The 61,519-nt window shown below is 38.4% G+C and overlaps 5 protein-coding genes and 2 long non-coding RNA genes across 8 annotated transcripts; 2 read left to right on the forward strand and 5 right to left on the reverse strand.

Annotated features, from left to right (window-relative positions):
• Window positions 1-20,004: 20,004 nt before the first annotated feature.
• LOC135673831 (deSI-like protein At4g17486) lies at window positions 20,005-24,230 on the forward strand. Of its 2 annotated transcripts, none has more exons than XM_065183181.1 (4): window positions 20,005-20,134; window positions 22,156-22,443; window positions 22,523-22,603; window positions 23,834-24,230. In XM_065183181.1, exons 1-4 carry the CDS (start codon window positions 20,005-20,007, stop codon window positions 23,974-23,976), a joined length of 642 nt encoding a protein of 213 aa, XP_065039253.1. In that variant the 3' UTR covers window positions 23,977-24,230. The 2 variants fall into 2 exon arrangements, with proteins under 2 accessions (XP_065039253.1, XP_065039254.1); XM_065183182.1 differs by having other exon boundaries at window positions 23,837-24,230.
• Window positions 24,231-24,707: 477 nt separating this feature from the next.
• LOC135673832 (uncharacterized) lies at window positions 24,708-25,446 on the reverse strand. Its single transcript, XR_010513458.1, has 2 exons — window positions 25,196-25,446; window positions 24,708-25,096 (listed from the first exon to the last, which is right to left on the reverse strand). It is a non-coding gene; the product is annotated as an uncharacterized LOC135673832 (long non-coding RNA).
• Window positions 25,447-27,439: 1,993 nt separating this feature from the next.
• Window positions 27,440-28,959, forward strand: LOC135673834 (probable xyloglucan endotransglucosylase/hydrolase protein 32). The gene is made up of 4 exons (XM_065183185.1): window positions 27,440-27,688; window positions 27,774-27,874; window positions 27,961-28,178; window positions 28,310-28,959. Exons 1-4 carry the CDS (start codon window positions 27,496-27,498, stop codon window positions 28,665-28,667), a joined length of 870 nt encoding a protein of 289 aa, XP_065039257.1. The 5' UTR covers window positions 27,440-27,495; the 3' UTR covers window positions 28,668-28,959.
• Window positions 28,960-29,781: 822 nt separating this feature from the next.
• On the reverse strand, window positions 29,782-31,321 carry LOC135673833 (aquaporin PIP1-2-like). The gene is made up of 4 exons (XM_065183184.1): window positions 30,917-31,321; window positions 30,506-30,801; window positions 30,287-30,427; window positions 29,782-30,188 (listed from the first exon to the last, which is right to left on the reverse strand). The coding sequence occupies exons 1-4, from the start codon at window positions 31,245-31,247 to the stop codon at window positions 30,093-30,095; spliced, it is 864 nt and encodes a 287-aa protein (XP_065039256.1). The 5' UTR covers window positions 31,248-31,321; the 3' UTR covers window positions 29,782-30,092.
• An 8,136-nt stretch (window positions 31,322-39,457) lies between these two features.
• LOC103973265 (pentatricopeptide repeat-containing protein At3g26782, mitochondrial-like) lies at window positions 39,458-43,229 on the reverse strand. Its single transcript, XM_065183186.1, has 2 exons — window positions 43,117-43,229; window positions 39,458-43,012 (listed from the first exon to the last, which is right to left on the reverse strand). The coding sequence occupies exon 2, from the start codon at window positions 42,931-42,933 to the stop codon at window positions 41,461-41,463; it is 1,473 nt and encodes a 490-aa protein (XP_065039258.1). The 5' UTR covers window positions 42,934-43,012; window positions 43,117-43,229; the 3' UTR covers window positions 39,458-41,460.
• A 59-nt stretch (window positions 43,230-43,288) lies between these two features.
• LOC135673835 (tubulin beta-7 chain) lies at window positions 43,289-45,299 on the reverse strand. Its single transcript, XM_065183187.1, has 3 exons — window positions 44,648-45,299; window positions 44,303-44,572; window positions 43,289-44,162 (listed from the first exon to the last, which is right to left on the reverse strand). The coding sequence occupies exons 1-3, from the start codon at window positions 45,039-45,041 to the stop codon at window positions 43,489-43,491; spliced, it is 1,338 nt and encodes a 445-aa protein (XP_065039259.1). The 5' UTR covers window positions 45,042-45,299; the 3' UTR covers window positions 43,289-43,488.
• A 7,651-nt stretch (window positions 45,300-52,950) lies between these two features.
• Window positions 52,951-60,700, reverse strand: LOC135673836 (uncharacterized). Its single transcript, XR_010513459.1, has 2 exons — window positions 60,181-60,700; window positions 52,951-53,422 (listed from the first exon to the last, which is right to left on the reverse strand). It is a non-coding gene; the product is annotated as an uncharacterized LOC135673836 (long non-coding RNA).
• Between the last annotated feature and the right edge of the window lie 819 nt (window positions 60,701-61,519).

The following is a 61,519-nucleotide window of genomic DNA, read 5'->3' on the forward strand; positions in this document are numbered from 1 at the left end:
CAATTCGAGTTCATCCCACAAGGATCAGAATACAATGGAGATGTCACCAGGAGGCGACATGGTGTAGTGGATCGTGGTGGAACAGTTCGTGGCAAATGCGATACATACGACATAGTCCCGTGAGGGACTAGATCATACAGATGTATGATCGGGAGCTACTAAAAGCTCCACTTTGGTAAACAACACGACAGTAAGAAGGGCTATGGATTCAAGGAGTAAAGGCCATGGTACCGCAGAGGCGGGTCTTCCGTGCGTGCATCGAATTTTGCATCGGATGAAAGCCTTGGTCATCAGCATATGGGGGCTGTGTTCCACCAAGGGAAAAGTTCGAATGCAAGTACCAGTGAGTCCCATGGGAGGGACTTGATCATGCAGAGGTATGATCGAAGCAGTTGGAGAGTTGGACTACTCCAGAGCTCATATTCGCTTAAGAGAGCTCGACAAGTCAGAGGACAAGGTCGAGTAAGCGAACGTTGCTACCATGGAAGCTAAGGAGAACAAAATCGGTGCAAACCCTATAATGCGATGGTAGAGGTCATGCATGGGAGTTGCAATCTATCTTTCCATCGACCAAAGGGAGCTGCTTGGAGAACACGAAGGTGTTGAAGTAGGGGGTCGAAAGGGGCGAGGAAGCGACGATGAGTCTAGAGGGACTTAGCTACCCAAAATCAAGCATCAGTAAGAATGGAGGTGGACTCGGAGGAGTGCCACAAAGGCATATCTACTTATTGTGAAGAAAAGGGATGCAGATGCGAGGTGACGGATGGTAGTGCCATGGGCATGGCAGCACCATGGTACCACAAAGGCGGGACTTCCGTGAAAGTCATTGATCCCTTGCTCTCATGGAGGGAGAGCGCTTGGTCGTGAAAGGGGCTGAGGAGGTGGAGCATGCATAGGCAAACTCCAAGTACCGAGACAAGGCTGAAGGGTAGAGGCCAAGGAACTTCGTAAGACCAGTGTCAACGAGCTTCTCATCAAGATAGCCGAAAATAAAGGACTTCGAGTCAGGCAAGAGTGCATGATCAAGGAACGAAGCAGACAGTATGTGATGTTGTACCTTTGCTACTCAGTGGAGTAGGCGGCAAGGTTGAAGGAGAAGACGGTACAATCCTAGAGGCGACCAAACCTATGAGAGAATCACTCCAAGTTGGGGTGAAAACTTCCTACATTCCAGAAGTTCGATGGTATTAAGAAGGTGAATCACAGTAACTAACTCAATGCAAGGAGTGCAAACACTTCAAGTGCTTCATAAGTGTGAGCAAAGAGCAGGCGAAGGCCAATAACCAGCTCGATCCATGGAGTACAACCTCGAGGAGGCGGACGAAGTCAAGTAACCTTTGCCTTCTCAACTCTTAAGAGAATGGGCGAAACCGAGTACCCCAATTCTCTTATCTATCTAGCAGAGGAGCTCTGCACATGTTCAAAGACCCTTCGAAGAAAATGGAAGACAATAGTTGTCAAATCCTCACCAACGGTGATCAGTGCTACTGAGAGTAGATTGTCTGCTTCATTTCCCAACGAACTGCCAATCAAAAACGGAAGTGATGCGAACCTACTTGGAAGTGACATATAAGTGAAAGAAGAGTCAATGGGCAAATTTTGTGGAGGAAGGACCCAAAAAACTTCAGAAGTTTGCGAGATGATGCTCGTTAAAGCTCCAACAAGCATTCACCCAATTCAAGTAGCATGAGAATTTAAGAGACTAGCGCATAGTAAGGATGGTCTTTACCTTCATCTGGAGGATCCGCAGGAACCAACAGGGATCAACACAACTTAGCCAACCCCACACTAGAGACAGAGTCATTGGCGAGTTGAAGCAGCATGGCGGATTAAAGGTTCGACTACTCAAAAATAGCAGCGAAGAGCAGTTGGGAGCCAAGAGGCGCATTGCAGTTGGAGTAGAAGATTGAAGACTCAGCAAAGGCAAGGAGTTGCAGTGTCAACAAAGGCTTCGATGAGGACGTCGAAGGAATAAGTGGGGGAGAGTGTCACGGACAAACTTCCAAGCAGGATGTTTAATGTAATGCTTATGTATGTCTGTGTCTTTTGGTATGTTCATGCTTTATACAGCATATAGAGGGATGGCCGAAGGCTTAATAGTCCCATTATAGTTAGGTTGGTGGCCGCTTTAGGCTTGTAAATAAAGGTTGTGTCATGAGGACACGTGTGAGAGATTTTTGGTCTGTAGTGGACCATTTTACCCTTTATTGTGCAACTGTTCAGAGCTTGTAAAATCTGTTTGTAATTTGCATTGTCAATGAAGTGTTTTCGGAGATGTTTTCTTATGGATCCCGAGTGAGGCGTTCTCTCTAACCCGTTCTCTCTTTTGTTGGTCCTAAGGGACAATGGGAGGCTTCGGGGAGGCTGACCTTTGCGGACGGACACGCAAGGGTACCGCACGACATAGGCAAAACCAGCTAAGTCCGTGACAGCCTGTCGGTGGCGGTGCCACCGCTTGTCAATTTCAACATTGACAGAGTTCTGGCAGTGCCACCATCGGAACTCTCGGGTTTTAGGCGATGCCACCGCCCGAACTCTCGGGTGCTGAGCGATGCCACCGCCCAGTCTGGCGGTACCACCACCCGACCCTTCGGGCTCTGGGCGGTGCCACCGCCTAGTCTAGTGGTTCCACCGCCTAGGTCACTGGTTGGGCTTCAAGTCCGGCGCAAACCAAGTCACATTCAGGCCCAGTTGGCCCCTAACCAGGATATAGGATTATCCTTTAATCCTAACCCTAATTACATGCAAACGACGCAACTGAAAATATAGTCCTAAGCAAGTTTTAAAACGGCAAACGTCGAGTCTTGTTCCGGCGAGCATTCCGGCGATCTTTCGGCGGACTTCCGATGCACCTTCGGATTTCTTCCGATGGACTCCCAATAGGCTCCTGATCTTGTGGCGAGTTCAGTGAGTAGCCGAGCCTTCTCGGTGATCTCTGTGAACCTCCGACGATCTCTTCGGCAGACTTCCGAAAACTCTGACACGTCCCCGATTTCTTCTCGGTTGGCCCTGGCAGCATCTCTAACGAATCTTTGGACTCTCAAACACTCATCGAACTTGACTCTGGTTTCCTTGCTTTATGTTTATAGGCTATTGTAGTTAATCCTGCACACTTAGCTCAATAATATGGATTAGAACCCATTAATTGATTTCATTATTAAAATCTGAGATTCAACGATCTCCCCCTTTTTGATGATGACAATCAATCGATGATGGAGATAAACATAACTCCCCCTATCTATGTGCCATATTATGAGAAGATAAAAATACTTAAATTTGGTCTCTTGAATTCAAGCCTAAACTGATAAGTTTTATCCGTTGATCTTATCGTTATTCTCTTTAAGCATGAGTAAATACGAAACTTCATATTTCTCATCATTTTCAAGTCGAATGATAAAAAACAATTATCCCTTCGACTATAGATAAAAATTTTCAACATGAATTAAATGTGAGGCATGATTTCATATGATCAACCAATCTAAGATCTTGCGATATTCTCAAAGATTTTTGTAGGGCATATAAGACATTTGTATTACACAAGCTTTTGCAATTCATATAAGTCATGCTATCGATGCGTATTAAGTCATGCTATCGAAGATCTTGCGATATTCTCAAAGATTTTTGCAAGGCATATAAGGCATTTGTATTATACAAGCTTTTGCAATTCATATAAGTCATACTATCGATGCATATTAAGTCATGCTATCGAAATGGTACAAGTCATGTTTTGCTCATTCTTCTCCCCCTTGGTCATCAACAAAAAGGAGAAAGATTTTAAGCGTATAATTTGTGATCATAAAACCATTGGAAAAGGAATTCAGCATTAAGATCGATCATACAAAATTCAGCATTCATTTGGAATTCATAAAAAATTCAGCATTAAGATCGATCATCACAAGTCATGTTTTGCTCATTCTTCTCCCCCTTTGTCATCAACAAAAAGGAGAAAGATTTTAAGCGTATAATTTGTGATCATAAAACCAATGGAAAAGGAATTCAGCATTAAGATCGATCATACAAAATTCAGCATTCATTTGGAATTCATAAAAAAATCAGCATTAAGATTGATCATCACAAGTCATGTTTTACTCATTCTTCTCCCCCTTTGTCATCAACAAAAAGGAGAAAGATTTTAAGCATATAATTTGTTATCATAAAACCATTGGAAAAGGAATTCAGCATTAAGATCGATCATACAAAATTCAGCATTCATTTGGAATTCATAAAAAATTCAGCATTAAGATCAATCATCACAAGTCATGTTTTGCTCATTCTTCTCCCCCTTTATCATCAACAAAAAGGAGAAAGATTTTAAGCATATAATTTGTGATCATAAACCATTGGAAAAGGAATTCAGGATTAAGATCGGTCATAAAAAATTCAGCATTCATTCGGAATTCATAAAAAATCAGCGTTCATCCAGAATTTAAACATTCATCTTTTATTCAAAATACATCACAAAAAAAAAGGTTCAGCTTTCATTCAAAGGAAAGAAGATGACAAAATTCTAACTTGGCATTAAGAGTAATTATACAAGGATCGCATATCAAAGTAATAGAATAAAAAGTTATATCGACTAATCCTTAGGAGGAAATCCATAGTTCTTATATATGACATCTATTTTTTGATTCATTTGTTGTAGTTCCTTCAAAATTTCAATTTGCTGAATTTGAATTTGCTCTTGCTGTGATTTAAGTTGGTCTTGTTGTGATTTGATATGATGCAATTCTGCTATAATGAGTTCTTCAGAAGATGAAGCAGGAGCTGAAGGTGCTGCTCCAAAGGGACTTGGAGGAGGAGATTCATTTCCTCTAAAGATTGGTGTTTTGGGGTGTTCTACTAGTGGGGGAATTGGATCATGCCTTCTAGGTTGTCTAACCCATATACCATTGCTAAATGTGCATCTAAGTCTTTTCAGTAGGTTTCTATTGATGGTGTTATATCGATCACTTTGAATTATTTCTTTATCGGGTGAGACACAAATGTCATGGGCAAGTATAAATCGAGTGATTAACCTCTCATATGGTAACATAATGTCTTTAGCTATAATATCCTGCATTTATTGTCGGATTGTGTATCCAAAATAGTTATGTTGATCGGTCATAATCTAATACATGGTGCTTATCTCTATTTGACTCATTTCATTATGATGTGATGAAGAATTTTAGAATTAAAGGATAGTAAGTACTCATAACTTTTAGGTATCATGCCTAGGTTTGGATTTGCAAAAATAGTTTCTAAGGCTTTGGAGTAAGTTGCTCCGATTACATTGACATCCCATTTTCCTCTAAAATAACAGCCCTTATCTTTTTCGATAATTCCTATTAGTTCATAAATAGTGCTATCAAAGATTTTAATTGGTGTTCCTAAAAGGTAGGTACTTAAGCTATCGTTTTCCACACATAGGTTTGCATAAAATAACCTCACTAACCTAGGATAAATTGGTTCATTGATTTATAGGAGAGGTAAGGCATCTAAATGTGCAAACCACCTAATGGGTTCTAGGTTTCCTAGTTCATTTAGATCAACGTGTTTACCCTTATGTATAGTTCTTGTTTCGAAATTTGGAAACCTAAGTGCTACTTCTTTGGATCTAAAAAGATTTTGGTCAAATAAATCTCCTTCAACCCTTTTCCCTTTTGTTCTTGTTGATCTCTTGGGAGTCATTATCTAGACAAGATGATAGATCAAGTATATGAAACTATGAAGAGTGGGCAAAATAATGAGAAGAGGAAGGAAAGATTTCAGATTTTACCTTATGGAGAATTTCTTGAAAGACGGAGAGCTTGAGCCAACAAGAATCCTTCTCCTAGGCTTCTAAAGGTTAGAATGAGGGTAAGAGAAGTTTTGGAGGAGTTGTGGGAGAGCTTGAACTAGTTTCTCATGGGTTGGGGGCGGTTCCACCGTCGGCCCTAACCCCTCTTTTTATAAAAGGGATCTCGGGTGGTGCCACCGCCAATCCGAGCAGTGCCACCGTCGGGCGCCCGAGGGCTTAGGCGGTGCTACCGTCGGTTCTGGCGGTGCCATCGCTGGCATGTCACGGAAGAGAAAAAAAATTCTCTTTCCTCCCCTTTTTGTTTTTCAGCGGTGTTTGGCTCAAGATAAGATAGGATCTTGGTTGTACTTTAATCTGTCATTTGAAATCGAAAAAGAATGAGGAAATCAAATCCAGGAAAGAACGGAAAGAGTATATATATAAAAAAAACTTTTCGAAAAATACATTCAAACAAGCTTATTCTCGGGGATAATTTAACATGCCCAGTTCCCTTCTAATGAATTCAAATTGGTCTTCATTTAATGCTTTTGTAAAAATGTCTGCTAATTGATGCTTTGTGTCAATAAACTCTAGAATGACATTATTGTTAAGGACATGATTGCGTATGAAATGATGCCTAACGTCGATATGCTTAGTTCTAGAGTGTTGAATTAGATTTTTGGTAAGACATATGGCACTTGTATTATCACATTTTATGGGAATATTTTTCAAGTGAATTCCATAGTCTTCTAATGTATTTTTCATCCAAACAACTTGGGCACAACATGCACTTGTAGCAATGTATTTGGCTTTCACCGTAGATAGTGCAACTGAGTTTTGTTTCTTGGAAGTCCAAGAAACAAGTGCATGTCCTAAAAATTGACATGTTCCGGATGTACTTTTTCTATCTATCCTACATCTTCCAAAATCAGTATCTGCATAAGCTATTAAATCGAATTTATTAGATTTCGGATACCACAATCCTAAATTAGGAGTTCCTTTAAGATATCTAAATATTCTTTTAACACTCTTAAGATGAGATAATTTAGGATTATATTGAAACCTAGCACAAAGTCCTACACTTAACATGATATCCGGTCTAGTCGTAGTGAGATAAAGTAGACTACCTATCATTCCTCTGTATATTTTTTGATCGAAATTCTTACCATTTTTATTCATATCTAACTTCGTCAAAGTACTCATAGGAGTGTTTATCACTTTTAAATCATCAATGTTAAATCGTTTTAACAATTCTAATGTATATTTCGATTGATTAAGAAATATACCATCACTAAGTTGTTTAATTTATAATCCTAAAAAGAAGGTTAATTCACCCATTAGACTCATTTCAAATTCATGACTCATACACTTGGCAAATGATTCACATAGTGATTCATCCGAAGAACCAAAAATAATATCGTCAACATAAATTTGCACAATAAGAAAATTATTTTCAAAGTGTTTGATAAATAATGTAGTATCAACCTTGCCTTTGGTAAAATTATTTAAAATAAGAAAAGAACTAAGCCTTTCATACCAAGCCCTAGGAGCTTGTTTTAAGCCATAGAGAGCCTTAGTCAATTTGAATACATGATTAGGAAGAAGAGAATTTTTCAAATCCGGGAGGTTGTTCGACATATACTTCTTCGAAAATAAAATCATTCAAGAAGGCACTTTTGACATCTATTTGAAATAGTTTAAAATTATTACTACTAGCATAGGCAAGGAGCATCCTAATGGCTTCTAATCTTACCACAAGAGCGAAGGTTTCTTCGTAGTCGATACCTTCTTCTTGGTTGAAACCTTTGGCCACTAATCTAGCCTTGTTTCTAATCATGATACCGCATTCGTCTTGCTTGTTTCTAAAGACCAATTTAGTACCAATGACTAAGTGGTCACTAGGTCTAGGAACAAGCTTCCATACCTCATTCCTCTTAAATTGGTTCAATTCCTCTTGCATTGCAATGACCCAAGAATCATCTTTCAAGGCCTCGTCAATGCATTTAGGTTCGGTTTGAGAAAGGAAGGCGGCGTTAGCACAAAAATTCTTGAAGGAAGAACGAGTTTGAACCCCTTTTGATGTATCTCCTATAATTAGCTCATTTGGATGAGCATCTACATACTTCCATTCCTCAGGTAAGGAAATTTCAGAAGAAGATGCGTCCAAGTTACTATTTTGAGGAGGGGGTTCATTTAAATTCAGATTATTAAAACCAAGATCATCATCAAAATCATTTTTCTTTAACTTAGAAATTTCATTGAAAACTACACAAATAGACTCTTCTATAACTAAGGTTCTTTTGTTAAAAATACAAAAAGCCTTAGAAACGGAAGAGTAACCAAGAAAGATGCCTTCATCGGATTTAGCATCAAATTTTCCTAAGGCATCCTTTTCATTCAAAATAAAGCATTTGCAACCGAAAACTTTAAAATAAGAAACATTTGGTTTTTTGTTATTCCATAATTTATAGGGATTTTTTGATAGAGACCGTCTTATTAGAACCCTATTCATGATGTAGCAAGCCGTATTCATGGCTTCGGCCCAAAAATACTTGGGTAGACTATGTTCATTCAACATAGTTCTTGCCATTTCTTGTAAGTTTCTATTTTTTCTTTCAACTACTCCATTTTGTTGAGGATTTCTTGGAGTGGAGAAGTTATGGTTATATCCATTAACTTCACAAAAACTTTGGAAGTCACGGTTTTGAAATTCGCTACCGTGATCACTCTGAATTGATGAAATCATGAAGCCTTTTTCGTTTTGAGTGAGTTTACAAAATTTAGAGAAACATTTGAAACAATCACTTTTGTGAGCCAAGAAATAGGTCCACGTGTATCTAGTATAGTCATCTACAATTACAAAAGCATATTTGCTTCCTCCCAGACTTGTCGCGTCAATTAGTCCAAATGGATCAATTTTAATGGTCTAATGGTGCTAATTTGATTTTTTAGTTTGAAACTAGTTTTTATTTGTTTTCTTAGTGGACATGCATCACATATTTGTCCTTAACAAACTTCATATTGGGAATCCCTCGTACTAATTCTTTAGATGAGATCTTAGATATTAGTTTCATGCTTGCATGGCCTAATCTCCTATGCCAAAGCCAAGCATCATCATTCAAAGCGGAGAAGCATGTTTCATTACTTAGTTCATCAAGGTTGATGATGTAGACATTATTTTGTTTTAAAGCAATCATTGACAAGTTATTGTTTGGATTTTTAATGATGCACGCATTATATTTAAATATAACGATGTAACCTTTATCGTATAATTAACTGATGCTTAAGAGATTATGTTTTAATCCATCAACTAGTAATACATCATCAATTGAAAAACATGATTTGTTACCTATGGTTCCCTTGCCAATGATTTTGCCTTTGTTGTTGTCTCCGAAGGTGACGTACCCTTCTTCTTTGCTAGTGAGCATAGAGAAATGAGATGGATCTCCAGTCATGTGTCTTGAGCATCCACTATCAAGATACCATCTCTTGCTCCTAGCTTGTAGGTTTGTCTACAAAAGAGGATGGCTTTTAGGTACCCATTTGATTTTGGGTGCCTAAAAAATTGATCTACCAATTTTGTTATTCATCGTTGAAGTATTTATAGTTCCTTTAGGAACCCATATCAACTTATGTGGACTAATCTTCCTAAATGGATATTTGTAAGAAACATGTCCAAATTTACAATAAAAGTTATATTTCAAACAAGGTGAAACGTGTAAAGTGGGTCCTTTAACGAAAGTGGTAGGATTTTGGTGAGATCCTCTCACAAAACCAATTCCACTTCTATTTGCAACGTGACTCTTGTTTGCAAGGATCATGTATAATCCCTTGCTACTGACCTTAAACTTGTTTAAGGTCTCTTTAAGTAGCAAATTTTCACTTTTGATTATTTCTAAGTCTTCGCACTTAGAGCATGGAGGAGTTTAAAGACTATCAAGGTTATTTTGTAGTAAGACATGTTTTTTCTTTAAAAGATTAAACTTCTTACTAATAGTTCTACACTGATCAAATAATTCATGAAAAGCGATAGAAAGTTCATCAAAAGATAAATCTTCATTAATTAAATCACATACCTCTTCTCCTAAAGCCATTAGCGCAAAGTTTGTCTCCTCTTTGTTGCTAGCTTCTTCACTTTCTAAAGCACTTGAATCGTCCCAAGTCGCTTTTAAAGCTTTCTTCTTCTTCGGTTGCTTCTTCTTGGCTTGGGGGCATTCATTTTTGAAGTGTTCTGACTTCTTGCATTCGCAGCACATCACTTGGTCCTTTTTAGGTTCAAGTCTGTTTTTGGTGTTATTTTTAAATTTATTCTTTCTTATAAATTTTTAAAATTTTTAAGTTAAAAGTGCAAAGTCCTTTCAAGTGGTCTTCTTGTGATGTGAGTGTCAAATCCTTCCTGTTATTTGGAAGGGGGTTCTCGAGCTCTTCATGAGCATGACATGTCATTTCGTAGATCATTAGAGACCCAATAAGTTCTTCAAGAGGAAATATTTTAAGGTTCTTGACCTCTTAAATGGTCGTAACTTTTGGATCCCAACTTTTAGGAAGGGATCTTAAGATTTTAGTTACAAGTTCAAAGTTAGAATAATCTTTACTAAGAGCTTTGAGTCCATTGATGACATCCGTGAAATGGGTGTACATGTCTCCGATGGACCCACTTGGTTTCATTCGGAAAAGTTCATAAGAGTACATAAGAATATTGATTTTGGATTCTTTCACTCGGCTAGTGCCTTCATGAGTGACCTCAAGAGTCCTCCAAATATCAAAAGCCGAATCACAAATTGAAACGCGATTGAATTCATTTTTGTCTAATGCACAAAACAGGGTATTCATAGCCTTTGCATTTAAAGCAAAAACCTTCTTCTCCGATTCATCCCATTCGCTCATCGGAAGAGAAGATTTTTGAAATCCATTTTCGACAATAGACCAAAGCTCAAAATGAGGAAGATCCTCAAACGAGTTTTCCAATACGTATAATCCGACCCATTAAACATAGGTGGACGTGTATAGAATGACCCTCATGCATGCCGGAGTAAGCCATCTCTCTTGGGTATTAAACCAAATATGAGAGTGAGCTGAGCCTAGCTCTGATACCAATTGTTAGGATCGGAGCGGCACTAAGAGGGGGGGTGAATTAGTGCAGCGGATTAAAACTCGTAAGTTTGAAAACGATTTTGTAAATACGTAGAGATTTGAATTTGACAATAAATGTCTTGGAGAAAGTAGCTCGAGCAAAGCGAGAAGAAGAAAAAAAGAGATCTTGCTGATGTGTAAATAACGGTTCAGAAATGTAAATACTCACACATTCAAGAGACACTCCAATTTAAAGTTGTTCGGTCAAAATGACCTACATCCACTTGCGAAGCCTTCTTCGATGAGGCTCCCAACTTCCACTAAAAAATTACTTTGAAGGGGAAGGACAAATACCCCTCTTACAACCTTTTACAAGTAATTTACACTCTTACAAATTTTCAACGAGAAAGAAGGAGGTGAACACTCAAGCAATTGAAAACAAGGCTTGCTAAAGACTTTGCTAAGGCTTTTATCTCAATCTAATGCTTCACAAAAGTTATATTCTCTGTTGAAAATTGAGGGGTATTTATAGGTCCCAAGAGGATTCAAATTTGGGCTCCAAATTTTAAATTCTCTTAGGTTTCCGAGGGTGGCGATGCCACCGCTTATCAATTTCAACATTAACAGAGTTCTGGCGGTGCCACCGCCGGAACTCTCGGGTTCTGGGCGGTGCCACTACCCGAACTCTCGGGTGCTGGGCGGTGCCACCGCCCAGTCCGATGGTACCACCGCTCGACCCTTCGGGCTCTAGGCGGTGCCACCGCCCGGGTCACTGGTTGGGCTTCTTGTCCGGCCCAAACCAAGTCACATTTGGGCCCAGTTGGCCCCTAACCAAGATATAGGATTATCCCTTAATCCTAACCCTAATTATATGCAAATGATGTAACTGAAAATATATTCCTAAGCAAGTTTTAAAACGACAAACGTCGAGTCTTGTTCTGGTGAGCATTCCGACGATCTTCCGGTGGACTTCCGATGCACCTTCGGATTTCTTCCGATAGACTCCCAATAGGTTCCCGATCTTGTGGCGAGTTCAGTGAGTAGCTGAGCCTTCTCGGTGATCTCCGTGAACCTCCGACGATCTCTTCGGCGGACTTCCGAAAACTCCAACACGTCCCCGATTTCTTCTCGATTGGCTCTGGCGGCATCTCCGACGAATCTTTGGACTCTCAAACACCCATCGAACTTGACTCTGGTTTCCTTGCTTTATGTTTTCAAGCTATCGTAGTTAATCCTACATACTTAAATCAATAATATGGATTAGATCAATTAACCCATCAATTGATTTCATCATCAAAATCCGAGATTCAACATTCTCAACATATAGATTTGATCAAATAATTTACCAATTGATTTCATCATCAAAATCCGAGATTCAATAAACATAACTATCTTACACATGATTTTTTAGTTTCATTAGTTTTTGTGCACCAATCTTCGCACGACAATGAACTCCCTTTGGGAAATCTGATATTTTTGTTTTCTGTTCTTCCGCTGCGCATGTGATGTCGCCCCTAGATTTTTCTACAGATCCAATACCCAATAAGAATGATCTATTAGGGTTAGTTAAATGAGACTCTATATAAATAAGAGTTGGGACTAAAAGGATTATAGGCTAGGCCTCTATTGTTGCCACCCTTCTCATCTCCTCCTCTCTTCTTCCTCCAATTGACTACCCTCTCTCTGGAGTAAGAGGACAGCAAAAGGGATTAATCTCTCCTTGTGTGCTACTGTATGGTGGTGTATGATCGCGAGGAAAGAACGTGTTGTGCAAGGAGGTGCGTTGTCACTGCGTCCATCATATGGATCACCGCTAGAGAGGAGTTTACAAGAGCTCGTTCATGCACGAACTAGGATTTGTGATCTTAGGGGATATACGAGTTTTTTTAAATGAGAACATCTTACAATCTTTATGCAGTTTTTTATTTCACGTGTTTTACGCTCTTGATCTTCACATGACGATTCGATAATTTTTTTTAGGAAATCAATTTTTGTTTTTACTTTCTATACGACGCTCCTCGAGGTTGTCCAATAATCACTTCACCAATAGGTTTACCACTTAAATTTGTAATGGGATATAAACCTATGGAAGGAGAACTATCAATAACCTAATTTTAAATTAAAATTTATATATAATGAGTACAAAATGCTCAATCACGTACGTCTCGTTTCAGCACAACATAATTAGACATATTCATGAAACACCAAAATTATGTTTCATGATGGTTGATGCAACAATTATTCATTTAACTATCTTATGACACATACGATATAAACATTTATCATATCATCTATCAAATGAGATAAAAATTAGTATCAATTGTGATAGTATAAATTGAAACTAGTAAGTCAATGACAAAGGTAAACGCTATTCAGCCTCAATGAATATAGATTAGCCAAAACATAACAACGTGCAATGAAAACGCAATTGATACTAATTTTTATCAGCCTCAATGAATATAGATTAGCCAAAACATAACAACGTGAAATGAAAACACGCTTACGTACTCATCAAAGGCAGACCAACAACGTTAATTTGCATGCATGTAAACAACAAATATTCGTATCATCCATTGCTAAGAGCTAATTCATCCGTAAGCAAACATGTTGTTTGAATGCACACCCACGTCTATCGCAGCATATGAAAGACTCAAAAGCTATTATAATTCATTATGTTGAACCAATACATAAAAAAAATATGTTTTCCTTTTTACCCTTCTCTTTCTTGCACGAGAATGATCGGCATTGTCGAAGAGGACCAAGGAGCATTTTTTCTTGGCCCCCCTTTTCGGATGTGAAGGCAAAAAAAAAATTTAGTGTGATGTTAAGGTTGCTAATTCAAACATGACAGTGATAGGTAAATCCCAAAGGGTTATCCAATTATTTTACAAGTTGAACCCGTGTCTACTTATTTAGTTGACACTTTTGGGGCCTCTTAATCAAGTTTACTATTCATTATTAATAATATTCAACGTTAATTAGGATATAGAAAATTCAATTGCCCCTGGATAACTTATCACACTCGAGACACATTAGTGTGGCAATAAATCTCAAATAGAAAGTCACAATTAAATATTATTAACTCAATAAGATTTATCATATAGACTGGTCTATTCGAGTACTGAATCAACGTGTGAGTGATGGAAGGAAAAGGATGGTCAAGAGAATATGGTCACAGAAAGAAAAAAGAAAGCTAAATAAAAAGTTGCTTTATTTTGTAACCACAAACTCAACCATGGAACAAAGTGATCCCACATACATGCAAATCTGAATTGAGATTTTATATAGATTAAAGATCTCATGAATATTTCCTTGGGTTCAATGCAAAAACGAGAACAACCTCCTCCACATAAGAATTAACCTATTATTTTCCTCATACTGGGATAATATAGTACTAGAAATTAAAAAAATTAAAAAAATAAAAGAACTACCTTTCTCCCTATTCTATAGGGTGAAAGGTTTGTATTTGGAAATACATTTATATTTTTAGCATGCTGTTGTGGAATGCCTTAAGTGCTTAATAAATAATAGATGAAAATTATATTTTAAATATTGATATTTGATAAAATTATAATTCAAATTTTTATTAAATATTTTATCACAAATTTACCCTTCTAATATTTTAATATTTCTTCAAATATATATTTTTTTATTCAAATAAATAAAATAAATGAATTCACGTAATCTTATGAAAAATTTCGTATGACCCAAATATATAATAAACAAATAATATAGCCATATAAATAAATATTAAATAATCTTTGAAAATAAATAGATAAAATTTTATTTTATAAAAAAATATAAATCATATTAATTTCTCACTAAATCATTTTGACAATCTTATCATTTTAGATAAAGTGAAGGGGGTACTTTTAAATTTTAAAAAATATATTAGCATACTATAAATATCGAAAAAATTTACTAGACATCAATTTACATTTGAAATCAAATGCATTGAAATCTCAATTCACCTTTTAACTGTATTATCAAATACATCGAAAGTAATATAAAAAAATTCATATTTGTTTATAAAAGTGCATATGCCTTTTTCTTTTATCTTTCTTTTGGAACTATCACAATCTGCTTTATCTCATGTCATACATTATAAACACACCATAATGGTTTTCTTATATTTAGCAATCAAATCATTCTTCTACCATGCACTTCTCGAGGGCAAATGAATGACTTACAACTACAAGATTGAACTTCTGGGTTATTGGTTTGCTATTGGGACATTCTATGAATCCATTATGCCAAGTCTAAAGGACCACACATGAGGTTATTTTTCTCCCTATCTCTTGTTAATCAATTCTCCACTCATGTTTTTGTTAAACATATCTACTATATAATTTAAATTTCCCAACACAAAATAAAACATATTACATGAAAAAGAAATTCATAAATCGATGCATATAGTGAGAAAGATCAATAAAATAAAATTTAAAAAAAAACACTTAAACTTGAGGAAGAGATGAAGACTTTTTTCATCATGGAATCATATTTTATAAATAAAAAAAAATACAGAAGGAATTGAATTTCCATTTTAGATTTTTGTAGGTCATCGCCCTAGAAACTATGAAATTAAAGGAGGAGGGAGTTTAATCATGAAATTAAATTATCAATCTATCCTTCATCAAAATTAAAATATTATATTTTATTACTTTGATCGATGTCGATGAGAGTAGGTTATTCAACATGTACCTCTATCAGTCATCATTGGTCCTCATGCCGAGTTTGATTCACCTACTCTTCATCCATCTGATTAGTTCCCTAGTAAAGACGCCAAGATCTCTCGAGTAATAAAAACATGTCATATGGCAAGTAATCATTTATCTTTGTCAGCATGCAACAAAACATGATGATCTCTTTCTTACCTTACAAGCAAATATCAAATAATTGCACATATATGTCTACATTTGTTTACATAAGTATCTACTCGTATGCTAGACTCTAGCAAACATGATGTTTTGTTTAAATATGGACTTAGCTAATCATGTGAACTTCAGGATTAAAACAAAATATTTTTTTTTATGCTTGGGGGTCTAATGGTAGTGCTCCATTTCAGACCTTCTCTAATAATTTGTTTTTCCAATAAGCAAAAAATTTATTTGTTAGAATCTAATGATAGTTTAGTATTCTTGAGGATTCTTTAGTATTCTTGAGGGATCTAAACTTAGTATTCCTGAGGATTCTTTAGCTCGGGTTCGACGTAATATTTATTTGTTAGAATCTAATGATAGTTTAGGAGGTTTTAATGATTCTAAGTTCACTTACCTTATGTGCCTTCTTAATAAAGCTTCGGCTCTTATTAGATCAATAAATATTAAACCGTGGGCTAAATCAAAATTGAAATGGATCAGTAAAGGTGACCTCAATACTAACTATTATTATCAGCTTATTAGTCGGTGTTATCATTCTAATCATATCACTCATCTTTGGATTAATATGTTGTTAGGACTAATTAAGTTTCATTAAAAGGGGCGATGTAAAACCTACCTAGTCGATCCCTATTAAAGAGGTGAAGAGACCGGCTAAGGTTAGGATTAGCTTAGAGGTTGCTTCTTAAAGAAGCATTAGGAGTTGGTTAGAATTAGGAGTCCTATTAGGAGTTGGGGTTTAGAGGCCCTATAAATAGTCATGTATTCATCCTCTTTGCTTAATGAATAGATGAATCTTTTTAGTAGCAACCTAGAGGAATGAACCCCTATAGAGTTTCAAGAAGGTCGATCCCCTAAAGAGATCAACCCCCTAAAGAGATCAACCCCAAGCTTAGAATCCGCACTAATGAGCTCACCACCTTTTATTCTCAACTTTGGAACTATAATCATCCCCAACCAACTTCCCATTTGTCTTGGCCTATTCATGCTCGTTGAGGCATCTCTATTAGGGAGAGCAATGAACTCATTTTGTATTTCACACTTAAAAGATGTATATTTTTTACGTCTATTCTCTTGGTCTTAGTAATAGTCCTATTCTTTTGGTCTTGTATTTCATACTTATTTTGGATATTCTTAAAGTTTTTATATTTCAAGCTTTTAACTCTTTTCACAGCCTTGCTAGTCTTGCATATGATTGGTCCAAAAATTTTATCATCTTCATTCCTAAGAGCAAAAATCTTATTGAGATTAAGGATTTCAAGCTGACATCTCTTTGCAAGGTAAACTATCATATTTTGACTAAGGTGTTAGCTAATCACAAGAAACCTTTTATGCCTCATCTTATTTCACAGGAATAATATGCTTTTATTTTGGGTTGTAACATTCATGATAATATCTTAATTACATAAGAAATTATACAATCTTTAGTTGATTCTAAGCTGTAACATTCATGATAATATCTTAATTACATAAGAAATTATACAATCTTTATTTGATTCTAAGCGTAAAAGTTCTTATATTTTCATAAAGATCGACATTGAAAAAGATTTTGATAAAATTTCCTAGGATTCTATTTTATTGGCTTGGCGACTAGCTAAATTTTTGGATGTTTTCATGAATTACATTGGCAATTGTATTTCCTACCTTATTAATGGCATGCTAATGTGGGATTAGACAAGGTGACTTGTTCTCGTCTTATCTTTTTATTTTGGTCACTCGGTTATTTACTTTTTCTCTTAGAGAATGCTTCTGATATGGTTCTATGTTTTTGAGCTAATCATAAGTCTTGCAAAAACATCATCTAATTTTTTAGAATTTTTTAGAGCATTTCAAATCTGAAAGTTAATCTTCAAAAGTCTGCAATTCTTTTTCCCAAGTCAACTTGTTAGGGTAGTAAAAGAGATATTTGTAATTTTTGTTTTGTATCAAAGAGGGTAAATTTTCTTTTTAAGTATTTGTGATCCTTCATTGCTTCTCGTAGGATTCTTGATAGGGTCATTTAGCATACTAAATGTTAGAAATAGATTAAGCTTTTGAAAGGCAAACTTCTTATCGTAGGCACAGGGTGTATCACTCCTGTGAACTCTATACTTAATTTTCTTCCTCTGCATATTTTGGAAGTGTTTGCTAGATGTTTGATTCTATCCTTGAAGGTTCTAATTGCATCATTAGACTGTTTCTTTGACATAAAGTTGACCATCATTTGTTATCTTGAGAGATGGTTTTCGCCCCTAAAGCAAGCTATGGGTGATTTAGGTATATGTGATATTCACTTAACTAAATTTGCTTTGCATGCTAAATATATTTTATAATATTTTAAAGATATTGATGTTATTTAGGTTGGTATAATCAAGACTAAGTATGGTCACATTGATCGTTGGAATTTATCTATGCATGACAAATAGAATTGTATATGGAGGTTTTTTCTTAAGTCATTAGAAAAACTTAGATATGGTTTTATGAAATTTATTGGTTTTGGTTCTTCTATTATCATTCTTTTTTTTTTATATTCCTATTAATCTCTAGCATACTTGTAATGATGTTAATATGACACATGAGTCTAATATGGTCTCTAAATTGTTTGGCCCCTCTATATATATATATAGACACATGAGTCTCTCTCTCTCTCTCTCTCTCTCTATATATATATATATATATATATATATATATATATGGTATTGTGTAACAACTAATTGGTTGGCTACTGAGATTGTTTTAGAGGAATTTTTATCCTTGAGACTTGCATGTTTTGATTTGTTTTGAAGCGAATGAGATTGTTTCAATCGATTTCATTAATAAAATATTTTAGATGAATTTTTCAATCGATTTCATTACTTTTTCTAGTAATATGCTGAGGTTCTTAATATTGTTTGTTTGTTTGTTGCATTCAACTCCTAAATCTGTTTCATCCCCTACTTTCGACTATAATAACATGAAAGCAAAATCCTATCCTTCGTATTAAGATATGTTTTCCAGACATAATAATTTTTTGATGAAGATTATGGAGCCTATGATATAAGTAATTTTGTGATTGTCCATTGACCTGGCTGGATATCCTATGAAACTTGAAGTAGGTAACTAACTAACTAACTAACTGATGCTGCTTGTATTTGGACTCTTTTGATGTGTAGTCAGTTCAGTCAACTTTGTTTGAGTCCATACATAATATTAGAAATTTAGAAAAGGGCTCTCGTTGAAGAAAGTCGTTGACTTTGATGTAAGTGAGTTAATAAGTTGCTAACATTCGTTAACAAAAAAAAAAAAAAAAAAAAAGGTTGGCTTACCAAACATAAGCCCTATATTTTCTACATGGTTTTTTTTCTTTTTTTTTTTTGTTGATACGCATGAATAATCAATCAATCGTCTGTCGTCCTACTTGCTGTGTTTTGCTTATGCCAAACTCACAACAGTAGTTGTACTCTTAGATTACACAGATTTTTACTCGTATATATGAGTTTATTTAGATATTATACTATGATCATTCGAAGGTGGAGAGGGATACTTTTGTTCCATGTAAGTGCGATAGTGGTCATATGTCGATCGATACACTTCGATCCCGGCACATGAGCCAAGGTGCGTTCCCATGCCCGGATCTGATCGATCCATCCATCCATCCATCCATCCTTCCTTCCCTTGTCTCGTGATCGCTTGACGGAGAAGCCTTTGGATTTATTCCCAACACCAGCCTTGGGATCCTTCCTCTCTGGTTCATCCCGTGGCGTCCCCAACCTCCCCACACGTGAATCCCACCTCCCCTGTTCGTTTCTTCCCATCCCTTCCGCCGCGAGGGAAACACCCAGCTCCGTACCAACCCGTCCGCACGTCGGCAGGTTGTCATGGGGCCAGCCACCTTGCGATCCGGATCGTAAGCATGGCTGTTTCCCGCCTCATGCGAGACAGGGGATCCGTTACCATAGTCCTTCTTCCTCTTCGCTTTCTCCTCTCTCTCTCTGTTTCTCTCCGTCTCCTCTCTCCAAATGTAATCGATCGACAGCGTTCGGCGAGGGAACGCTCTCTTCCGTTTCCCCTTTCCCCCCTACTCCGGTGCGACCGCTCTCCCCTCGCTGTGAAGAATCGAGCAAGGGGAAAGCCAGACCCCCTCCGCTGCTTCGCCTCGATCCGATCTCCTTGTGTTGGGATCCTGATCGTTAATTCGATCGATTCTCGACTCCGGGTCGATGTGATACTGGGCATTCTTAGGTTTCTTTTGCGCTCGCTCTGCCGAATTGGCCCAACATGCCCTCATTCCTGTCGAGATGTACTTCCGGGAAGGGGAAGGGGATGGGGATGGGGATGGGGATGGGGATGGGCAACGGGGGCGGTGATGGGAGCGGCGGGACGCATGTCTACTTGAACGTCTATGATTTGACGCCGGTGAACAACTATCTCTACTGGTTTGGCCTCGGTGTCTTCCACTCTGGGATTGAAGGTGTCTTAATTCGTCCCGATTTAGCATTATATTTGATTTATTGCTTACATCTTTTGTTTCATGCAATTCCTATTTCTTCTAATTAGGTTGCTTGGTTTTGGAATTCAACTCTTGCTCTTTTTCCTTTTTGGTCTTTTTTGGTGTCATGTCGTTTTTATGATTCATGTACAATTTCTACCGACAATTACATAAATTGAATTACAATTTAGGTTCGACAATTTCCAACAAGTATATTGGTTAATTTGTGACGTAGGATTCTCTGATGACAATGTAATCTTGGATTGGTTTATGCTTAACACTTCCATTTCACAAGGCTAAGAAGATGTGCAGCGTGAACATGTTAAGCTGGTGCGCTGTAGCTAAGGTAAATTATGAATAGTATCAATCTGTCAATTCGTATTAATTGACTTTTTTATTTTCTTGTTGAAAGACTGGGCATGAATTCCCTTGGAACAGTGCTTTCAAAAGCACTAGGCATAAGGCACCAAGGAGTCGAGTCCCTTATCATCTGAGATGGTAGGCATTCACCTAGGTGCTCTTCGGAACAAAACAAGATGCTTACTGCACAAATATTGAGGATAAAGATAATTATTGCAAAAATAATTGGGAGGTAGGGTAGCAGCATGACAACAATATTTGTAAGCAGATTGTGGAAAGAAGGGGGAAGGGAGGAGGGAGGGGAGAGAAGTGGCACTATGGTTTATGGTTGTTGGTTGCTGAGAGTAGAGAGGAGAATAAAATGGAGAGAAGAGGACACTGAGGGTGACGATAGTGGGTGTTGGCGGTTGATACAGGAGAGGAAAAGAGGGTAGAGGGAGATAGGATCCGAGGAAAGAGAGGACAACAATGGTGGGGATGCTAGTACTCACACAGGAGAGTGGAAAAGAAGAAGCAAAAGGAATAGAGAAGAAGGCGATCACGGAGAACCACCTGTGAGGATTGGGAGAAAGAAGTGGAAGGAAAGAGGGAGGGAAGAGAACAAGAGAGGAGAGATGTAGCTGATGGAGAGACGGAGAGGAGGATACGTGGCCAATGGAGGAAAGTTGGTAGTTCGGATCAGGTTGGAATTGGTTGTGGATAGGCTCCGAGGAAGACCAGAGGGGAAGGGAACTGGGTTTGGATTGGGTCTTGATGGGAACTAGGTTTGAACTAGGTTTGGATTGGGTCTTGAGTTTTGATTTGGCCAAGAGATATTTGGGTTGCTTTGGGCTAGCCCAGGTTTGCACTTTGGACACTTGGTACCGCAAATGAGGTCCTTGCTTGGGCTTGCCTGAGATGTCCAGTACCTCATCTGAGGTGCTCGCCTATATAACATCCAATTAAAGGCCCGTCATCCAGGGAGCCTCACCTCATCTTGTTTGAATGCCTAGGCAAGCAACCAAGTGCCTCTTGACATCACTGTTTTGAATTGCTAGTCTACTTGAACAAGTTGGTTTACTATCACCCCTTCTGCTAAACAATCATTATCACTCCTTACGGAGTCTATTGTAGTTTATATTATTTCTTTTACTACCATTTCTATGGAACTCCAGCATGATCTTGTGTTTATGCTACTATGTTGAACTGCTACTTATGAATTTTTTGCAATCACATTAGCATTAACGAGCTGTTAGAACATGAATCTTGTATTTATTTTGCATAAAACAAATGTTGTTTATTTTCTGAATTTCTCACAATTAGCTTGAACATATAGTTCTAGAGACATCTATCTAGAATGTGGGTTGATAATTAACAAATTATGGGTCTTTGTTACAATGTACACAATTTTAGCTAATACTTTGACAAACCTGACAGGCTTCATGTTGATTTGTTGTCCTGATGGAAATAAGCCATCAGGAGTGTCATAGTTTTGAAATTTTCTTGATTGGTGCAAGTTGCATATATAACAATGTTTTCCTTTATATCTCCCCAAGAGTCATACTTGATTATGACTTTTTTTATAGTTCGTTGGTTTCATCCTGCTCTGCTGTTCTTGTACCTTCTTCCACTATTTTTTAGCAAACATTTACTTTCACTTATAGTTCACGGAATGGAGTATGGATTTGGAGCACATGATTACCCAACTAGTGGAGTCTTTGAGGTAGAACCAAAAAGCTGTCCTGGTTTTATCTTCAGACGTTCTGTGTGGCTGGGCACTACTGATATGTCCCATTCAGAATTCCGCCTATTTATTGAAGATGTGGCTGGAAAATATCATGGTGACATGTATCATTTGATCATCAAGAACTGCAATCATTTTACAGATGAAGTTAGCAGGCATATAACAGGAAAGCCTATTCCAGGATGGGTGAATAGACTTGCCAGATTAGGTTAGTATCTTTCTTGAAACATGTTTTCTGGTTCCAAGGGAATTCGGTATTAATTCATGTGGTGATTTGGAAGTTTCAGGATCATTTTTCAACTGCATTCTCCCTGAAAACATTCAGGTTACTGCAGTCGGACAGTTGCCACTTCATCCAGCTTACTCTGGTGAGTTTGTAAATCATGGCATATTTTGTAGTTTGATTTTCCTGCTATGACAACAACTCATGTCGAGATCTTATGACCATCCTAATAGTTGCATCCTAAAAATATAATAGCAAAATGTTAATATACTGAAACATAATAACAAAAAACAAAAAATGGTTGCATCCTAAAACATTATGCTCTTGAGGGCCTGAGAATAAGATGAAAGGAATAATTTATGAACTTGGCATTTGAAGATTCTTGTGAGGGATAAAGAGGAGGGAAATAGATTTATTTTTCCTTGTTAGCAAAGGAATAAACAACATGGTAACAAGTTTTGGTAGGATCTATTAGCTAGTTGGTTAGGCATCTTAACTTAATAACCTATTCCTTGTATAAGTTCCAATATAATTCACATTTGCGAAATTATGATGCAACTAGTGCTGTCCGGAACCTAATCCATGAACGAAATGGGATCAAAGTCTAATTTCATCATTCACCTCGGCCAAGTATCAACTATGTTGACTTAATCTTATTGTCCTCTGTTGTTTCATTGCTTCTCCAAGTCATCGTGTATTGGTTACCTCAATATTTTTTTTAAATTATTGCTAATACATCTCATTACTTGGTTCTTTTTCTGGACTTGGTATTTCAAACTGCTGAATATTTTAACCCAGAAAAGTTCATATTCAGTGTCAATTTTGTTGTTTAGCCATGCTTATATGGAACATGTCATTTGATGACCGAGTTACATTCTCGCATGCAAAAAAACACTTAAATTGCTCTGGCCTACAAACAAGAGTATTTTATTTATTATTGTAGCACATTGTTTGATGACTGAATTATATTCTCACATGCACAAACACTTAAAAATTGCTCTGACCTAAAAACAAGGGCATGTTTTTTTTTTATTCTAGCACTATGGAACATGCTTGGTTCAAGGAGTCGGTCATGTGCTTTTTTGGCTATCTTGTGAAACATACAGAAAAGCATTGAATTTAGGATTAAAAACTATATATATTTTAATGGAGTAGAATTTGGAATCTACAGATTGTTTCTTTGTGTCAGTAAATTTGGTTTGCTGTCCATTCTTTCTCTTGTTGAACTCTCTATTTAACTGTCAGTATTTCAAATATGTTGTAGTTTTAATGTGTCTGTTCCACAGAAATGGTTGTAAACATTTGCATAGGTTGGTTTCTCTTTTTCCACAGCACGTAACTCACTATCAAATTTTTAATATTTAAATATTTTCAGAAGATGGATCAGATTCATGTGCATCCTCGTTTGTAGAGGCAAGTGAAGAGGAAGATGCAGATCATCACCTTCTAAAGAAAACAAACAGCGACTTGGCGCATGCAAATGATAAGACACTGAGGCTTGGTAGAGATGTCATGTGACCCTTCTTTTGCCTGCTGCTTAGTCTCTGTGTCTGATGTAACCAAGAAGTTAACAACATGTACGCTATTGTTTCCAATTAATCCTTCCTTATTGCGTGACTACTCTCTTCCCAAGTCTTCACATCGACTGTATTCCTAACAGTAGTAGCGTTCTTTTGTAATGTATGAAGCGCGGATGCGGTGCCTCCTGGTTTTCCTGTAGCAATTTCATGTACGGAACTTGGATTTGACTCGTGCTGCGGCTGTTTTGTTTATCGACTTGTGGCTTCTTTGAGAAGTAATGTTGGTTGGTTGGTTGGTTGGTTCGTTGGTTGGTTGGCCTTCTCTCCGATAACATGATGATTGCACAACGACAAAAAGGCAAAAGCGTTGTATTATTGTGTTCAAATCAACAACACAAAAACAGCTATGAAATATCATAAATTAAGAAGATAATTCCATAATTCTCCTCCGAAGCTGGATCGCATCCTGTGAGATTCAACTCTAATCTTCTTCCTAACGTCGAGACTAAAAGAGATCTGATCCATGGTTGGTTTCATAACACATGAGAGTTCACCGGATAAAAAAAAAAGTATTAAAAAAAAAAAGAAAGAAAGAAAGAAAGAACCAAAAGTCCTGATTGTGACAATATTAATTCATTTATAATTCTTCCCGTTGGCCAATGATTGACTTAGCTTGGATTAGAGTTGCAGAGCCATCATCAGGATTAGGATCAAGACGGCATGAAAACAATGCATCCAATAAGTGCATTAAAAATCCAAATATAAATCATGATGAGCTCATATGCCTGGTTTTTTGTGCTAGGAATGGGACCAATGTCACGTAAGGGAATAGAACGTATGTGTCCCCGTCTGGTGATAAGCAAGCACGGGATGTAAGTCCATTTTAGGGCATCAAAATGTCGGGAGGGCACCCCAACCCCAACCTTAACAATCCATGGAAGGTGTACTTAATGTATGACCACCATGTCATATATTATTTAGACATCGATAAACAAGTAGATAGGTAGCCACAGCAGATGTGAGCCTAATGGCTAATGTAATTGGAAAGGAGCAGTTAAGCCTCCTCCGTCACTTGCTCTGTCCTTTCCCAGCTTGATTGGCTGTTGGGATGTCAAGCCCTGCAGAAAAGAAGACGAGGAGAGGTATCCTCGATCACTTTCAACAGTCTTTGGGCATGAAACTAAAGGAAGCTTACACAGAAATCTCTTGCGACTTACCAGTGTGTCACACGGCATCACCACCATGATTTCCCTTTCCATTCCGCACCGAATCTCTTGTTTCTCTTGCACCAATCCTTATGAGGTCGATACTGCTTACCATTAGCTCTGACGAATGACTTAAATCCATCTCATTTTTGGATTTGAATGGGTTTGGATAGATGCAAGTAGCTGAAGAAACTCAATCTGCTCTCATCCCTACTTAAACATCATCTAATCTCCAGGGACTATAACCAAACAACTGTGTTGAATGATTTGGACTTGTGAAATGTATGTTTTTGATGCCTGAGCTCATTCTGCAGACAATATCAGGTCTGAACAGGTGACGCTGCAGTCAAAGAAGATAAGACCCAGTGGAGAGTTTTAGACGAACTTCATATGACGATGCATCTAATCAATGCATCGACTGTTGACGGTAGCTCATTTGCTTTAGTTGTATCAATTCCTCTGCTGCAATTCTTCATGTGCCATTTCATTCATGCATCCAACTGTTTTCACCTGAAGCTATCTGCGTGCATTCGTCGTCTTTCTTTCGATCAAAATCTTAGCATCTTTGCAGACTCGTGAGACGTCAAATTGCGGATGATATGATCTTAGAACAAGACACAGTCTAATTCTCTTCCTCGATGTTATACTTGTGTTCTCCCAACTCTCCTCATCCCCCTCACATGGAACTCTCATGCACTGCAGGTTACGTCGGAGGACCTGTCGATTGATGTAACTACAACATGCAAAGTCAATATGCTTATAGGTCAGAAGACCTTTTCGCCAGTGCAATATGCTTGTCCGTTCCTCGTTGTCTTCTGCTAATAGAAATGGTCACCATATAAAATGGAGGTACACTGACATGGCCACTGTTTCTAAAGAGAGGTTGGGGGATCGTTTTCAGCATCCATTATGAGCTTTGCGTGGACTCATCTTCCATGGACTTGTCAAGATTCTTTGCTTCCTGATATATGGTGTAAGAAAGATTGTGAAGGATGCCATTGTGAAAAGGATGAAACTCTTGCAGTTTTAGTTATGGTATTGCGGTAGCAAATTTTTCCTCTATTAACTAACATGATGCGTGTAGTGATGTTCTTGGTATAGGGGATGTCATAATCACATAAATTGTGTACAGATCATTGAATTCTTGAAATGAACAAATGCATGCTACACGTATGTTTGGTTATATGGTCTCACAAGTGTTGACATATTTTATTGTACTTGTTGGAATCACTTGTACAAATGTGCATTTACTCGTACCCTACGTTTGAATTTTGAGATTGGGAAGAGTAGATGGCGACGACTGCTTCCTAATTCCTGATTGCAGACAACACCATGATCAGAAAAAATGCATCGCTGAGCATGAGCCCAGTGTTGACTCCTAGTTGTATCCAGAACTATTCTTCTTATATCAAGTGCAAAACAACTTTGATTTTGATTTTTTTACACGAGTATAAATCTGATCACTAGAAGTATATCTGAAGTTTTGCAATGGTGTACCCAATTGCAACTCTGAATGCAAAGTTCATGACCTGATAAACCATCTGACACTCGAAAACAGTCTCCCTTTGAATTGCAGGAAATGTGAGTGAGCCAACAAAACTAATTGGCACAAGTTTCGTATGTACCCTATTCTTATTGCATGCTTCCCTCAGCCATACCGAGCTGAGGGAAAGTGATTTGTGACCTAAATGAAGAGCTACGTCTCACCTATATGGCCGTACTTACGTGTTGAGAGAGAGAGAGAGAGAGAGAGAGAGAGAGAGAGAGAGCCACCCATAGTATGTGAGCCTCTTGAACACATGATCCCGTAAGCAGTGGTTGAAACATGCAAACAGCAGCTCAGTTAATCGTTCGTTCTATTTGTGATACTGACAAAGCTTGTAAATGCTGGACTGCAATCAAATCCACCATTTCCATCAACATGACAGTGATAAAACTAGACATGCATGACTGTAATGATCAGTTTCCACCATCAAACATGAACCGAAGCTGATTTAAAATCACAACTCATGGATAGCGTTCGAAAGCCAAAAAGGCAAGCGCTTAAAGGTTCAGTTCTGATGCAACAGCTACAGTGTGCTCTATCATTTTACTAAAGATGAAGATTTAGATCTTAGTTGCTGTGCATATCGATATCAGATGCGTTGCTTGTCGACGTCTGCAACTCCCAATCAACCTCCACATTGTTTATTCAGAAAAATATTCATTCCTTCGTGGAGATCACACCCCTCCATCTTCCTATTTATACCGTTCGCTCTTCCACGCATCTCTCCACTACTATCTATCTAGTATCCATCTTCTTCACCCTGCTGATGGCTCTTCTCCTTCTCTGCCTTCTCCTTATGTTCGGTTCTGTAGCTGCTCAGCCCTCTCCGGGATACTACCCCGGTTCTTTATTCAGGCCTTTAAGATTCTACCAAGGCTACAGTAATCTCTGGGGTCCTCAGCACCAATCAGTCTCCCAAGACCAATACTCCCTAACGATATGGCTTGACAGCAGCTCAGGTTCATCATCCTTGACGCTTCTTATGCTCTCGCATGCATATAATCCATTTAGTTGTTTCATACTGTGAGATGAACGAATCGACAGGTAGCGGATTCAAGTCGACTCGCCCATACCGAAACGGCTACTTCGCTGCTTCGATCAAGCTTCAGAGTGGCTATACTGCAGGAGTGAATACGGCCTTCTATGTGAGTGTGGAGGTCGCCAGACTCAACTCTTGACGCTGAAAACGCAAGCCTTTTCTTACTTGGTTCGTCGACCACTTTGGTTGCAGCTGTCGAACAACCAGGCTCATCCGGGGAACCACGACGAGGTCGACATCGAGTTCCTCGGCACCACCTTTGGGAAGCCCTACACTCTCCAGACCAACGTGTACGTTCGGGGCAGCGGCGACGGCAGGCTCATCGGCCGGGAGATGAGGTTCCACCTCTGGTTCGATCCCACGGCCGACTTCCATCGATATGCAATGCTCTGGAACCCCGATGAGATCATGTAATTGCTTGTGCTCACCCGAGCTCATAGAGTTCGTGTCACCTTAGCCATGCAGATGAGAGACGAGGGATGATGCACGGCGCCGGACACTACAAATCTTTCGCACTGATTCCTTGGTCGTTCGTGTTCAGATTCTTCGTGGACGATGTGCCGATAAGAAGGTACGAGAAGAAGACGGAGGCAACGTTCCCCGATCGGCCGATGTGGATGTACGGCTCCATCTGGGATGCGTCGTCATGGGCGACCGAGAACGGCAAGTACAAGGTGGACTACCAGTACCAGCCGTTCGTGGCGAGGTACACCGACTTCAAGATCGGGGGGTGCTCGGCGTTCGCGCCATCCGGTTGCCGGCCGGTGCCGGCCTCGCCGTCTGGCGGCGGCCTCAGCCCGCAGCAGCGCGCGGCCATGGAGTGGGTTCAGAGGAACCACCTGGTCTACGACTACTGCCAGGACTACAGCAGGGACCATTCTCTCACTCCCGAGTGCTGACCAGTTCGTTGGAGATGGTCTTGGTCGTCGTCGTCGTCGTCGTCCTCCCTTCGCGCTGTTTCCATGCTTTTTTAAGTGTTTCTTCCTCCATGGAAGGGGCGCCCTGCTACTGTGTCAGTTGCGGAGGCGTTGTGTGGCTGTACTGTGTGATACAATTGCTTTGGGTTGCTTAGACACGAAGAAAGCAACATAAAACATATAACAGAAGAAGCATATGAAAATTCCAGTCTTACATGCTATGTAAGACTGTTTGGTATTTATTCCAGCAGAATAAAAAGATCAAATATTAGTCTGTTTCTGCATACAAAAACATCATCCATGAAGCTTTAGTAGCGAGACACCGAAGAACCGAGGAACTGGATCAAATTAGGTTTCGTTTCTCTTGCAGATTGCACAAGAGATGAGCATATATCTTCTTCTTCTTCTTCTTCTTCTTCTTCTTCTTCTTCTTCTTCTACTACTACTACTACTACTACTTCTATCCCAACAAAATTGTTTTGTGGCTGCCATTCTTTGAAGTTTGTTCCTTAGTGCAATCATCTTCCTTATACATACCATTGTTGTCTATCTATAAAACATGATGGATGGCATTATAATTGCGAGCCCATTAAATATCTCTTAAACAAGTGGTATCAAAGGTATATGATTAAGTTGAATCAGCGCATGTAATCCCAGATCAGGGAATGGATATATTTTACAAGTACAATGAGAGCTAAGGTTTGATTTAGTTTACTACAGAACAAGAATCAAGAAAAAGAATAAAAGGAAAACAGAAATCGGATTTTAATTTTATTTCATTTTATATTGATAGAATGAGTCATTTTTATAGCGCAAAGCTCTCAATAAACTTGGCCAGAAAATGTCAACCATTTAATTCAATATCATCGGAGATGGTGATCGAATCATGACAATAATCTCCTTAAATACAGAGATAAGACTGTATACATCGATCAAAGATCTCAGCACTCTCCCTCCGAAGCAATTCTGTGTAACGTTTGCCTAGAGCAACACTGAAACATGTATTTGGTTTAGTGCCATTTTGACCTCTTTGTTTGAGAGAGAGAGAGAGAGAGAGAAAATTATGGTGTATATGTACAGTACAAGTCACACAACCTAAGGAAAAATCCAGCAATAAGCCATCCAATTCCAATAGTTGATCACTCAGCACTCGAGTCTTAAACATGTATAATCACGTCTTTCTTGGCATGAAGACAGAGCATGCGGCATACCGAAGCAGCAGATGATGTAGAATTTAGTACATACTACTTAGTTTGCACACTTGATAAACGAGAACAGGTCCGGAGTGCATGAATTCACAGCAGCGGAATCAAAGAGTAGAATAAGATGAAGACAGATCACGAGTGGATCAAACAGGAAATGGAAGGACACAACATTGATCTGTTGGCTTCGTTCCAGTGGTAGTGCTCAGGATCTGCTCTTGAATGGGATGGCTCTGATGACGATCTGGTGGTAGAAGGCGGCCAGGGCAGCTCCTATGAACGGACCGACCCAGAAGATCCACTGCGACGGCAAGAGGAACATGAAGCTGCATCAGATTCGTGGTAAAAGTTGGCATCGAAAGCCTGAGAGCTCTCTGTGTGTGCGTATCTCCTACTTACGTGGTCATCCCATGCGTGGTCCTTGTTGTAGATGATGGCAGCTCCCAGGCTCCGAGCGGGGTTGATGCCGGTGCCGGTGATGGGGATGGTCGCCAAGTGAACCAGGAAGACGGCGAATCCGATGGGCAATGGAGCAAGGATCTGTCGCGTGCTCATCGGTTACAAGCAGGAAATGAACACAGGAGCGTGAGTCTCCAAAGACAGACGAGGAGCACTTACGGGGACATGGGAGTCCCTGGCGTTACGCTTGGCATCGGTTGCAGAGAAGACGGTGTAGACGAGGATGAAGGTGCCCACGATCTCGGCGCCCAGGCCGTCACCCTTGGAGTAACCGGCGGCCACGACGTTGGCTCCGCCGCCGTTGTTCTCGTAGACACCCTTTTGGAATCCCTTGACCACGCCGGCGCCGCAGATGGCGCCCAGGCACTGCATCACCATGTAGAAGATGGCCCTCGTGAGGGAGAGCTTCCTCGCCAGGAACAGCCCGAAGGTCACCGCAGGGTTGATATGGCCACCTGCCCAAGAAACGCGAGGGAAGTTTTTGATGATGATAAAAGCTGAGTGTCAGAACAAGAATCAAAGTAAAAGCGATGGAAATAGCCAAAAATAAGGAGGGATGAGAAAGAGGACCAGAGATGCCGGCGGTGCAGTAGACCAAGGCAAAGATCATGCCTCCAAAGGCCCAGGCAATTCCTTGGATGCCCACGGTGGAGCACTTGCTGCTGGACTTGACCACCCCCATGACAGTGAGGATGGTGATGTAGAGGAAGAGGAAGGTGGCCATGAACTCGGCAATCCCAGCCCTGTAGAAGGACCATGACTTGAGCTCCCCGGGCTCGAACAGAGGCGCCAGTGGTGGCTCCTTGTAGTCCTTCTCCTGGCTCTGAGCTGCTGTCCCAATGGGCTGCCTCTCCGGGAACTTGTTGGCTCCAACCCTCACATCCTCCTCCTTCCCCTCCATCCTCTCTCTCTCTCTCTCTCTCTCTCTCTCTCTCTCTCTCTCTGCAATCTTGTGAAGCAATATCAGAGGGCAGGTGAAGGCATTGAAGGACCGGACAGGTGGTTTTATAGAGATAATGGAGGCAGAAACAAAAATGGTTTTAATTCACTTACCATTTTCTAGTCAACAATAATAGGATTTAGGTAGAAGAATCATCATTGAGATTTAAGATATACGCAGATTAATTAGAGCTAAAGAGGCCAGAAGGGTAAAAGGATTCTTTAATCTACAAAAGCTACTTGTGTTTTCATTCTGAAAATTGAAATAGACGGCTCCCCAAAAAACACAAGTCTTCAGGAACCACAAAAAAGAAAAGATGGATGTGTGTTGTTCATTCTTATCCTTCCTTCTCTTTTCCCTTCCTCCCTCTCCGTGTATCTGCAACCATGCACCATCTCCTTTGTTGCCCGGATTCTAAGGTGCGAACCAGACAATACATCTCTCCCCTCTTTCTTCGTGAACCCTTGATTTTATCCTTTTAAAAATAGGAAGAATTCTTTCAGAAGAGATTGTATATAACCACAAAGACAAGAGATTATCAAGCAGCAAAATACCAAAAATATAACAGAGGCCAAAATGCTTTTTGCTCCCCATTGCTTCTCAGTTGCCACGAGGGCCACAGAACAGCTTATCTTGCAACTTCACACCCACACCATGTTTATTACCACATCCATTATGAATACAAACAACTTTTGTGTATGTCCATTATTACTCTACATACCTACAGATTTAATGTCCTCGTTGATGTGGCCAGTACCAGGATTCGAAGCTATGAGAATCGAACGCAAGAGGCCATGAATTAAGTAGCGAAGGGAAGATTTAGCAGGCATGATAGATATATGAAGCGAGAAGCGCAGGTCGGTCGCGGCGCCGGCGAGGAATGACCGCTTCAGAAAGCCACTCACCTCCATTATTGTGACGTTGGAGAAGGTGCATTTTGTCCACTTCGAGGGCTAGTAGTTTCCATCATGTTCTTCGCATAGTATGCCTTTTTTCTTTTTTTCCCTTCTTTTTGTGAAAGCTAAGTAGCTTTCATATGATGTGTGCAGCAATCGGACTACTGTGGATCGGGTTAGAGGGGTAACAATCAAGTGAAGAATCTGAGAACGTGACTAATGCAGATCTCATGGGTTTATCGGCACTAGCTTTCTTCGTCGTCACGTCGCCTCCTGGAACTTGATGCCGGTAGATGGCCGGAGATAGAGACGAAGGAGTAACTGAGTCAGTGTCATCGTTGTCGTCCCCACTCATCGTCGCCTTCAGCTAGCGGAGCCTGGGCCAGTGAGTGTGGCGGTCCAAGACAACGAGTAAGCGCCATGGCATGGCAGGTTACAGTCGAAGCAATGACAGCGCATCTTCTGCGTATTCTGAAGCCCGTGTGAGACGTACCGCACCAGATCACGACTCAAGGCATGATGACACTGTGAACCTCTTCCGAAGCAACGCTACCGTAACATGACTTGAAGTCGCTACTCGAGTGAGTACGAAGGTGACGTGGCTGGCACACAGAGGACGCGAAGGGCGGGCGCTTGATCGGAGCGGTGATGTCGCTCTCTGATGTCCTCGCACGGATCATGAAGCGGCAGCGATGCTTAAATGGTTCAACTGTGATTTCGCAATTATATATTTATATATTTTTCTGTGGGTATATATATATATATATATATATATAAAAGGAAGATCAAATCAACTAAAGTAACAAACCCTACGAGGTAGATGAACTTAAATATGAACTACACAGGTTATATATAAATTGTTGGAAGTTGAAACATAGGGAGATAAGATCAGCCATCTAACGTCCACAATGTGGCATCATCATAATTAATGGCATCATCGTTGATGCTTAGGAAGCAAGCACAGAAGGAGAGAGAGAGAGAGAGAGGACTGTTTGCTGCCACATTTATCTCCCCGCTGTGCACGTCCATCATCATGGGGCCCCACGCCCACGACGCCGCTCATTCTCTTCGATCCACGGCGACGTGAGCCTGTGATCACATGAGGCACAACTCACACGTGGGCCCCAGCTTTGCTGGCCACATGTTCCTCCGGGCCCCTCCGTGACAACGAGAGAAACCAAATAATCACCGCTTCGACCGCATAATACAGCGTAATGCCTAATATTTAATGGCCTTCCATGAAACGCCCATTCTGTAGGGAAGGGGATTTCCTGTGTCGTCGAAGGTAGGATTCATGTTCTTCGCTCACAAACCGCGCTCCATCCGTATTAAACTCAAAAGATCAAACGGTGGAGCTTATTCATTGAGTGAGTAGGAAAAACAAAAAAAGAAACACCTCATGATCTGAGATGGGATAATAATAATAATAATTATTATTATTATATATATATGAAATTAAAAAAATAATAATAACATTATTTTTAGGGGGGGCATCAGATTGCATATGATTAGGGCACGCAACTACTGGTGGATAAGTCTTATCATGGCCGACAACCCAATTATTAGAGTACACGTGGTCGGCAAACAGGATTCTTCTCGATGGATGGTACACAGTGGTGTCCTATAGAGCAGACACGCTTGATGTAAACAGAGTCTACGGGATTATTTAGCAGTGGATCAAAAGGAGAATGATTCATTTAACAAGATTTGAATGGATAATAAGCTCACAGCAAATTCACAAAAATTATTGTGGTCCAGCTTTAGGAGCACCGTCACAAATGACAAAAAAGATTCCATTCAAAATCACTAGTATTGGTATAGTAAACCTCCGTTATAAATAATCACAAGCTACAAATCCAAACTTATGCTAGGAATAAAAACCAAACCAGCAAACTCAGCTACACTCACCCCTAGATAATTAGGATGTATGGCTTGCAACATGGATAGGAAAAGTAAGGTGACATATTCAACACACCCAACAATTCTGATAGCAAGAGGGAAATAGATCAGCGCAATCCAGTGAAAGTTAGCACAAACCTGATCTTTATATACATAATTATATGGCCAAAGAATCCAGCAGGCAGACTTAACAAAAAAATTCCACACTAGATAGTGGCAATTCTCCAACCAAACAAGCATACACACCTTTCTGATCACCAGAGCAAAAACAAGCAGCCAAGTCCACCTGCCTACCCCAGCTGTGATTTAGCAGCATCAGAGTAGGTAATCCAAAGATGCTTATTAGTGTCAGAAATCTGTCACAGGTACGAACACAAGAAAAGCATAAGGACCCTGAGTAAACAATATTCCACAGGATCAACTTTGGGTAAGAATCACCAACCACAGATTGCATGGTCACTACTATGCAAGCACATGTGGAGGAATTTCGAGGATAGTTCCAAAGAAACAATGTAACACGACAACTTTGACCAAGCCAAGGAGTTAGATCAGTACAAATTTTGTAGAGCACCATACCACCTGCAAAACCACACTCAGCATAGACAAATATCCTGAGGACATCTGCCACAACTTTTGTCAGTTCAGAAACGAAAAGAACTACAAAATGTATGCATGCATTTATTTACAGTGAAGAAAGGGTTATAGAGTCCATCAACAAGAAACTCAATACGTATCTGGACTATAAGTAGTTCACTAATTTATGGCAAACCTTCTATTAGAATGAAATCTGCTGCCACACTCAGCATGGACAGCTATCGGTTGAGGACATCTGCCATAACTTTTTTGTCAGTTCAGGAATGTAAAGAACTAGAACATGTCGAACAGCTACTTAATCATGAGAAACTGAGGGAGGAGGATAATTACGTGAGATGGCATGCATTTATTTACAGGGATGAAGGGGTTATAGAGCCATATAGAGCATGAGTATGCCTCCACAATCAACAAGCAACTCAGGTACACGTCTGCACTACAAGTAGTTCACTAATTTATAGCAAACCTTTATTTAGAATGAAATCTGTGTATCCACTACAGATGCTGATTACAAAGTAATTTTTTACTTGGATGTTGGTGGTAGATGTTGTTTCTAATAGCACAAGCTTGTAAACTTTATTCAGATTTCCACAAAAGCTCTGCCGCTGAAGAAAGGAACAACTTCAGGCATAGAAATATGAAACTCAAGAAGGCCAGTGCTAAGGGTTGTGAAACCAACTTATACGCTCTACTTCTCTGTTTTCACTTTACCTTACGAAAAGTGTCTAGTTTTTCTACTATCAAATAATTTTTGTCCTTCAAAGGACTGGATCTTTTTATTTCAAACAATGACATAAACAAGAGAAAATCAGATTATTGAACAGGCAATGAGATGGAACTTATCCTAGGCATAAAAAAGATGCTCAAAATGCAGCATTTATGTTTTCCAATCACCAATGCGTTACAACAGTTGGTTTATTAGTTCAAGAAAAGAAAATTCTAGAGCAAAAAGTGATCTACATGATGAGAAAGTATCATCAGATGTTTCAGATGATCAAAATATATTGCATCAGAGTTTGCAAAGCCAATAACGTTTAAGAGCCTCAAGAAAGTTATTCCAGAAGACAACTAGAGGGATCAGCCGATGGCCAAATTGGCAATAGACTGAAGGAAATCAGCCAGTCTCATAAATACAAATGTTGATGATTTTCCTATTCTCTCTATGGGAAGTAGACTTGACAGAACAAAGCCATCATCCCTCAAAATTCACTTCCATAAAAAAAACACACAAATATATTAAGAGAGGTTAAAGTTATTTCTTATATATAATGCAATGCAAATATAAGTCCAACTGAACATATATGAAGGGAAAAAAAAAGAAACAATCAATGGTAACCAGATTAAGATTATTGATGATCGATTATGGTAATTATCAGGTAAAGAAAATTAAAGACCTTAACAAGTAGTAATATGTTCTTTTCTTTTTCTGTAAACTTGGATAGGAGAATAATAGGATTGTAATAGACTTACTATTATACCTGACACAGTTTGGTTCGAACCAAACCAGCCCGATGTTTCACCAGTTCCAAGCCGAACTGGAACCGGCCTGGGCGGTTTGGTTACAGTTCCTATTTCTTGAGAACCAAAACTGGCAGTTCTGGTTCTGGTACAAACTGGTGGTTCCTGGATTTGAAAAAGAAAAACAAATAGTCAAATAGGCTTTAATTGTCCGTTTGAGCCCTAACAGTCCAGCGATCGATCATTTGAGGGTTGGACGGGCAAATGACCAATTTGAAACTCCCAACAATCATATAAACACTATTTTTAGGGGTTCTTTGGTAATTTCATAATTATATATATAGATAAAATGAAAAAAATACAAATTCACCCCTTCTGATAACTAAATTACAACTACTTTTGGTGACATTTTAAGGAAGAAAAATATCCTAAAATCCTATAAATACCACTCAAGCCCCTCATTCTTCCTCATTTGATTAAGCATTCATAACACTCTTTTAAGATCTCTAACGCTTTGTAATCCCTCTTCTAAGCTCTCTCTTTAATTCAAATGGCAAGTGGAAATCATCACTTCACCGAGACATTCACACCCAAAGACAACACCGGAAGCCCGATCATGCCAACTCAAGAAAGCTAGCACATCACCGTCGAGTCGAAGGAAGTCGATACAATGGCCAAAGCAATCAAGTTGAACATCTTTAAGCTTCATTTCAAGAAGGTCTAAAATACCGATGACTCAAACCAAGTGATTTGCAACTATTGCTCCCAAATGTTCAAATTCAAAGGAGGTGGATATAGAACATTTTGTGAACATTTTGAGAATAAACACCCTAAACAAGCCGAGAAGGAAAGAAAACCAAACTCAAATTTTCAAGTACCCAACTAATCATACTTTTCAGTTTTCTGTTGAAAAAAATCATAAAGAATTAGCGAGATTTGTTTAAACTGAACATCTTTCTTTTAGTTTTGATGAAAAACTTGGTTTTGTTGATTATTGTCAAAATGTTTTGAATCCTGTTACTAGATGTATTTCTCATTCTCCTCGTACATGTGCTGTTCATAATCTTTATAGAAAAGGGAAAGAGGATTTACAAAATTTGTTTCGATCTTTTGATGGATGTGTTTCTATCTGCTTTGATATTTAGAGTGATCATTGGCAAATGCACTTTTAATTGAGAATCACATGATATTAGATTGCGAATGATTGGACCATGCAAAAAAGAGTTATAGCATCTAGAGTTTTTGATGAACGACATACAATCGATAATATCTATAGAATGAAAACTATTTTGGAAGAGTACTATTTTGTTTTTAAATTTTTTTCAATTAGTTTTGATAATGCGTTTGTAAATACTGCTTCTATTCCTGAATTACAAAAGTGTGTCAACTGGCTTTTGGTGGTTTTTTTTTCATATTAGGTGTTCTTGTCATGGTTTGAATTTATATGTATAAGGAGACCTTAGATCTCTTGAAACTTTTATTTCTTCTATTAAGAAAGCTATCTCATTCTTATGAAGTCATCCACAAATAATAAAGAGTAAACTACATTTTGCAAATTAAATTACAACATACCCCAAAATATTTACTATGTATGTTTTTTCCTTGATAAATTTATTCTATGAATTGCTTAATGAAAGTTTTGAATACAAAGAATCATTATTTACTTTTGTTGCAAATAATGGGAGACGAGTCAGTTTACACCCGCAATTTCAGAATCTTTGTGCAAACATTTTATAAATTTAAAACAATTTTAATGATACTACTTGTATATTATTTGGTGTTTATCATCCTACTGCTCATGTATTTTTTGATTATTAATATTGTTGGAGCCTTAGAAGAATATGAATATGATCATGATTCATGACTATTATGATACTGAAAATTAAATGGACAAATTATTTTCTTGAGATTCCGTTGATTTATCTTGTTGCTTTTGCTTTTAATCCCGTTATTGAATAGATGGTCTAAGTCATTATTTAACTATTTATTATGAAAGTTTAGGATTAGATATTGATCTTAGTGAAAAAATAAGGGAAATAAAAAAATTATCATTAACTTATATGACCATTATAGTGCAAATTACAATATACAACAAACTACCTCCCAAACGTCTCCATCTACGGATAAAGTTAGCAGTAGTAGAAATAGTAAAGGAGAAATTTTATTATTATAAAAACAAAAGAAACTGACTGAATCGTCAGGCTTGAACTCTGAGCTTAAAATTTATCTAACCACTTCTTTTGAGTTTCGTGACAACACTATAGGTATAGAATTTTCAATTCTTGAATGGTGGGTGCGATATACAATAACCTTTCTAATTTTAGCAATGATTGCAAGACAAATATTAGCAACTCTGGTGTCAATAGTAGCTATGGAGCAAGCTTTCAGCATGGTGGATGCATCTTGGATGAAACTTGTTCAAGTATGAACCCTGAATCAATTGAGGCTCAAGCATGCAACAGTGATTGAACCAAGATGGAGAAACATTAATAAGAGATCATCCGTGAAGACAACTAATACTAGTTTGAGGTATCAATCGAAGGAACGATCAGGGCAACTAGCATCGAAAGCGATTGATAATTTTATAACTTTACTTTTTTTTTATCATTTTTTCTGTCATCATACTCATTATACATCCACTATTCAAAACCTAGAAATAAAATTATGAAATTTTCTATTTTAAATTATTTTTAAATTAAAAAATTAAAAAATCAACGGTTCGAACCGAAATTGGTCCTGTGCAGTTCGGTTTCGGTTCCCAACTTTTAGGAACTGGAATTGTCGGTTCTGAAACTGTTGATTCTAGACTCGAGGTTAAGTCTACTTACTATGACATCACCTTCCTCAACCATTGTGATAGCAGCCCACAGAGAACTCTTTCGATGTCAAGTAAGAAAAGCCTATAGCCTATAGCCATTTAGCAAGGTAGTGTAGTAATAATTTTCTCCATGTTTCAAATAATCTTTCATGGTCCATCTAACACCAGCCAACATGTCATTTAAGATGTCCACAGGTTAAAATGAAAACAAAAGACCTTCCCAATTTTATATCAATCTGATTAAAATTCAGGACTGAATTATATAAAACGGGTTCAGTCTCAGAAATTCAGGCTAAAGTTCAATACATCACGGATCTTCGTTCCCTGGATTGTCAGATGTCAACAGTACCACAAAACCTTTGTCCATTGAAATTTGTCATCAAAGGTCTCTCTCTCACACACACATATACACACACTCTCTCTCATGTGGCACACATGAACATATACTTTCACATCCAAAATACTGTACACAGAACAACAGTAAGCAAAAAGCTTCCAAACTCCAAGACTGTATCAAAGCAGTATTCTTCTGTTTAAAATAGTAAAATACTATAAGGAAGGGTAAAATGGCTTGAATTTTCACTTTAACTAAATGCCATAATATGAATAATTGTTTGACTTAAAAAGCCAAACTTCGAGTTCTTGACAATGATGCTGATTTTTCTCTCTTTTTTTAAATTTTATCAGGAAAATAGGGAAAATGATCTATCCAACAAATCATACAAAGGCACTGTAGTTAACATAACAATAACAACTGTAGTTTTATTATCATGTTTCTTCTCAATTTTTATTCATATGTATAAGGTATGTGCACCAAACCAATCCTTCTCTCAACATCCAATAACAGCAATAAGTGCTCACCATCTACATGGAAAAATGACAAATTATAGCCAATAAACCAGTCATCGATTACTGAAAAGGCACCAACATATCACAAACTTGTTCATGTCTACCAAAGAACCTCGACAAATTTAATTACATTACAGTAGTGTAACTTTTTACTAGATAAGAGTCAAGGACTAATCTAGATTAACAAATAAGAATTAAGAAATCATAGGAGAAGCATTGAAATGCAAGACTAGAACCATTTTTCCCTCTTTGATTAATAAAATATTGTCATCCATTTAGTGTGACGAATGGTTTACATTGTGAGGAAAAATTCAACCATTCAGCTGAACACTCAAGTCCAAACACTACCGTAGAAGTACACTTGACCTAGGAGAGAAAATTTTGTCGGTGAATAAAGCCTGATACTATTTGCTTAAATAAGTAAAAATTTGAAACTAAGTGAAAAAATTCAACCTGATTTTATGTACTTGTTTTTATCATGTATTACTCTTGACCCTTGTTCTACATATTTGAATCAGACGTTTAGCTCTTGCTACCTGCCAAAGATACTAGTCTTATTTTCCAAAATTTTCCATGAAAATGTATCAAGACTGTAATCTTTTATACAATCAGCCAGGGAAATTGAGTTATTCAGCAGAAGTTCATGAAGTATGATGTCTAAGAGCAAACAAGGAATCATTTTAGCACATAAGTATTGCCGACATGAAGTAAAAGAACCAAATGTATGAATCTGAAGATATGAAGGAAAATGCATTTGAAAAGTAGCATACCGAAGACGAGTCTGCAGGCCATAGGTCTGCAACAGTGTCCAAAAGTCTGGACAGAGAATCTGGTGTATGTGCATGATCTAAGACTACTCCAAATTCTTGTTCCACATCTCTAAGCTCACACCTACCCGAAGCCACATCAACTTCCTCAGTCCTCTGAAAATGTCCTCCAGTGGCACTCTTTAACACATTTCCGACCGGAACTGCTGCAAGAATGTTATATAAGTGATGTGCCTCCCAAGCAATCTGGAGAGATCTCTGGTGCCTCTGGTGTGTGTGGACTCCCAAGGGTGACATAGTGCCAAACTGGTATGCTCCTCAAAAACTAGAGCTTCATAGACTAATGTATTATACATATGGATCTTCTTGTCCGCAACCGTAACAACTGCTAACAACTGCTCCTTGCTCATCAGTGCACAAAGAGATCCTTGCTGTGATCTCCATCAAATCATGCTGGATTCCAGTGATTGAGACCTCCAAAATCACATAGATTTAAATGGGCATGGCTCTGTTTCCATCTGGAAGCTCAGTCACCGTTGAGCTTCAAGATTCAGGATGGTAACCTTCCCAATGCATTTACATCCAGAACAAGTGAGATGACAACAACAGTGCCCCATTCGAGCCTGGTTCAGCATCTTCTTCATCAGATTCTTATAAAATTAAAAGTTAGCTTAACTGTTCAACCTGACATTATAATTTGAATTTTGCTCTTCTAGAACATGTATATGAACCTGATCTTAACACGAGTTCTTTGGGTTTTCTTTCGGCTTCTTTTTTACCTAATCTATGTGTCAGGAAGAAGAGGATAAATGAGAAGAAGAAAAAAACTAAATTAAATGTCTCAGCTTCCATCACATGAGAAATATGTGATAAAATTCTGAAATCATTGTCAAACTTCATGGATTTAATTCTATCAAACTACATCCGGAGGTACCCTTTAAGCCCCTCTCTTTCATCAACCTTCTGATCTTAATGACTTCATCCCAACGGCCCCTGCATGCATGAATGCCCAACAAGACCTTGTAGAGACCTGCAGCTGACCACTTTGGTTCGAAGAACCTCTCAAATACTTCTTGCGTCTCTTTATGATCATGAATTCTACATGCACTAAGTAAAGCCCCCATGACAGTACTATCCGGTTCTATTGGCATCTGCGATAGAAACCCCACTGCTTCATTTATGTATCCTGCCCGCCCAAAAAGATCAACTATCCTTGCATAGTGCTCCATACTAGGCTGGACACCATATTGTGATACCATGTAATAGAATATTTTATGCCCTTCCTCCATCATTCCGCAGTGGCTGAAAGAAGCTAGCAAGACAAGGAAGCAGATGCCATCAGGAACAATGCCCATCTTCACCATCTTAAAAAATGCCATCAGAGCAACCCTACCATATCCATGCATGCCAAGACCATGAATCATGGAAGTCCATGAATGAACATTCCCTCTGGACAACTCACCGAAAACACGAGAAGCAGAACCCAACTCTCCACATTTAGAGTACATGTCTATCAGAAGTCCGCTTACAGAAACATCTGAACTGAAACCAAGCTTTGTGATATAGCCATGCATACACTTTCCAACTTGGATAACAGATAGAACAGTGCAAGCATGAAGTAGAAGAAATATGGTAGGAATGCTTGGCCCGAAGCCTTCGAACAGCATTCGCTTAAAGAGCTCAAGAACCAAAAGAGGTTTACCAAGTTGAGAGTACCCGGTGATCATTGCATTCCAACATATGACATCCTTGTGCGATATCTCATCAAAGAGGTGGCTCGAAGCACGAAATTCTCCACATCTCGAATACATGTCTAAAAGAGCAGTCACTACAGCTGTGTCTTTAGATAAACCAGTATTGATGACATGAGCATGAATGCATTTACCCAGACTAAAGGCTTTCACATGGCCAATTATCGGAAGAACAATCTTTACGCCCACTTTATCTAATACTAATCCTTCATGCTTCATATAACTACACTGCTCCAAGGCTACCTTATAGTGACCGTTCTTCCCGTAGCCAGAAATCATTAAGTTCCAGGAAGCCAAGTTCCTCTGAGGCATATCATCAAACAACTGCCGGGCGGAGCTTAACGCGCCAAAATTAGAATACACTTCTATCAAGGAATTAGTGATAAGCAAATTGCATACGAAACCACACTTGAAGATGTGGGAGTGGATCGACATCGCTTCATCAATAGCTAAAATGCCGACGCAGGACTTGAGCACATACGTGAATGTGAATCTGTCGGGCTTTACGTCGGAAAGACGAAGACATCGGTAAGCATGGAGGGCTTGCTCGAAGAAACCGCCGTCTGTTAGGTCCTTGATGATTCTGTGGTTCAGCAACCGGACTCGATTCGATCTCATGGACTTGCGTGACGTGCCCAATCAACATCAGCGCAGAGATCGACTTCGATGGAGGAAGAGGATTGCAAACGTAAATAACCTAGTCAAGCATTTCGAAAGCATCTTATATACTTGGAGAGTGTGATGGATTCATATATTTGAAGAACAAGTTGGGAATAATTTGCTTGGTTTTTAAGAACATACACACTGATGGATTAATAAACTTAAGAGCAGGCAGTCTGAGAATCTGATGACATATCTTGGATTTGATCGACAAATAATTAAAGATTTTTTTTCTGCCCTTCATCTGGTGATGGGTTGGGTTCTGTTTTAAGACCCCCATCTTTAATATATAGAAATCATTGATATCACTCGATACGCAAACAATAAGTAGCATTCTCGCATTATTTATACAAACCGTTCACGATATATATATAGGCAACGATTGAAGTGTAAAAATTCACAATAGAAAACCCCATCACACGCGCACACACAGAGAGAGAGAGAGAGAGAGAGAGCGATAAAAACCAAGTATGGAACGGCTAATCTTCCTCGCCGCACGCATGCGCTAATAGATTAGGTCTCCTCGACCTCGTCGCCGTAGGCTTCGTCGTCGTCCGCGTCGGCGACGGCGTCCTGATACTGCTGGTACTCGGACACGAGGTCGTTCATGTTGCTCTCGGCCTCGGTGAACTCCATCTCGTCCATGCCTTCCCCGGTGTACCAGTGCAGGAAAGCCTTGCGGCGGAACATGACGGTGAACTGCTCGGAGACGCGCCTGAACATCTCCTGGATGGAGGTGGAGTTGCCCATGAAGGTGGCGGACATGGAGAGGCCGGTGGGGGGGATGTCGCAGACGCTGGACTTGACGTTGTTGGGGATCCACTCCACGAAGTAGGAGGAGTTCTTGTTCTGGACCGCGATCATCTGCTCGTCCACCTCCTTGGTGCTCATCTTGCCGCGGAACATGGCGGAGGCGGTGAGGTAGCGACCGTGGCGGGGGTCCGCGGCGCACATCATGTTCTTGGCGTCCCACATCTGCTGGGTGAGCTCCGGGATGGTGAGGGCGCGGTACTGCTGGGAGCCGCGCGACGTCAGGGGGGTGAAGCCCACCATGAAGAAGTGGAGGCGGGGGAAGGGGATGAGGTTGACGGCCAGCTTGCGCAGGTCGGAGTTAAGCTGCCCCGGGAAGCGGAGGCAGCACGTCACGCCGCTCATGGTGGTGGAGATGAGGTGGTTCAGGTCACCAACTACACGTATATATAGACGAGACATGAAAGCATGAGCAGCAGCAGAAGCAGCTAGAACTCGAACCACCTGCAAACCAATTCAAGGCTGCAAGGGTGGTTCTTCGGCGAGAGGAGTAACGAAAGGCGGCGGGCGCACTCACAGCTGGGGTTGGTGAGCTTGAGCGTCCTGAAGCAGATGTCGTAGAGCGCCTCGTTGTCGAGCACCATGCACTCGTCGGCGTTCTCCACCAGCTGATGCACTGACAGCGTCGCGTTGTACGGTTCCACCACCGTGTCCGACACCTTGGGCGACGGGAACACCGAGAACGTCAGCATCATCCGGTCGGGGTACTCCTCCCGGATCTTCGATATCAGCAGCGTCCCCATCCCCGACCCGGTCCCTCCTCCCAGCGAGTGGCAGATCTGAAACCCTGTCACCACCACCACCACCATTGGAATTCACGTACACAGGAATCCTTGCTATTATGTATACGGACGCAACATACCTTGGAGGCAGTCGCAGTTCTCGGCCTCTTTACGGACCACATCGAGGACGGCATCGATGAGCTCGGCGCCCTCGGTGTAGTGCCCCTTGGCCCAGTTGTTGCCCGCCCCGTTCTGGCCGAAGACGAAGTTGTCGGGGCGGAAGAGCTGGCCGTAGGGACCGACGCGCAGCGCGTCCATGGTTCCCGGCTCCAGGTCCATGAGCACCGCCCGCGGCACGTATCGGCCGCCGCTGGCCTCGTTGTAGTAGACGTTCACCCGCTCCAGCTGCAGGCGGGAGTCGCCGACGTAATTCCCCTTGGGGTCGATGCCGTGCTCGTCCGACACCACCTCCCAGAACTTGCCACCGATCTGGTTGCCGCATTGCCCGGCTTGGATGTGCAGGATCTCCCTCATGGTCGATCTTTTCTCACTCGAGTGTGTAACGAGGAAAAAGAAAGAAGCAGAAAAATTATATCTGTATGTGTTATATATACAGAAGAGTATGAAGAATAGGGAGATAAGACTGAAGGATGGAGAAGAGGGAGAGCGAGAGAAAGGTGAGAGGTGGGGAGAGTGCCAAGGGGGAGGAGACAGGCAAGGAATGCTTGCAAGTAGCTTCGAGATGGCTATGATGAGCTTTTGTAGATGTGGGAGGACATGTCGATTTGGGAGAGGGAAATAGTTGGAAGGCACAAACGGTTGGTAAAGAGCGGGGGGAGGGGTTTAACTGACTGAAACAAAATGCAAAAAAATAAAAAAGAAAGGCCCAATCCTAATATATTGGAAATTTAGAATGCATGACATGAAAATAAGTTTAGCTCATCAGATTGAGCTTGCTGGGTAAAAAGAAGATGAAGGGAAGTAGCAATCATGTGAGCCTGTTGTTGTGTTAACAAGTTAGGTAGGTGGTCTTACTTGACAGTGTGATGACATCCACTCAAAAAATTTTCAGTGTATTCTCTCTCAAATCATTGACAATTTAATAAAATAGCTACAGGAGGTTCAGAGAAATAAAAACAAGAGTAAGCCGACGGAGTGTTATTATTATATGCGAGGATGTAGTCCTGTTGACCGTGACATGATCATTTATAGATGCAACAAAAAGTGTAAAATTGAGGCCTGGCCTGCAACTGCAAGGATGGGATGGGATGTGATGTGATACAGGAGAGTCCAGAGTGTGTGGGATGTTACGCTTGGTAAAAATATATCGGGTGTGTGCTACTTTAATTTAAGAAAATAATAAAAAATAAAAATAATTATTAAAAAAAATTTATTGAAGAAATAAAAATACTTCAATACATTAACATATTCACTCTTCTATTTATACAAATTAGGAGAAATAATTTTTCTTAACAGAATAAAAAAATTTCTTATATATTTGAAAAAATCTTATCTTCTATCATAAGTTAGTAATTCGTGGTTCAAGAAAAAATTATCTATATTATCGTTTTGATAGATAAATAGCACAATAGATCGTAAGAAGGTCATGTGAATTTAGTTCCGCTAGAATACAATTAATTCACTGCTTCTTTGCCATACAGTAAAGAGTAATGGGACTGGCAGTTGTTGAGATGCAACAATCGGCAAGTCCAATCAATAATTTGCAGAGCAACGTAAGGCTACATCTTTTTTCGCTATATATTGGAGTAAATAACAAATTTTATAATGTCTTCTCTAGATTATGTGTAAACTAATCCATTAACGAAAGCAATCGTGCAACAGAAGATAAGAAAAGTAATCTCCAAGTCGATGTGAAGGGGCATCGAGCGGATAGGCTCTGAAACAGTTGTATGGAGGACAGGGTGGCTCTCTCTCAATTATTTGAGGCATGACAGTGTTTGCAAATCAAACACATCAATGATTGCCTGCCAAGGATTTCACTGCGTTGTTGGGGTACCTACTAATGCATGCGTGATGTAGCAACAAGAATCATTTAAGTCGAGAGATATCTGAAGAACCCAGCTATGCTTATGGAGACAGGTGAAAAGGAGGTAAAAAGCAGACAGACAGAAAAGAACAAAGCGCACACCTTCTTGGACAATGGGAGTGTTTTGTTTTATGCAGATGTTTAGCGTCGGTGAAGGCTGGCTCCACCGTGCTGTCGGTGGTGCTTAGCTATCCAATGAATGTATGTAAGGCCTTCGATGTGTCTCTCATCCCACATGCTGGTTCGTGACTGCATAATGCACATGCATGCATGCATGCTTGCATGATGAGAGAGAGCAATATAATTTAACTGGATAAATAAATGCAAATGCAGCTGTATCATAGAACACCAAACTATCAAACAAGATCAAGTTCCTCGAACGAAGTAATCATCAGTCTTCGTCAAACGAAGACAGCCCAACCGACTTGCTAAATGTGGTAGACGCTCTTTATTTTTTTTGTCCGAGAGAGAAAGAAACTTGCCATCTCAACTATGCCTTCTCACCTAAAGAGCCTTTACGGAGGGAGGGAGTGCTGGACCAGAGGTTTAATTTAATAGCATGATAATTTATGAAGGACTACAGAATTTTTAATTCCCAAAAAAACAAAATAAAACTCTGAAGAAAATAAAAATATTCATAAATCCAATAAATAAAACCAACCATTTCCAGTAATGCACTCAAACCCAAACTCATCTGAAAAGACTAAAAAAAATGTCACAAGTTTTCAACCATACAAACAAATTTTGGGAATGACTAATCATGAGATTTCATTTTCTCTACACCATTGTAAAGAATAAATAATAGACGCTCACCGTTGAAAACAAGCTTTCCACGAGACCGATGACCGATTTGCAAGCAGGTCCACAGAATTCATCAGAACACCATTAAAAACAGAGCTACCCTCCTAAATGGGAATTTGTCATACGATAGATAAGAAAGTCATCTTTAAGCCAAGTTGTTTGTAGGGATCTCGACTTGCATAACAATAGGACTTGATTTCTACAACATTCAATCAATGAAGATTCCTAATTTAACTAACACTACATAAAAAAAAAATTATATGTAGGAAAAATTATTACGATTCACTTTACATATCCTAAAATAAAAAAATAAATAATCTGTCATTAAATTATACAAATTTCCAGCACTACTTTGATCAAACAGATCAGACATGATTTCAGGATCATGAAAAATGATTTTAGGTCTCAAATTTTTCCGATGACTCTAGACCAGTTAAAAACAATAATATTCCTGTAAAAAAACTTTACCTTTCATTAAAAATAAAATTAAGATTAAAAAAATAAATAAACCTTTCTATTTTTTTTTATCATTGTCTTAATTCCTTTTTAATCATTCCATTAGAACAACCTATGATAATTTGGGGATATAAAATAATCCCAAAGTTCAATCTCAATAATTAAGCTCCACCACAATGACCTATGCTAATTTGGGACCAAAACTAAATAATTACAGTACAATAATGCTTGTTTGATACTTAGCAAGCAAGTAAAGCCAAACATGAGCATATTACCTTTGTAGGTGGAGTAATTATGTACTAAGCATCACCTAACTCAGCTCACGCCAAACAAAAGGCGTATTTTGAGTTACTTGTCATTCAAAAACAGGATAACTAAACCAAAAACAAACTTATATGATGCTTCTTGATATTCCTACATCTACTGATTTGAGGTGAAGAGTCAGTACAGAACAAAGGAGAGTACTTGATATGTTTTTGTCCAGTAGGTCGCCTGCCACTTCTCAGTCAATTATCTGGCACACCAAGATAGTGAATGACTTTTAGAAATGTTTAGGCTTAATAAACCTCAAAAGATAGTGAATGATTAAGGCTTTCAATGAATTTGAAGTGCAGCCCTTAAATCGACATTGTTAACATCTTACCTAATTTAACCAGCAGAATTCATTTCTGCAAGTTATCATAATAACACACAGCTGTAGGAAAAGCAAGATGCCAAGAGAGAAATCTTAGTCTGATTGAGTGAACAACTGATCAGAATCTGACTTGAAAAAAGAATTGAGGATAAATCTGAGATTAACAATGGCCTTATTTTGAAAAAATTAAAGCAGATTTTAATCTTCAAAAAAGAACAAAAGGAACAAACAAATTGTAAGAAGTATATATTGGAATTTCTAATTAAACCATTATACTTCAGCTAGTACATCCACAAAACAAACCATTTTTATCTTCCACATCCCACAGCAAAGATGGATGCAAATAACAGGACTTGGTTTTTCTAATAATTCCAGGAAATGCTTATCATATTAATTATTTCTTTTAGAAAGTGAAATTAACAGGTCAAATCAACATTTTAGTCCTAAAAATGATTATGATCACACGTCACCATACCATGCCAAAAGAAACCCAAACCCAAACCCAAAGTCCAGCAAATCAGTAGAAAGCAGTAAAAAATTGCAAGATTTTGTCAACCAATGTCATAAAAGATTCTGCCCTTCCACACAAATAGCATCCATTGCAGCCACCATAGTGTGGTAAATATATTCTCTTTAGGTGGTTGTATCGAAGTGTTAGGATAAGAACAACACTAAAAAAGAGGGTGAATTAGTGCAGTTGAAAAATTAAATCGGTTTGAAAATCTTCATACGATAAAAACTAGTAAGTTTGCAAATGAGTAGAGAAGAGGAGATTGGACAGTTTACAATGAAGTAAAGTAGTAAAGAGAATAAGCAGTAAAGAAAGAATACATTGGAATTTATAGTGGTTCGATCGTCGTAACTTACATCCACTTCTGATTCCTCCTCCGTTGAGGTTATTGACGTCCACTAATAATCTTCCTTCAATAGGCGAAGACCAACCACCTATTTACAGCTCTTTCTCCTTTTCACGGGTTTAGAAGATAACCCTTACAAGCCTCACACATCTTCTTGGATTATTACAAAGCTAAAGAGAGGGAGAAAGAGGATTCTTCTCATTTTTACAAGACTTTTAACACCCCAACACTTATAGTTTTTGTCACACTTTGATTGCACTTTTTTTTTCCTTTCATGCAGAAAATGTGGGGTATTTATAGGCCCCAATGACTTCAAAATTAGAGCTAAAAAATGTCTCATCCTGGATTTTCGGGGTATTAGCGGTACCACCGTCAATACTGGGTTGTACCATCGCACCGCCCCAGTCTGACGGTACAACCTAGTTGAGCCTTGAATTCAGCTCAAACCAGTCCAATTACGGGCCTAGTTAGCCCCTAATTGAGTTAGTGAGATTACCTCTCAAACCTAACCTTAATTATATACTGTTGAATCTCGTATTTTGATGATGAAACTACTTGATATATGTTTATGATTTAATCTGCGTTTTGAGTGACGCAGGATGCTTCGATCAGGATGAGACAATTAAAGCAGGAAAATCATGTTGTGCCGAAGGAACATGTCAGAAGATTTGACGTCGGGCCTGTGGATCGGTCGACATATCGACAGAAGGCTTCGGGCCGTGGACTTGGGCATCGGGCCAAGAAGAGCGGGTATTGTGCCAAGGATATCGGAGTTGCGGAGTCAACTGGCCGATTGGGCAATAGGCTGCAGGAGAGGACGATGCGCCGAAGAATCGGACGATGCGCCGAAGAATCGGACGAAGCGTCGAGGGACCAATGACATGCCGGACAACTTGGTTAAATTGCTTAGGATTAATTGTCTCGATCGAAGTTTTGTTTTAATTGTGCAGGATTAACTATGATAACGATGAAGACATAAAGCGAAACAAAGTGTCGGAGTCAAGCGCGAAGGATTTGTTGCGAGTTCGAGAGTTCGACGGAAGTCCGAAGGTTTGTCGGGAATGCTACCGGAGCTCGCCGAGAAAGATCGGAGCTTGCCGAAGAAGCTCATTGGAACTCGCTAAGATCAAATCGTGAAGTCTAGGAGCTTGCCGGGAGTCCGCAGAATGGTTTCCGAGAGTTCATCGGAAGACCGCCGGAAGTTTGCCGGAAGCTCGCCAGAAGAAGTCTTGACTTGCGGACTTTGTAATAGCTTAGAAAATGTCTTTAAATTCATAGTTAGCACGTTAATTAGGGTTAGGATTAGGTGTTAATCCTATAACCCAAGTAGGGGCCAATTAGGCTCAAGTTCGGACTGGTTTGGGCCAAGTTTGGAGCCAAACCAAGTGAGCTGAAATAGTGAAAGAGGTGGCACCGCCAGGGTTGGAGGTGGCACCGCCCAGGAGAGGATCTCCCAGCGAAGCTAGGCGGTGCAACCGCCCCAGGCAGGAGGGGGCACCGCCTGGGCTCAGTCTCCGAGCGAGACTGGGCGGTGCAACCTCTCCTGACAGAGGTAGCACCGCTTGAGCTCGGTCTTCGAGCTCTAGCAAGAGAGGTGCAACCGCCTCAGTCAGGAGGTGGCACCGCCTGGGGCTCAGTCTCCGAGCCAGACTCAGGCGGTGCAACCGCCCCTGACAGAGAGGTGCAACCGCCTGGGCTCAGTCTCCGAGCTATGCCAGGCGGTGCAACCTCTCCAGTCAGGAGGTGCAACCGCCTGATCCCGGAATTCCGGGATTTGATAGTTTTGAGCTCCAAATTTGAATTGGGTTGGGGCCTATAAATATCCCACCCATTCAGCATAGAAAGAGCAAGAGACCTACACTGAAATCTTGATCTTCTCTGTGATTCTTGAGCTCAAAATTGTTGAAAAGCCTTTAAGTTCTCCTCCTTCTGTTCTTCAAAGTCTTGAGTTGTAAAGAGAGGAGAGAAAGGTTCTGTAAGGGTTGTCTCCTGATCCCGTCAAAAGGAGTGAAACTGTAAAAGGGCAGTTGGCCTTCGCCCATTGAAGGAAGGCAGCTAGTTGACGTCGGTGACCTCGTCGGAGGAGGAAGCCAAAAGTGGAGTAGGTCAAGACTGACCGAACCACTCTAAATCTCTGGTTTGCTTTTATTTCGAGTACCTTATCATTACTGCAAACCTCCTACATAACTACTAGTCTCTGCGCCTTTACGAATAAGTTCTAAGTGCTGATCTTTTCGAATCTGCATTCACACGTAAATCTGTGTTTTTCGTACGATCAGCTTACGTTTGTGTTTTGATTCTGCAAAACTGTCTTCTGTGCTTTTATGAACTAGCTTCTAAGTTTAGATACCTTTGAAAATGTTTTAGACGCAAACTACGTTTAGACGTAAAACTGCGTTTACACGCAAACTGCGTTTACACGCAAACTGCGTTTAGACGTAAAACTGCGTTTAAACGTAAACTGCGCAAACTGTGTTTAAACATAAAACTATGTTTTAGACGTAAACTTCTTTTAAACGTAAAACTATGTTTAGACGTAAAACTGTGTTTAGACGCAAACTGCGTTTAGACGTAAAACTGCGTTTAGACGTAAACCGAGTTTAGACGCAAAATTATGTTTAGACGCAAACTGCGCAAACTGTGTTTAGACATAAAACTGTGATTTAGACGTAAACTACTTTTAGACGCAAACTGCGTTTAGACGTAAAACTGCGTTTAGACGTAAACTGAGTTTAGACGCAAAACTGCGTTTAGACGTAAAACTGTGTTTAGACGCAAAACTGCATTTAGACGCAAATTGTATTTAGACGCAAACTCAGTTTAGACGTAAACTGTGCTTAGACGTAAACTGCGCTTAATCTTAAGTAATCTTAGAATCGGCTTTTACATCGAAATCGTTTTTATCGGACGAACGCAGCTTTCGTTTTTAAATCGCTGAAAGATTTCTGCTGCACTAATTCACCCCCCCCCCTCTTAGTGCTCTCGATCCTAACATATACTAATTATGATTCTTAAGACATACACTAAGCAAAATAAGTCCGGTTATTTTAGGTTTCTTTCAGCGAGCTTCCGACGATCTTCCGACGAACTTCCAATGATCTCTCGGCAATGTTCCCGCAACTCCCGATAAGCTCCTGGACTTCACGACGATCGTCTTTGGTAAACTTCTAGACTTCTCGATCAATTCCGACATAATTTTCGACGAACTCTCAACGAAATCTCGATCTTGATTCTGGCACTTCATTTTGCTTTATGCCTTAATTGCTATCGTAATTAATCCTATACACTTTTCTCAACATATCAATTTGAACAAATAATTTACCAATTAACTTTATCATCAAAATTCAAGATTCAATACACACGTAACAACCGAGCGTTTAAGAAGATGTCCCTAACGAGTTTCAGACACCAAAGATAAGCAAGACAGCAGATGGCCAGATTCATGATTCCCTGCCTGTCATTTCATAGCATCTCTCGTGATGCTTGGCAGATCCTATTTCAAGAAACTAGTCAGAAAATATCCTACTTTCCTACTCATGTAGAAAGCTTTAGTTTGTAGTCTGAGCCATAAAATGTAAAAACATTCAACCTGCCAGTCATCTGAGAAGTGAAATGCATCCATTTAGAAAGGAAGCTCAAGATGAGAACTAATTATAACTGAAAACTGTATTTTTTGAGCCAAACCATCCAGTCCATGGGAAGAAACACGATAGAATTAATATTAAAAAAAAAAAGACAACTCAAGACAATTATGTCTGACTCAATTTTTTAATAATTTTCGTTTCAATGTTGACTGGCATAGAGATGATCAACTCAGATAAATCAATCACAACTAATCAAAAGAGAAATGAGCCGATGAACGATAAGCATGATCACTTCAAGCATGCATTAGAGGTCCAGAAAGTAGTTCACCATCACAAGCCTGATTGAATGCAGTTCTTTATTTCAAGCCTGATTAAGCATCTTCTGATGTCAATAGACCAAGTATAATTTTTTCACCTGGTAGAAATTTGAGCTTATTGCTCCTGTTATGGATTTTAAACTTCCACTTCTACCATTATACTTGTACGCAATTCACTTTTGCAAATTGAACGTGCATAAACTTGAAGCTAATTGTGACCTGCAGTAGACACAAATGGTTAGATACAAAAAATCAAAGAATATCTAATGAAAATATTTTATATAATTACATGCACCTTCCAAGTAGTTGGTTTTTGTTGTCATGGGAAGAAACATGGCAGCTAAATCTAATCATCTACCGACAATAACCAATGGAGCTGCAACAATCTGGGCCTCAAGCGCCATAGATCCATAATTAAGAAATATGATGAAATCAGGTTTCCTTCGGTAACATTTCATCCACCAAAGAGTTCAGCCTTAGCGACTTCACCAAGGCAACAGTAGTCACAGACTAAAGCATATGCAGGAATCAGGTAACAAGCTTGTTTTCAGTCATCTCGGACACAAGTTTATGAGCATCCTAAACAAAATTATGTTCTTTTGTGATTTTGTCCTTAGATTAAACACTTCAATTATATTTCAAATTTGTCTTTCCTTCTTATCATGATTCAGCCAACGTCGATGATGAGTTCCTTTCAGATTGCCATCTCTAACAATGGATACAATCACAATAGAAGTAAGTAATTACTCTTTCTATAATTTGTTGGTAAGCTTCATGCAAGTGATTGACCTTCCAATACCCATTTGTTAATTTAGTATATTTTATAGCATCCGGTGGAAGTCCTCGTTTAAGCATGTCCTCTAACCAAATCCAGCATTTATCATAATATCTTCAAACCAAAACTAAGTCTCAATCTTCTCTGTTTGATACCTTGTCTGGGGTGATATGCCTACTTAACATCAACATGGAGGCTCTCATCACATCTCCCTCGTTAAACTGAGTTAAAGAGTCGAGAGCAAGCACACCTAGCCACTCAATGCCCTTGCCTAGATAACCAGATAAAAAGGTGCATAACTCTCAACAAAATGTTTCTAAGTTCTAGGGAACCAAGGCAGAAATCACTGTACTAAATAAAGAATTAATTCAACAACATTTATTATCATTAATTCATAACGTTCAAGAATTAATTCAAATTTATAATGTTTGAATCATAACAAAGAATTTTAATGATATTAAATAAAATATTTAATAATAATAATTTATTTAGAATGAAAAATTAAAATATTTAAACCATAATAAATGAAGAAATTGATTATAATGAATGATGAATTTAATGAGAACGGTTACATTATTATTAAATAAAATATTTAATAATAATGATTATATTCTCTCACTTAGTCCATACGTTTAGTTTAATAATTTGAATTAATCTTTATCAAACAACTTTATTAAGAAACAAATACATGAATCATAACGATAAGTCCTCTAAGAGCGAGTATTATCATCCATGTATCACTATGTATTTAGTTTCTTAATCTTAATATGGTAATATTACTTAATGAATAAATCTTATATTTATTCTTATTCCAATATCAATATATTTTCTCAAATTAATGTGCACATGAATGAGAAAATATCACAATATATATAAGAGTTTCAATATCATTACAAAGTGGAACAAAGTCCTATTTTCTCTATATGATCCTTGAATTTCAGAGGTGGCATGTCTTTAGTAAAAAAGATCAGCAATCATCAATTCAATGCTAATATACTCAATGACCATTTTCTTTTCTTTTACACGTTCTCTTATGACTAAATACTTAATGTCGATGTGTTTATTTCGACTTTCACTTTTATTGTTTTTAGCCATAAAGACAGCAGTTGAATTATCATAGAAAATTCTTAATGACCTAGAAATAGAATTCAAGATTCTAAGCCTAGAAATGAAACTCTTAAGCCATACACCATTTGAAGTAGCCTCAAAACATGAGACAAACTTAGCTTCCATGGTAGAAGTAGCAGTCATGGTCTGCTTGGTGCTTCTCCAAGAAATAGCTCCACCAGCCATCATAAAAATATATCTTAATATTGATTTACGAGAATCAACACAACTGACGAAGTCTGAATCTGAGTAACCAATCACATCTAGATTGTCTGTATGTCTATACATAAATATATAATCTTTGGTTCCTTGTAGATACATCATCACTTTCTTTGCAGATCTCCAATGGTCTATACTTGGATTACTCTGATATCGACCTAGTATCCCTACAACAAATACAATATCAGATCTAGAACAGACCTGAGCATACATAAGGCTTCCTACGGCAGAAGCATATGTGATATTTTTTATTGATTCCCTTTTAAGGTTATTCTTTGGGCATTGGTTCAAATTGAGCATATCACCTTTCACAATGGGAGCAACACTTGGTGAATAATCCTTCATCCGAAATCTTTTTAAAAGTTTATCGATATAAGTTTTTTGTGTTAGACCTAAAATGCCTCAAGGTCTATCTCTATGGATCTTAATACTAATAACATAAGATGCTTCACCCATATCCTTTATCAAAATTTTTAGAAAGAAATTGTTTCGCCCCATGCAACAAACCCTTATCGTTGGTTGCAAGCAAAATATCATCTACGTATAAAATAATGAAACATATTTTACTCTCATTGATCTTCTGGTATATGCATTGATTCATGAGATTTTCAACAAATCCGAATGAAGAAATCACTTCATATAATTTAAAATACCATTGGTGGGAGGCTTGTTTTAAATCGTATATAGATTTCTTAAGCTTACAAACCAAGTGTTCACCAACACTACAGGAGAAACCTTTGGGTTGTTTCATATAAACCTCTTCCTTTGAATCTCCATTAAGAAATGTTGTTTTGACATTCATTTATTGCAACTCAAGGTCAAAGTGAGTGACCAATGCTAAAATGATACGAAGAGAATCTTTCTTAGATATAGGAGAAAACGTCTCCGTATAATCGATTCCCTCTTTTTGAGTAAATCTCTTTGCAACAAGTTTTGTCTTATATCTCTCAATGTTGCCTAATAAATCTTTCTTGGTTTTAAAGACCCATTTACAACCAATAGCCTTTGCTTCATTAGGCAACTCTACAAGATCTCAGACTTCATTGCTTATCATGGAATTCATCTCTTCTTTCATGGCATCATGCCACAAATTTGATTCGTTGTAACTCATGGCTTGTGAAAAGGTTTCAGGATCATTTTTACCTCCAATATTATAATCAGATTCTTGTAGATATACAACATAATCACTAAGAATTATTGATCTTTTATTTCTAGTAGATCTTCTTAATGTTGTACCAATGTTTCCCTGAGGAATTTGTGGTTCATCTAGTTGTTCAGGAGTTTGTTGTAATTCCTAAACTGCTTGATCTATTAGAATACTGTCAGCAACTTGTAGAATTTCAATGATTGGTTGTTCAACACTAGTTTATACTTAAAGGAGTGCTATGAACTATAATCAATCTATCATTTAATGTGGAAAGTTAAAATTCTATATGATAAACTATGTTCATGAAATGATCACTCCCACTAATCATGTCATCCTTAAGAAATTTAGCATTTCTTGATTCCATAATCCTAGTTACGTAAGATAGACAATAGAACATGTAACCTTTAGACTTTTCGATATATGCAATGAAATACCCACTAATAGTCCTCGGGTCCAGTTTCTTCTCTTATGGATTATATATCCTGACCTCAGACGGACACCCCCAAATACGCATGTCACAAACTCGGTTTCCAATCTTTCCATAATTCAAATGGTGTATTTTATACAGTCTTGGTTGGAACTCAGTTTAATATATACACAGTCGTCTTTAGTGCTTCAGTCCACAAGAACTTAGGAAGATTGGAGTTGCTAAGCATACTCTATACCATATCTAATAATGTTCGGTTTCTTCTTTTTGCAACATCATTCTAGTTTAGAGAACCAAGCATAGTATATCGGGCAACAATCTCATGTTCTTAAAGAAACTTAGCAAAATGACTAGGTGCTTATCCATTTTCAGTACATCTACCATAATATTCTCCACCTCCATCTGATCTTACAATTTTAATTTGCTTACCACATTAGTTCTCAACTTCAGCCTTAAAAACTTTAAAGGCATTCAATACTTCATTTTTGTTATAAAACAAATATATATATATATATATATATATATATATATATCGTGAGTAATCATCTATAAAGGAGATGAAGTATTTCTGACCATGTGTGTCCATGTCTGGACAACATATATCAGTATAAATGATCTCTAAGATGTTTGAACTCCTATTAGCACCCTTTTTGGATTTATTGATATGCTTTCCCTTAATACAGTCCACACAAGTCTTAAAATTAATAAAATCAAGAGTACTAAGTATCTAATCATTAACTAATCTTTTAATTCTCTCTGTGAAGATATGTCCTAATCTCCGATGTCATAATATAGATGAGTCCTCGTTAATATTACACCTTTCAGTGCCATCGTGAACATGCATTAAACTTTGAGTGTCATCATTTTGAAAGAAAATACGATAAAGACCATCAAACAAAATACCTTTTCCAACACAATCATATTTATATAATAAGTGAAACGATTTATCTTGAAAATTAAAGGAATATCCAACTAGTACGAGTTTGGAAACAGAAATTAAGTTTCGTGAGAAACTTGGTACATACAAGGTCCTTTCTAATTTTAAAACAAAACCACTACTTAAAGTTAAAATGCATGCTCCAATTGCCTCCACATGTGAGCCCATCTTATTACCTAATAAGATGCTTTGCTTACTTCCCATTGGCTTCCTTAGTTTTTGTATACCCTGCAAAGAATTTGCAATATGGATTGTTGATCCGGAGTCAATCCACCATGTGTTAATATTAACATTAACCATATTAGATTCATAACACACAAACGAGGTTGGTTTACGTTTCTTTTCAAGTAATTATTGAAATTTTGTACATTACTTCTTCACGTGTCCCTTTCTTTTACAAAAGAAAAACTTTGCTTCTTTCTTGATATCAGCTTGGGGTGGTATTTTACCTTTTCCCTACTGATGAGCTTTTTAATTAGTTTGATTTTTATCAGTTTTATTCTTCCCGCGAGTGATTACTACGAATGCACTCTCACCCAATTCCATCACTAGCCTCTGTTCTTCTTGAATATACATGGTCATTAATTCATTGATTGATCATTTATCATTATGTGTGTTGTATGAAATCTTAAAAGACCCGTATTGAGGTGGAAGGGTATTTAGAATATAGTGCACCTGGAAGGATTCTGACATATTAACCTCATGTTTCTTAAGTTGAGCCGTAATATCTCGCATTTGAATTATATGCTCACGCACACCCTTTATGTTAGTGAGTCTAAGGGATGAGGATTTTATTATTAGGGTACTTGCTAGTGCCTTTTTTAAAGTAACGAATTGTTCATCGATAGCTTGAAGCAAGTCTCAGACCTTCTCATGCTGGTCAACATAACCACATATGTCAGTAGTTATCTTAGTTTTGATAAACATTACGCTGAGCCGATTGGATTGCTCACATCGCTCATATAATGTGACCTCAGTTGGAGTGCTAATATTAGTGACTATAGGTAGTTCGTCTTTCCTAATAGCATAATTAATATTCATCTACTCTAAATGGAGAAGAATCCTCTCCTTCCATATTTTATAGTTATCACCACTAAGTTCGGAAATGTCACATCAAATATAAGAGAAATTAATAATTTGAGAAACTACATAAAATCAAACATGTTTATGTCAAAACTTAAGGTTTAATAGTTTAAATTGTATGTTTTACTAATGTGAAACATTAATCTTATGACATAAAAATTATTTATGGACTAAATTCTTAATTCAAATAGATTCAAATGATCTTTATGATAAAACTATCAAATTATATTTCAATTCAAATTCCCTATGGGTAAATTATGAAAATAATATGATATTTTATCCTGATTAATTATATTAAATATAATAAAAGATCTTATGGGATAATAATTATTATATTGAATATAATTAGTCACAATATGATGTCTAATTACTTATGTGATCTTTATTTTAATTTTATATATAATTTTAATTAATTAAGGATGTTGTGACTAATTCCTAATTAATTAAGATTATATCACATTTTGAACATATAAAATTGACTCATAAGCATAAATTAATATAACCAAATATGCATACATAATATGAGCATTTTACCGACTCCAAATATTGAAATGTTATATGCTCATGATTTTCAACATAAAATATATCAAGAAGTTAAAAAAAAACCAAAATCAAATCATATTCATGGTATAAAAATGAAAACTCTTTCATATCAACACAGAGGTTAATTGGCTCTGATACCAACTATTAGAAATTTTGATACCAAAATATGCTTCTAAACCATTATAATAGAAACACAAGAAAATACTATTGCGAAAACGAAGTTGCGTACCTCCAACCATTGTTATCAAGAATTTCAGCAATGATTTCTTCTTGAATTTTGGTACTTCTCGGCTCAAAACTCTCGCTTTATGGTGTAGGAAATTTTTTAAACTTGAAAAAGATGTTAAGCCCAAGGGCCAAAACTCTCGTTTATATAGATATTCTTCCATCATGAACATTTATTATCATAAATTCTTAGCATTCAAGAATTAATTCAAATTTATAATATTTGAATCATAATAAAAATTTTTAATGATATTAAATAAAAATATTTAATAATAATGATTCATTTAGAATGAAAAATCGAAATATTTAAACCATAATATATGAAAAAATTGATTATAATAAATGATAAACTTAATGAGAACGATTATATTATTATTAAATAAAATATTTAATAATAACAATTATACTTAAGACATTGTCACATGTGCAGTGGCTTGGATGAGACACCAATAACTGAATGCATCAGCGAGAGACGAATACTGGAATCTAAAAAGTTTCGAACGACCAGACTTGCCTGACATGCGAACCATATCGGAGTGAGTACAGGGAGTCCGGTGGAAGCGGAGGTAGCCGAATCACCCGGAGCCACATTTGGCTTCCGGAAGTCGCAAGAGGGAACACAGATCGAGGTTTCTCGTTCTCCTATGCGGTAAGTTGGATGTCGGTTTCCATGGCGGCAGCTTGCGGAAGGAGCGGAAGGCGGCTGCTGCGGCAGCGGGGATCATTGAGATTTGCAGATCATGACTATGGGCATCTTCGGAGGTGAGAAGACGAGAGAGGGGAGAGAGGGGAGAGAGAGGGTTTCGGCGTGCGCCAATGCAGTTCGTCTTGTAACGGCCGCGTGCGGGCCGGTGTATGAAAAATAGCATACCCTGCCATTATAAATTATATATATATATATATATAATATTATTATCCTCATATTATATAATTATATATATATAATATATTAGAACAATCGAAATACAAAGTAGAAACCTGAATCAAAACTGGGGATGGCAAGTAAAAGCAAACCAAATCTCAAAGAGATGGTGTCCAAGATGAAACTTGATGGTCGAACTAAAGACCGGTGATCCCCAACCAAATAGCTAAAGGGCATAAGAGTCATGCCCCGTGTGAAGCTGTGGCTGTGGCCGTTTGGACCATGAAATAATATCTCTTGGTATAAACGTTGTGATCATTTGGGTCGTTCGATGCTTGACACGTCCCGGATGATTGGAGGAAGAGCTCCGATGTTTTTTGAGTATTTTTCTTAATATGTGGTAGCTATATTTTGAGGTTTTCGGGTCATAAATATCTCCTTCAAACATGGCTTGTGAAGCAGTAATTTTTTAGGTTTCAAAGTGTCGAAGCGTTTCAAATTTTGAGTGGTCCTTCCAAGTCAGTACAATGTGTGAGTCATTCATAAAAATTTGATTGATGTAAGATAAGATAACTCATAAATTTTTAAATAAATAAATTACAGAAACTTGAGTGATAAAATATAATAAAACTCAAAAATCTTTAAATAGATAAAAAAGTATACAAATATTATTGATTTAAATTTACATCCGCTCCTTTTAGTGCTATCTTAAATAATTTTAGTGCTAGTTTGAAGTATTTCCATTAGCCCAAAACAAATATTTAATAATTGCACAGGATAAATAATCTCAAATTATCTCATTTTTATTATTTATTTATTAATCTAAATTTAATAATCTTAAATAATTTTATTTTCTTCGTCTTAGGTCTTAGGATGTAACTCCCAACAAGCCTTACCTCTATAATGGCATGATCAATATATTTTAGATATGAACTTCCTTTCATTGAATTTATTTTTAATATCTAAACAGTCTATCATTGAGATCTAATCT

Source organism: Musa acuminata, chromosome BXJ1-5 (assembly GCF_036884655.1).
Source record: "Musa acuminata AAA Group cultivar baxijiao chromosome BXJ1-5, Cavendish_Baxijiao_AAA, whole genome shotgun sequence".
Lineage (NCBI taxonomy): Eukaryota > Viridiplantae > Streptophyta > Magnoliopsida > Zingiberales > Musaceae > Musa > Musa acuminata.

Bases quoted from the DNA above. Each gene is read 5' to 3' on its own strand.
- LOC135673831 (XM_065183181.1), top strand. From the start codon at position 20,005: ATGGGGATGGGCAACGGGGGCGGTGATGGGAGCGGCGGGACGCATGTC. The intron at 20,135-22,155 runs GTGTCTTAATTC...TTTCACTTATAG, and splicing joins CTTCCACTCTGGGATTGAAG to TTCACGGAATGGAGTATGGA. The intron at 22,604-23,833 runs GTGAGTTTGTAA...AAATATTTTCAG, and splicing joins ACTTCATCCAGCTTACTCTG to AAGATGGATCAGATTCATGT.
- LOC135673834 (XM_065183185.1), top strand. From the start codon at position 27,496: ATGGCTCTTCTCCTTCTCTGCCTTCTCCTTATGTTCGGTTCTGTAGCT. The intron at 27,875-27,960 runs GTGAGTGTGGAG...CTTTGGTTGCAG, and splicing joins GAGTGAATACGGCCTTCTAT to CTGTCGAACAACCAGGCTCA. The intron at 28,179-28,309 runs GTAATTGCTTGT...GTTCGTGTTCAG, and splicing joins TGGAACCCCGATGAGATCAT to ATTCTTCGTGGACGATGTGC.
- LOC135673833 (XM_065183184.1), bottom strand. From the start codon at position 31,247: ATGGAGGGGAAGGAGGAGGATGTGAGGGTTGGAGCCAACAAGTTCCCG. The intron at 30,802-30,916 runs GTCCTCTTTCTC...TTTCTTGGGCAG, and splicing joins CTGCACCGCCGGCATCTCTG to GTGGCCATATCAACCCTGCG. The intron at 30,189-30,286 runs GTAAGTAGGAGA...TTGCCGTCGCAG, and splicing joins ACCACGCATGGGATGACCAC to TGGATCTTCTGGGTCGGTCC.
- LOC103973265 (XM_065183186.1), bottom strand. From the start codon at position 42,933: ATGAGATCGAATCGAGTCCGGTTGCTGAACCACAGAATCATCAAGGAC.
- LOC135673835 (XM_065183187.1), bottom strand. From the start codon at position 45,041: ATGAGGGAGATCCTGCACATCCAAGCCGGGCAATGCGGCAACCAGATC. The intron at 44,573-44,647 runs GTATGTTGCGTC...TGGTGGTGACAG, and splicing joins GAACTGCGACTGCCTCCAAG to GGTTTCAGATCTGCCACTCG. The intron at 44,163-44,302 runs GTGAGTGCGCCC...ATATACGTGTAG, and splicing joins CAAGCTCACCAACCCCAGCT to TTGGTGACCTGAACCACCTC.